This window comes from Macaca nemestrina, unplaced genomic scaffold (genome assembly GCF_043159975.1).
Source record: "Macaca nemestrina isolate mMacNem1 unplaced genomic scaffold, mMacNem.hap1 Scaffold_130, whole genome shotgun sequence".
Taxonomy (NCBI): Eukaryota; Metazoa; Chordata; class Mammalia; order Primates; family Cercopithecidae; genus Macaca; species Macaca nemestrina.
The window spans coordinates 89512-161600 of record NW_027257613.1 but is presented as its reverse complement, the minus strand read 5'-3'; the positions used below and the strand labels follow the sequence as shown (position 1 = coordinate 161600).

The following is a 72089-nucleotide window of genomic DNA, read 5'->3' as shown; positions in this document are numbered from 1 at the left end:
CTTCAGCACCTGGGTTTGCAGGATGCTGGATCTCTGAGAGCATCTCTCACAGCTCAAGTATGGCCAGACCCTCCTCTGACACAGCCTGTTCAGGCGAAGGTGGCACCTGCCCTAGAGATCCACAGCCCTGTGCGGGGCTCAACTGGAGCTGAACTTTCCTCCCTTGGTAAGAGTCAGGGCCAGGGGTGGGGAAAGGAGAGAAGTAGCAGGCCTGAGGGGCACTGTGGAAACTCCATGCCACGCTAACTCTCGTCTAACGTGCTCCGGCCAAAGCCACGCTTTTTGGAGGGCGTTTCCCTTCACACATCCGGAAATCATCAACGTCTAGTCTCCCCACAGAACAGATCCTTCCCCAGGAGGCAGACGCTTGGCTGTAACACGGGGTAATGAGGGGCGCGCCTTCGTGCCCATTCTGTAATGTTTCCCATTACCTATTTTACCTTAAGCGACAAATGATTCCCGTTTACACGGGACACAGTGACACAGACAGCAAAACACATGAGATTCAGTGTGATCCCACACCCGTCACTGCTGACCTCAAGTTCTTTGTTCGTTTTGCTTCTAGAGTTTGTACTCTCTCCCGGGGTTCCAGGCCTGTGGATTCAACCAATCATAGATCAAGAATATTTTTTAATGTGTTTGTACTAAGCATTCAGAATTTATTATTCATTAAACAACTACTCCCATGGCATGTCCATGGTATAGCTGTTACGAGCAACCCTGACATGACTGTCTGCAGGAGGATGTGCGTATGTCATATGCAAACACGATGCCATTTTAGAGCAGGGAACTCAACACCCACAGACCTCGGATTCCATAGGCAGTCCTGCAGCCTACTCCCATGGGCACTGTGGAATGCCTATAACAGAAAATGTGGAGGTTTTAAATAGTTATGCACTAAATCTAATCTTTTGTTAAGAAATTACTATGTATCATGTGTATTATTTGGAAGTCCTTCATGGCCCAGAGACTTGACATGTTCTTATCTTTTTGTCCACGGATCTAGCCATTCCAGTAAGCTTATTGAACACAAATCAATTTTACAATTAAATTCTTACAGGAATCACACTCAATCTGTAAGTTGCTTTGGTTTTTAAAGGGAAATAACCAATAGTTTTGCAAACCAGCTATATCATAGAATAACTGGACAAAGTAGCCCCATGACATGCCAAAAACATGGGGTTTCAAAGCTAACCAGTATAAAACACGTTACAAACCCCTAAATATGAAAACGTTTTACACCACAACAGATATTCCAGAAAAAAACAAGATATTCAAAAAAGGCCTTTGCAGAAAAGCACTTTCCCCTTCATTTTTCACACGGTTTCCAGAAGCTTGTGTTTGGCAATGACCATGAACCAGAAGTAGCGTCCGCTGCAACTACTGCTACCGCAAGACAGAATATTAAGGCAAAAAAAGAGAACACATTGATGAGAACAGGTAGAGTGTTATACAAATAAGTGTGTTCTAAAGTCAACAATGTTCAAATTCTAGGTCTCCCACAGACACTAGACGGTAACCGCCAAAGCTTATGTACCTGGCAACGTTCAAGGAGACCAAGTTCAGAGCTGTCACAAGGCAGCACCATCCTCAGGAGATTATCTCAGGCGGGTTTGAGGGCAAGTGCCCCCGTCACAGCAGGAAAGCTGCCCAGCCCAGCACTTCCTGAGATCACAGACCTTCGCCTTCCCACGTCTTCAATAGTTCCTTTACACCGGGAACCAGAGAGCAAAACCTAAAACACTTCCTCAAATCTCAAGACAGTCTTTAGAGCTCTTTTCCTTCCCCTTCTCTTACTGAAAAAGCCTATTTTGTAAGCAACCTGTAGTGCTTCCCAGAGCTGGGGCGGGAGGAGAGCTGGTGTTGGGTAGACCGAGTTTCAAGCGTGGGGAGACCAGGAAGTTCTGGAGATGGATGGCGGTGATTGTGGCACCACAGTGTGAACACACTTAATGCCACCAAACCATACACTTAAAAATAGAGTGCTATGTAATTTTACAACAATCAACACACTGAGAAAACTCATCTATAATTACTGTCACTTCTAATATCTTACATCCTGTAAGTTTCATTTGCTTTTGGAAATCCTCAGAGCAATCATGAAAAACTAGTACCCTATCGTCTCTGAAACGCAGGCAAAGTCGTTCAAGGGTTTTTTTTTTTTTTTTTTTTGAGACGGAGTCTCGCTCTGTCGCCCAGGCTGGAGTGCAGTGGCCAGATCTCAGCTCACTGCAAGCTCCGCCTCCTGGGTTCCCGCCATTCTCCTGCCTCAGCCTCCCGAGTAGCTGGGATCACAGGCACCGCCACCTCGCCCGGCTAATTTTTTGTGTTTTTAGTAGAGACGGGGTTTCACCGTGTTAGCCACGATGATCTCGATCTCCTGACCTTGTGATCCGCCCGTCTCGGCCTCCCAAAGTGCTGGGATTACAGGCTTGAGCCACCGCGCCCGGCCTCAAGGGTTTTGATTATAGGAAAGTAGCTGGAAAGCAAAGCGCCCGTTAGACACGGCAGCCATGGTAGGACAAACACATGGTAGGAAGGTGGTGGTCATGCTACACACAGATGGGAAGGGTTTGGGGAGCCAGAGCACCCGATGCTCGGGAGGCACCTGGGCAGGAGCTGAGAATGAACCAAACACGTTCGATCACGCAACATTCACAGACCCTGAGTCCAGCCACCGCCGCTGACATCCGCTGTGGCTGGGGTGTCCTCTGCCACAGAGATACACACCCTGCCAAGGATACTGTACAGATTTAATGTCAAAGCACAGACACGCTCAGGTCCAGCTGTTCAGATAGAAGCAAACACAACACATTTCCCAGACACCAGCAGCAAGACTCTCCACCTGACTGCGTTCGGAATAACGATCTTCTTTGCCAGGGCTGAGCCATGCTTCCCTCTCGCCTGTCCTCTGCCTTCACCAGCTTCGTGAGCGTTTCCGGGCAAGTGTTTGTGCAGGTGCTATCACTTATTTCCACAGCGAGAATATACACAGACACCACACAGAAATGGGCAACCCCGTTAGGAGCTGTGCAGGGACATCTAACTCATCCGATGTGCCAAATTCCTGTTGCCATGGAAATTAAACTAGCTAAACTAACGTTGCTATGACCTCATCTCTTACTGCACCACTAAAGATCATCCGGGTAAGAGGAATGTGTCTCTGCATAGCATTCAGCTCACGTTTACATGTCGGTTTTCCCTGAATATGGTTCTGTGAGATAGAAATCAGTAAGATGGGGTGTAACATCTAGTATAGGATCGTTGTGTCTCCTAGGCTCAAACACTTCCTTTAAGATCCTCAGAAAATGAAGTTTAACTCTGGGGACGCGAGTTACCTAGTAACTTGTTTTGGATACTGTCTCTTTCACAATCCAAATATCAACACCAAAGAAGTTCTTGAGTTCCTTTTGAAATTGAAAGGAATTTACAAACCATAAAAGCCCCAATATTAAAGGATACAATTCAGTCTTTTTAGCATATTCTCAAAGCTGTACATCAACCACTAGTATGTAATTCCGGGACTTTTTCACCACGGGTCGAAGAAACCTTGAACCCATTAAGAGTCAGCACCTGCTCCTTCCTTCCACCAGCCCCTGGCAATCGCCAGCCGACTTCCGTTTCTCTGGATTTGCCCATTCTGGACACCTGTTGTGAGGAGAATCGTACAGTGCGTGACCTTCGGTGCTGACATCTTTCACGTCCAGGGAGAGTGGAATCTCACAGTGAGTGACCTGTTGACAGATACCTGGACTGTTTCTACTACTACGAATAATGCTGCTATGAAGACTCTTGCATAAGATTTTTTTGGCAAAAATATTTTCAATTTTCTTGGGCGTATGCCTAGGAGTGACATTGCTGGGTTGTACGGTGATTTCATGTTTAACTTTTCTGAGAAACTGCCAGACTTTTCCAAATCAACTGTACCATTTTACTTCCCCTCCCACTAGCAATATATCAAGATTTCAGTTTTCCCAAATTCACCACCATGTCCCTGTCCAATACTGGGGTTTTACCCATCCCGGTGGTTGTGAAGTGGTATCTCACGGTAGTTTTGATTTCCATTTCTAAGATGATGAATTCTGCTCAACATCTCATGTGCTTTTTAAGGCATTTATATGTCTTTCTTTAGAGAATGTCTATTCAAATCCCTTGTCCATTTTTTAAATTGGATTTTTACTAAGAGCTTTTAAATATATTCATGATATCAGGTCCTTATCATGATAATGTATTCCGTTCTGTGGGTTGTCTTTTTACTTTAAGAGTATCCTCTGAAATGAACATTTTTAATTTTGATCCCGTCTTTTTCCCTTCAGTTGCTTGTTACAGCTTTAGACGTCTCAGCCAAGGAAACATTGCCTAATCCAACGTAGCAGTTTCACCAGGATTCTTCCCTAAAGGTGTCATGGGCTGAACTATCCCCCCTCTCAAGATTCACATGTTAAAGTCACAACCCCGGAAACTCAAAATGTCACTGTAGCTAAGTGTACAGGGCCTTTAACTTGGAAATTTAGGTCACATAAGATCTTAAGAGTAGGCCCTGATCCAGTATGACTGGTATTCTTTTGAGAGAATTTAGACACAGTCCTCAGTGCTGCATGCACATAAGACAAACCTCTGAGGACACAGAGAGGACGCCGTCTACACAGCGTGGGGTGAGGCCCCAGAGAATCCAACACTGGCCGCACCTTGATCCCAGGCTTCCAGTCTCCAGAAAAAAGGAAATAAGATGCTGTTGTTTAAGCCGCACGGTCTGTGGTGTCCGTTATGGTACCCAGCAGACTGACAGAATGGGTCTCACAGTCGACTCCTTACGCTGGATCCATTTTGAGCTTTGCGTGTAGGGTGAGGAAGGGTCCAGTCCATCCTTTTCCATGTGGATACCCTAGTTGTCCCAGCACCATTGAGTTGTGAAAGGAAAAAAGTAAAGCAACCCTTACCGTCCTTTCTCCATCAACAGATTAGAAGATACACTGAAAAATCGTGGACAATTTTCTCAGTTTAAGCCAGTAGTTTTCAAATTTTTGGGTCTCAGGAACCCTTTGCACTTTATTCAAGATCACAAAAAAGCTTTCTTATCAGGCCGGGAGTGGTGGCTGCTCATGCCTGTAATCCCAGCACTTTGGGAGGCAGAGGCAGGTGGATCACTTGAGGTCAGGAGTTCAAGACTGCACTGACCAACATGGCGAAACCCCATCTCTACTAAAATACAAAAATTAGCCTGGCATGGTGGCGAACACCTGTAGTACCAGCTACTAGGGAGGCTGAGGCACAAGAATCACTTGAACTCAGGAGGCAGAGGTTGAAGTGAGCTAAGGTCACACCACTACACTCCAGCCTGGGTGGCAGAGTAAGAATCTGTCTCAAAAAAAAAAAAAATAAAAAATAAAACAATTTAGTTTATTTTACAACGATAAAGTCATTACATCTTAACACAGTCTTCAAGAAGAAACCATTTTCCAAAATAAGCAGCAGCGTGGCAACAGTTTGTGCTGCTGTGAAAACACCTAACATCCCTGCACCTCAGACAGCAGGATTCTCATGCCTGCATCTGCGTTCAGTGGGCTACAGAGCCGTGGCTGAAGTTTATGAAAGATGTCCGACCCCACGCTGATATACAAGTAGGAAGCAGTATTTTCATTGTGTTTTCAGATCATTTTAAGTATTCTCTGCTGCCAAATGTAACAAGTGGCACTTCCGCACAGGCTGTCTGCAACGCAGAGACTGCGCTCTGGTCGACGGGCCTTTCTGCCCCAATTCCTTCTGAGTCAACTGGTCCGTCCTGCACTTGAATGGCTTTTACCAGCACACGATTTTGTAATCACACATTGGTTAGAAAACACTGGTTCATAATTATGAGCAACTTCCACATTTCATTCTATATCAAAAAACAAACAAAAACACATCAATATCACCATTGATCACATGAGAAAGTGGTGGACACAAGATTTTTATATTTTAATACTCATTGGAAAGCTCAAATGTCTATCATTGGGAATAATGTGAGGTACTTTCCTTGAGATGAAAGTCATTTTGTTCATTTTTCAGGCCACACCTGCAAATACCTCCATCTGAAGTGGCATCGTTTGTAAGTCATTCTTTCTATAAAGGCGGCCGTTAGTGGAAGAAGTGGTTCTGCAGGTTCATAGCTCAGAGGCACCAGTGCTCTCCCAAGATAACCATAAAATCCGCAGAAGACGCACCTGTGCACACTTCCTGTTTCTCACTCAAAACATTCCAGAAGGAAGCCTGAATCCCGATGCCGCAGTGGGACTGAAGTTTGCTCTCACCCACACAATAAACCCAGCGAGCTCCAACAGCCCCCACCCCGAGGCCACAGCCTTGGTCCTCTGTCTGGTCTAGGAGGGCTCCTGCAGCTCCAGCCTAACAGGGAAAAGCAGGCACCCACATGTCAGAAAGCCCTCCCAAAGCCCGGCGAGCACTTCCGCTTATGTGCCAGCTAAGTGCGTTTGAGAAGGATACAACCAGCTGTACGGCAGGCAGCGAGGTACCAGCAAATACTCAGGGTTCATGTTACTGAGGAAGGAAGGTGAACAGCGAGATACCCAGCAAGTACTCAGGGCTCACGTTATGGATGAGGAAGCCAGGCAGATAATGAGGTACCCAGCAGGGTTCACGTTTCCGAGGAGGAAAGGAGGGTGAAGACAAGGGGGATGGAACAGCCTGTCATAAGCTTTAGCATTTACAAGGCTCACTGAAGATTATCCGATTTGATCTTAACAGCTCACAAGATAGGCAGAGGCACGGCTCCTTCACTTCATAAAGAGATCCCCAGAACTGATGATGACCACGTGCTCTTCCCACAGGCTCCCAGAAATCATTCTCAAATCATCTCTCAGTTGTATACATGTGATAGTATCTCAGTCACGTCCCCTCTCTGCAGGGGAATTTTAATGCCGCCCTGCTGTTGCTTCGCACCCCTGCCCTCTCCTGCATTTCAGCCATGCCCACCATCCATGGGGAGTCTGCACCACCCCACCCCCGCTGCTGCTGAGGGCTTGGATCACCCTTATCTTTCATTTCCACCTACAGGGACCTGTTCTTCCTTCAAATGCAGCTCAAACTCTCTCATTGTGTGAAGGCTTTTCCAGCCATCACAACTGTCATGTGTAAAATCAGTCTGTGGAATGCTTCATTCAGGAGGTGCTTATGTTGACTCATCGGCTGTGATCAGGACCAACTTCTCAGCAAACCAGGTGGACCCCGCTCCCCAGCTCTGCTCCAGTGCACTTAAAACAAGGATTCCTGGAAGCACCTTTTTAGCCCAATTCACGCATGAGTCTGCCCCACACCCTACAGAAAAGCCCTGGTGGTCGGCGGTCAGGGCTCGGGGCCCCCAGGTGGGTAAGGAGAGCTTAGTGCCCTCTCTGGACTTGTCGCTTAGAGACCCGTGGCTGGAAGGGAAGAAACTTGCATCCTCTGAAACATCCAGGCCCCGAGACCCACTCAGGAGCAGAAAATGGGGAAAGAGCCTCGAACACACCCACGGGAGGGCAGGCAGCAGGAGCCACGGAGGCCACCAGGAGGGAGGGAGGGAGGCAGGCAGGCAGTGAGGCCAGAGGTGATGTGGCCAGGAGGGAGTTGATGTCGCCAGAGGTGACGTGCTGTGGGGATAACACGGTGTGGTGCGGGGAGGAGATGTGGCCAGAGGCAACGTGGCCAGGGAAGGAGACATGGCTGGAAGTGACAAGAGGGGTCTCCAGGCCTCAGATTGTGCCTGATTTTTAGATGACATTTTAATTAAGATGTTATATCTAACTTTAACGAAAAATAGCAATTTAGAACCATTGTGTACATTTAAAGCACGATACAAATAGACCACATTTCCCAAACCAAAGAACAGTGCATTAAAGGAAAAAATAGCAGCTCACCAAAAAAAAAAAAAAAAAAAAAAAAAAAAGTGAGTAAAGAAAAAATTCATTTAAGATCAGAAATAAAGAGATCCTATAGCTCTTCTAGTCCAATCCCCACCCTAACGTGAATGGGGGGAAAAAGAAAGTAGATCCTAGTCAGTCAGAATTAAAGACAAAACCGATCCAATTTACCTTCCACTTGACAGAAAACAAGAAGCTCATCAAGGAATCCCTACAAACAGTAGCTTTAGTAGTTCCCAAAATGCAAAATTCACCTACAAATTAAATCCACTGCTAAGTGTGTATAGAGTAATTTTTTTCATTATTGCCTTCCTCATCCCCAGGGGCTTTTTTAGACTTTTTTTCCCCAATTGCCTCCAACACCCAGGAAATTTAAACCCCACAAGTAAACCGTGTCTCGATTCATCCACAGCGTCCTTTAGAGCAGACAGTCCATTGCTCTAAGACGTTCTTGTCACCTAAGCACCGATTACAGCCTAAGAACGCACAACACGTACTCACACGAACTCTGACAGACAATAGGTGAGATATGGCACATGAGGAGGAAGACAAGATAAATGAGCTTCACCGACACCCCAGATCTGAGAAGTGAAACAGGCAGCCTGCTCGGGTGCAGGTGACTCCTGGAAAACAGCCAAGGGCAGCATTTGGAGAAGCAGCACCAAACGGCCAGGAGGGTCTGGGGGCTTTAGAAGGGAGGGGCGCCCCGAGCAGGTACTGGCGGATTCAGAAGGGAAGGGCGCCCCGACCAGGTACTGGGGGATTCAGAAGGGAGGGGCGCCCCGACCAGGTACTGGGGGATTCAGAAGGGAGGGGCGCCCCGACCAGGTTCTGGGGCCTCAGAGGGGAGTGATGCCCCGATCACTTGCTGGGGGCTTCAGAGGGGAAGGCCACCCTGACCTCGTGCTGGGACTTCAGATGAGAAGGCGCCCCGATCGGGGCCTTGGGGCGGCAAGACAAGCCCAGGGTTCCGTCGTCACTTTTCACTCCCTACTTCCGAATCTCGTCCTGAAGTTGCAGCCAGTCCAGGTATTCATTTACCCATAAAATTATGTATCTGTGAGTAACACAAGTCACTAATCCACACAGATCTGAGTCCACAGATACCTCCCAGAGATGCCACCATCCCTTCTGGTAGAAGAGCAGCCCAGGGGCCCACGCTGCTAGGAAGGGAGACTATCTCCAGCCTGACGCTGCAGAGTCCTCAACACAAAGTCTACCTTTGGGAACATGCCGTCTCCTACAGAAGCAACTAGGGGCATGTAGGGTTTTTTAAAATCTTTTTTTTCTTAAGACAGAGTCTCCCTTTGTCACCCAGGCTGAAGTGCAGTGGCTCAATCTCGGCTTGTTGCAACCTCTGCCTCTCGAGTTCAAGTGATTCTTCTGCCTCGGCCTCCCGAGTAGCTGGGATTACAGGCGCCTGTCACCACGCCCGACTAATTTTTTATATTTTTAAGTACAGATGGGATTTCACCTTGTTGGTCAGGCTAGTCTTGAACACCTCACCTGACCAGCAGTGAGGGTGAAAGGGGCGCCATGTGAGTGCCCCTGAAAACACACACAAGCCTGGCTGCTTAAAAGGAATGAATATAGCTCAACACTCCTATGTGAACATTGATGTGTCTACTGCCTTACAGAATCCTCCTAGATGAGCTTCTTCCTTGGAGCCTTTTCTCACCTACACTGCCTACAGGTGTCCACTGGGCTCCCTGGGCAGTATCGTGTCTTTGTTTAGAATATCACAGTATTTGGAGGCATGTTTAATCCCAAGTCAGAGCCTTATCATAACTCAGACACCATCCCTCAGGGCTTGTGGGCCACCTTCGGCTAACGCAGGCTGCTCCACAGTGCCCTGCAGATGGACTTGGTGCATCCACACGATTTTAAGATTTGGGGCTGCCGTTTTCTGCAGTCACAGATGCGGACTTACAGATTCATCATGACTGAAGGCAGCACGTGTTTTTATGTTCCTTCTGTAATGGTAATAATCATGGCAACATTTCCTCGATCCTTAAAAAAGCCTCCTAACAGCAGTTGCATTCCACCCCCTTCCTTAAAATTAATAGAATTTACCAAACTAGGTGAAATCAGTCTTCATGAGAAAGTGACAAATCAGTGTTCACACAATGGCATAGTAGCTGGGCATAGAGTGTACGTCAACATCCCAAACTAAGCACCCATCACAGTTATTCCCAACTCGCAGGAAAGCTAGAAAAATTAGAAGGCTTAAAACATACTTATAAATGAAAATAACAAGAAACCAATGTTTCTGAGGAGCATTTGTTAGCCCAGCAAGGAAAGCCATTAACCAGTGCTGATTATATTGCATTTGATTACAGCAGCCAAAGACGTGTCCAGAGGAAGAGAGTTTTAAAGATTAGTCTTTCGGTAAGAATGCTTGCTTAACAAGTTCACACTACTGGGCTACACCAATCGTCAATTATAAAGCAAGGCAAACGAGTGTGAGTCATTTTCCTTAATCCTTAATGCGTCAAAAATTACCACATTGGCCAAGCTGGTCTCCAACTCCTGATCTCAGGTGATCCGCCCGCCCCGGCCTCCCAAAGCGCTGGGATTACAGGCATGAGCCACCACGCCTGGCTGAGAAGTGTTTGACAGAGGCTGAGGGGAGGCTCCTGTCCCTTTCTGGGACATCCACATCACACCCAGTTTCCCATATCGACTATGACACTTGAAGCATCACAGCAAGGGCAGCTGCATCCCCGCAGTTCTCTGCACTAATGCCACAGTTGCGTGAGCAGCCACAGCCCTGGAGCTGCCACTCAGCCTTATCGTGCTGGAACAAGCACAGCAGAAACTACCAAGCCCCCAAAAGAGGGAGGAGTGGGGACCCAGGGGAGTGAACCAGGAAGGAGGAATGCGGCTCAGGAGAGTAGGGAGGCGTGGGGGCCCAGGGCAGTGAACCAGGAGGGAGGCGTGGGGGCCCAGGGCAGTGAACCAGGAGGGAGGCGTGGGGGCCCAGGGCAGTGAACCAGGAGGGAGGCGTGGGGACACAGGGCAGTGAACCAGGAGGGAGGAGGGTGGAGTTCGACCCAGGGAGTGAACCAGGAGGGAGGAATGTGGTCCAGGAAGTGAACCAGGAGGGAGGAGTGTGGTCCGGGGAGTGAACCAGGAGGGAGGAGTGTGGTCCAGGGAGTGAACCAGGAGGGAGGTGTGTGGTCCAGGGAGTGAACCAGGAGGGAGGTGTGTGGTCCAGGGGAGTGAGCCAGGAAGGAGGAGGGAGGAATGAGGTCTGGGGAATGAACCACGAGGGAGGAGTACAGTCTATGGGAGTAGGGAGGAGTATGATCCAGGGGAGTGAACAAGGAGCCTCTAGGGGTAGCAAGTTCACACACCACAAATACCTCCCAATCCATCCGCGTGCAGGGAGGGGACGGAAACCAGGCAGGACCTGCAGCGCTTTCTCCTCGCAGAAGAGGAGTGAGGATACCAGCTTATGCATGAAATCAGAGCTAAAGTTATACCACGGTGGGGAGACGATTCACAGCCCAAATGGGTGCAAAAAGAAACCAATCATACAAGATCAGTGGATGGAACGGGATCAGAAATTTAAGCCTGTAACAAGCTTTCAGAAAAAACTTCACTTGATCTGCAAGATGACTGCAGCTCTGCTTGATCATTTCTGGAAGTGTCTAACTCGCGATGAGCCATCTCAGAGCCGTTCAAGAGGAGTAACAAAATCAAAACGCCAAGGCATGCTCCGTATTTTACATAGCCTGCAACAGTATGGAAATGAGCAGCCGTGCCAGAGCTTTCAAGTTTGTTTGAAGTAAATTCCAGCATGAGGGCAGCATCTTCCTGGCTGAAGCAATGAGGTGGGCTCCTGCTCACCGCATGGGAGACCAGATTTCAGCTAAGCTGCTGTCAAGGGTCTCCAAACCACGATCCCCGACCGAGCCTTGGCCAGGGAACCAGAAGTGATTTTTACACTTTGAAGTTTTCACAAAAGAAATATATGCAGAGACTTCTGTGGCCCTCAAAGCATAACACGTTGCCTACCCTGCCCTTTACAGGAGCTTCTAGTTTTGGAGTCAGTTACAAAGTGTTTCTATAAAATAATGTCACTGATTTTCAAGCATGCCAGGAAAAGTCACACTTCTCAACAACCCTCAATGGAGATGCACCATCCTGTGTTTCACACAGATTTTAGATTTTTAAAAGCCAAAATAAGGGAGGTAATTCAGCTAAGTATTATAGTAACACAATTTGAGCTACTTAATGATGTGTGACAACAGAATAATTGGCATTCCTGTGAGGCAATAAACTAGCTCAAACACAAAATAACAAATCAAAGCATATTTTGGCCTCTCAAAGTGATCAGTGAAATTGGAAATAACATTCACTTAAATGACATTTTAAAAAAAAAAAAGCACAAACAAAACAAATACTACTACACCATCACTCCTTAAATTTATTTAACTACTGCTGCCAAATAAAATGGAGAGACTTCTTACTGCAGGGTAATAATCGGCCATCGTCACCATGAAATAGACCGCTGTGCAGGCTCAGGCCCTCCAGCCCACAAAGGCAGGGGGAGGGAGGAGAAACGATGGCCAGAAAGAAAGGGACAGGGCAACCATGACCTACTCAGCAATTGTACCCTCCCACCTTTCTTCTGGACTTACAATTTTGGAGCCATCTGGGTTTACCTTCCTATGTCCATAAGTCAGCAAGTTCTCGAAGCCAGAAATCTACAATGTTTCTGGCAGCCAAGTCCTCACGGCCTTCCCCCATGTTTTAGGGCCCCATCAGCTCACCCCTGGATAGTATCAATGGCCTCAAATCTCCAGTCAACCTTGCACTCCACAGACTGAAGTATGCCAAGAGCCACTCGAGACTGCCACTGCCCTGATCAAAGGCTTTCAGAGACAGTTGCCAGCACCGCACAAATCCATGTGGCTTCACCAGGCGCAAAGCGGCTCCAGCATTCCATCCAGTCTGTCGCTGCTACCATAGCTGTGAGTCTAGGATGTGTCAGGAAGGGAAGGAAGACACCATGTACATCATCTCATTTAAGCTTCAGTGTCACAAGGTGGATTTTGTCGTGCCCATTTTATGGATCACGAAAGTTTTAAGGAGGGCAAGCACAGGGCCCTGCTGACACAAGAGCAAGACCCGCAGAGGCCTGGGCATGACCCCCGCCCCACGCTCCCTGGGTCCTGATGTCCACTTCTCCCCCGTGGGAGCCTGATCCTGGGTCTGTCTGAATTGCTACCATTCCTCAGACACGACTCACGTCTGTCCACCTCCTCCTTTATCTGTTTCCCGCAGCCCAGAGGCGTGTGTGCTCTTCCATCCAGACAGACATCACACTTCAGCACCTGCACCTGACACCACTCAGCCAAAAGCTTCTCTCAAACCTCCCCCCACACCTGCCGGTCACACAGGTCTGCACCCATCACCTTTCTCACACAAATTCTCATGTATTCCTGTGTAGCACCATCCAACTGATAATAGTCTGAGAGGAGGAAGCTTTGTAGATAAGTCCACATTCTACTTTGCTCCCAGCCCTCCGTCTTGCATGAGGCAACCGATTAACAGCAAATTCATTTCAGCACAACGTTTCCATTTGAAGGAACGCAGAGCATAGAGTTCTGGTCATAATTAAAAGCTTGTTTCATTCGTCATTTGAAATTCCATGTACTGCTGCAACAGCAGCACCCCCTCCTCGCCAGGCTCTGCCCTAAGGACATCTTTCTTCCAGCGCACGACTCCCATCAGAACCCCGGCAGCGAGAACCCCGCAGGTTTCCCAGCGCCTCGGGCTGCGGCTTCCACGCTGGGCCGGCACTGAAAGGACGGGAATGGTGCCCCCAACAACTACAGGATCCAAAGCTGGCCGACTGCTCTGTAGAATGGAGACATGTTAGTAATCCCTAATATTTCCACTGACAGGCTGCTCAGGTAAACTGGGAAAAATCCACAAAATAGAAAGAACCCATGGGGAGGAGCATTTCTCTCTCCAACCTGGCAGCAAACGGTGACTATGCACACGACCTTTTCGGGATAACCATCGACTGCATCTCAGGTCAGCAACAGCCCCGCTGAGGGCCAAAAAACCAGCTCCCCCTGGCCCTCACTTCCTAAGGGTCAGCCCTCCCAGGCCGCCTCTCCTGGAAGATCAGCTCTGACGCACCCACGACGGTCAGGAACCGGCTCTGGGACTCATTTCCCTGGCTCCTGCCCACCGCCCTCTCTCTTCTTCCTCCTCCATCTCCGTCTTCGCTCCCATCCTCCCTCCCCCTTTCACTTCCCTTCTCTCCTTTCCTCTCCCTCCCACATTTCCTTTCAGCCCTCACCTTCCTCACTGCACTTCCCCATCCAACTCTTCCTCACTGCACTTCCCCATCCAACTCAGCTGACGCATTCTCAGGTCAGTAGAGGGTTTTCTTTCACTCTGTTTTTATTGCAATGATCATTCTTAATGAACAGAAACCTATTTCGGACCATGTGGATGCCACCTCATGACCAACCGCTCCCCCGTGGCTCCGTGTCCACTCCAGTGTCCTCACGGCGCAGGTGCCCAGGAGTATGGCTGTGACCAGGGGTAGCAACATGGGACATGAGAGAGGTATCCCAGCCAAGAGGCCCTGCCAAGCCTCCCCAGCAAACCGGAGCAAGGCCCAGGGCGGTAGGGAGAGCGCCGTGCTCATGCTGTAGGCAGTTCAGCTTCCGCAAACTGTCCGTCGACTGCAAATTACTTTGTTTCCATGGTTACAAAAGAACCATAAGCATCCTGAAATATGTTCTTGGTTTCATGTTTGCGAAATCTAAGCAACATTATAAGAAAAATCACTGAATTCTGCCCGAGGCTCTAGGGGTGTTTTCCTCTCTGAAAGGAGCCCCTTCCGGGACTTGGGATTGAGTGACAGCCTTCAAAATCACGGTTCTCCTGGTGGTAACAGGGAAATCCTCAGCCCGCCAGCAGCTGGGGCCCTCGAAGCCCTACGGCTCCACACACCAGTGTTCTGAGGATCGCACGTGTGCAGATAGCAAAGCTTGCTGCACACACGCCAGGTGCTAACAAGCCCCAAACGTCTCATTCATACTTGCTGACCACATCTCTTCTCTCAGCCTCCACGGCGTTTCACACTCTGCCTTTATATAGAGATGAACCGTACATTCTGAGCGCCACAAAGATTCAACTCCCGGGCAGAGGGGTGCATCTTTCCACCACGGGATCCTCACTCCAGCCGGCACAGGATTTCCAGAGTGGGCGAGTCTAATGTTGATGACACTTTCTCAATATTCCCTTCACACCCCTCCAAAAACAAGAGTGTTGCCAGCTTCTTACCGAGGTTGTAATGAAGAAAATCTCTCTCTCTTATTTGTCACTTTTCAACGTAATACCTGTGAAGAATGTGACTCTACATGTACACTGTAAGCACCCACACCGTGAACATTCTGCTCTCCCGTGACTGTATTCACAGGTCACAAGGACAAAACTTCTTCATAGTAGCCAATATATATATATATTTTTAACATGACTTCCACATCTGAAAGTCACAGATGTGGCTTTTGCTTCTTAAAAAGATTCAAATGATACACAAACCAGGTTTAAGAAACACGTTGGTCCAGGTGGGAAAATGACCCCTCAGTCTCCCTCCCCTCAAAGACCAGGGCAGCCAGGAAACTGCGCTCTCCGGTCAATGACAGCCAGCAGGATTCCCTAAATAAGCAGCCGGAAGATTCCCATCTCACAGAGCACGCCTTTCAAGACTCAAGATGTCCCCGCGCTCCCTAAATGTCCTACAAAGAACAGACTACCCAACTGAGGACTGAGGCAATAAAGAAACATGTTTTTGGCCAGGTGCGGCGGCTCACGCTTGTAATCTCAGCATTTTGGGAGGGCGAGGCAGGTGGATCACAAGGTCAGGAGATCGAGACCATCCTGGCTAACATGGTGAAACCCCCGCCTCTACCAAAAATAAAAAAATTAGCCAGGCGTGGTCACGGGCACCTGTAGTCCCCAGCTGCTCAGGAGGCTGAGGCAGGAGAATGGCGTGAAACTGGGAGGCAGAGTTTGCAGTGAGCCGAGATCGTGCCACTGCACTCCAGCCTGGGCGACAGAGCAAGACTCTGTCTCAAAAAATTAAAATAAATAAAATTTAAAATGTTTTCAGCAAATAGCATCATCGACCCCCAAATGAGAGGTACCGTTTTCATTCTAGGAGGGAAACACTACAAAGCACGTACGTTTTAGCCCCGTAAGTGAATTCTTCGGGCGTTCCTGTGTCCGCTATCAAATGCAGCACATCACCTCAAAAGGCAAAGTTCTATAAGTCACATCCAAGGAGGGGAAAAATCATTCTAAGTTTTAGTAATCCAGTAAGAACCTGATCCAGAGAAGTCTACTTGTTCCAGACTCTAAGCAGCAATATATTGCTACAATGTAATGAAAACAAAGGGATGATAAAGAAGATTTCAATGCTAATAAAAGACAAAAACGTAATTGGATTTATTCTACTCTAGACAGAGCAGCCGGGCAGTTCACCCATACGTTATTATCGTTGGTGTTTTTCAGGCAGCGTCCAAACTGTCAACAAGGCTTGACAGCAAGGGCGTGATCTCCACTCACTGCAAGGTCCGCCTCCCAGGCTCAAGCCATTCTCTTCAGCCTCTGGAGTAGCCGGGACAACAGGTGTGCAGTCATCACGCCCAGCTAATTTGTGTGTTTTCAGTAGAAGTGGGATTTCACCAGGTTGCCCAGGCTTGTTTCCTGGGTCTCAAGCTCCCAGGCTCAAGCAATCCACCCACCTCGGCCTCCCAAAGCGCTGGGATTACAGGCGTGAGCCATCACGCCTGGCCCTTTTTTTTTCTTTTCTTTTTAAGTGATTAATGTGCTTCAGAGTCTTGTCGGCATTTTTTTTTTTTTTTTTTTTAAGAAGTAGTAAATTCTGTAAGGGAAAGAAACCATTAACACGTTTTACACTTCTCAAAACTGAAATGCTAAGAATAAATGTATTTTATTCACAGAAGTAGCATTCTTAAAGTTCTGTAAAAGTGGTACCATGGACACCACCACATCACAGACGAGCGTGGCAGGACTGCTCAGATTCAGAACACATTCTCAACAGTCCTCCTGCCCCTTTCCTCAATGGGAACACTTTATTCGGTCTTTTATTCAAATTAAGTATCTTGCAAGGGAGTTGAAGAAAACTGCATGGCAGATTTTAAAACTTCAATGCTTTTCTCAATGTTCACCACGTTCTGATGCATTTTACTGACTACACGGCCAATAAGCCTAAAGCTTTTTGCATCGATAAAGACAATGCTCCTTGTAGCAATAGGCTTTTTCTTTTCTATACAAAGATCTATAACTTAAGCTAGTAAACTGGGCATTTCACAAAGATTTTGCACAATTCCTAGCACAGATTTTAGCAAAATAAAACCGTTATCTTTCTGCAATTAAATAATCAAGCATAGGAAACTGCACAGTTAAAATAACCATTCCATTATTTTATATAAACAGAAATGAGAAAGTAGAGTATGCTTTGAAAAACAGCATTTCCATATGCCAACGATGAAGCAGAAAACAGTTCCTCAGCCTCATATGACATTTGACAACCAAATATTCTGGCCCAAGCCCAGCCTGGCTAACGGAAATGAAGTAAACATGTGAGTGACCGTGGTGGGGCACTCTGATAGCCACAGTCCAGGAAAGAACAGCTAACATCTTTCTTCTTCATGGGAAAACTGAAACATGCTCTAGAGACCTTAATTCTTTAAAACACAGTCTGCCCCAGTACTAACCTTAAGCTCCCATTGATCAAGATTGCTATAACCACAGAGGTGTTTTTCCAGGCCCTCCAAAATCACGGACATGGCACATACACGACGTTTTCAAACACTCAATGCTGCCAATTTGTTAAATGTGCTGTGATACTGGAGGTCTTGTGCAGGACCAGAAGCGTCGCAGCCTGGTTACCTGTCCTGGTGTTCAATGCTTTGTATGTGCAAAACCCGCTGTTACAATTTACCGGGCTTAATGTGATTCAGTTCGTCACAGAAGAGAGCTATGACATTTACTTAATTCCACGCACAGATTCTCAGATTCACCTTCCATGAATGACTGCTCTGTCCACAAGACGAGACAGCAGAGGGAAGACCCAGGAAAGGCCCGGGAGATGCCAGGTGCTCACAAACTGGTATCCGTCTGCTGGTTTTGGCTTAAAGGAAAACAGACATAGAAGAAACTAAAAGGGCTCACTACACCTAATATCACAATGTTCTCAACTTTACCTTAGCCAAAAATAAAAGCAGAAAAGCAAAACTATTCCAGGGCATGATTCCAGTGCTAACCTGAAACATGAAATATTTAGAAAGCAGAGCTTATTGTGAGTGCAATTAATATACACATAAAACACTGGTTTCACAAAACCCAGTCTTTGCGATTGCTTTTATAGAAAGTAAAATTCTCATGAGGATCGCATACATTAACTGATTTTCAAATGAAGGGACTGGTAAACTTCAGGGCATATGATTTCTGCCACACACGAGGGGAGCAGTGAGAGAGAAGAGCTAGGATCAAGTGTGCTGAAGCTGTCCTAGGACTGAAATTCAGTTTCTGCCAAAACAAAAACACAGGAGGCTGTCAACTTCGATAGCAAGCTCTGCTTGAGAGCGTCAAGATGTTAAAGTTGCAAAGGGGCTTCTCCCTGTATGGGCACGTGTGACCCTTGCAAAAACATTGCTCAGCATCATCAAAAACCAGGAAAGAACACAAGCCTTCCACACATAAAATCCAAGGGCAGAAGGGAGCAGAGTCCAAGCTTGCTCGGCAGGACTGTTCCCGGAGGAGAACAGCACAGAGGACATCACAGGGAGGGCAGAGCATGCAACAGCAGCTTCTGTCTCACCGCAAGCAGGGCCTGAGCCAGGGGAGCAGTCTCCTCCAACCTGACAAGGAGGCGCGAGGAGCCACAGAGAAGTCAATTCAGGGTCCTTTACAGAAAGGGGCAACAATGAGAAAATCTGGTCTTACCCAACCCCCCCCCCCACCTCCCACGGTAATAGCTGAACCCGCACGTGTGTCTGTCATGTTCCCCAACCCCTCTTGCAGATGCTCTTCCTTCACCCGGGTGCCTGTCTCCGTGCTGCTCCTGAGGCCACACCTGTTGCCATCCAGAAGTGACCAGGAATTCACCTTTGTCCGGGAGAAGCAAATGCAGAGTTCACACACTCCTGTACAGGTTTGCTGGACGAGAATCTAACTGCACTGTCCGATTCCAGATGTGCTGGTACCAAGGAGAACGTTCGATGTCCGGCATTTATAAACGGTATCAGTGGGTTCTCCTGGGACTCCCAGGCAGCCATACGAGGGAGGGAGCTGTTGCCCTGTTACCCCCAGCCAAAGCAAGGCTGAGAGACAAACACCACAGGCCATATCACACTCGAGCACCGACTCTTGACAGTTGCTCGTTCGTGTGTTAAGAAGAGTTCGGGGTACAGGAGTCAGACAGGCCTGATCTCCAGCAGTGATCAGCAGTGACTGTCCAGAAGTCTCGTATCTAAGCCCCGACTTGCCCATCTGGCCTTCCTTCAGGAACAATGCCCACCTCACCGTGCTACCATGAACGCTAAGTCAGCACGTACATACACAACCAGATTCATTGCAATTGTGCTTTCTACAACAAGTTAATACAACCAGGCGCTATCATTCAGACTGAATAACCAATATTAGAACAGAAGATCAGGCCAGGGATGGTGGCTCAGACCTGTAATCCCAGCACTTTGGGAAGCTGAGGTGGGTGGATCACTTGAGGTCAGGAGTTGGAGACTCGCTTGGCCAACATGGCAAAACCCCATCTCTACTAAAAATAAATTATCCAGACATGGTGGCACACACCCTGTAACCCCAGCTACTAGGGAGGCTGAGGCATAAGAATCGCTTGAACCTGGGAAGTAGAGGTTGCAGTGAACGACATCATACTACTGTGCTCCACCCTTCCAGCCTGGGTGACAGACCAAGATTCTAGTAAAAAAATAAAAGGTCAAGATGAAAACTGATTGCCTAGGTCCATGTTCCATATACTTCAAACATAAAGTTCATTAGCTGGTACTTGATCAAGTTGTTGATTTCTTCATTACAATCTTGTATATCCTTCTCACATGGCTCAAAATGTTTACATTTGAGCACACCTCGAGTATAACAAAAAATAAAGTGCCTATATTTCATAAATGGGCAAGTTCCAGTAAGGCTGCATCCTGCTCTAGTTAATCCTTTGACAACGTAAAGCTGAGCCATCCTGACATAGCACTGACACATGGTACAAGAATAATGACCTCCAATTAAATCGTTAGATTTAGAGAAAGAAAAAGTATCGGGACTGTAACTAGGAATAAAGGCAAAAAGAAACACGAGAAATTAGTCACGTTTAAATCAATACCCTTTCTGTGGGGCCGTAATAAAGTATACACAACAGGTGTGCAAGCTGTCATGCTAAGCTGTCACCAAGCTCTCTATGAAGGTGGTAAGAGCGTCCCAAGTCGCAGAGCCTCGTATTCCTATTTAAACCCTAAACAGCCAACACCACACTCAGCACGCAGTGAGAACTCTGAGAGCTTAGAGGAACGCATGATGGGATGAAGGGCCCCAGTCCCGCCATCACCCTGCTGCTTATTAAAAATATAAAACAAAGCCCTGCCTTCAAGGTGCTCAGATCTAACTAGTACAAGGTTTTGCTTTTAACAAGTTAACTACGACTGATGAAGACTCTCAACAGCTGTGCGAAATGTAAGGCAACCTAGTAAGAGGAACTTGGCTGAGACTAAACCCAGAGATGGTTTTTTAACCACAGAAGAGGAAAGAACTGAAGAACCTTACAGAAAGTTGACAGCAATTTCTGTTTCTCTATGGTAGAACCTGGAATTTACCTTTGAGACAGACTGCCCTTCTGTTCTGAAAAATCAGATTATTCTTGCAATCCTCCATCAGAAGTGGAATTCCTAAAGGCATGGAAAACCAAGTACTAATTTTAACCCCCCCCCCCCAAAAAAAAAACTACTTGTGATCTTAGATGTGAGATTTAGTATTCTCAAATTCCAAATTTGGAAATATTTTGCACAAAGTCCTTATTTTCCCTGTTTACTTGAAAGCTCTCTATTCTTTTGTCCTAAATATCTTCTTTCTCATCCTTCCAAACAGTATCTGAAGATGAACTTACATATCGTTTTCAATGTTAACAAAGAAGATACTACATTTGTCATGAACTGTTTAGATTCACAACTCTAGGAGGGACTTTGCTACATCGTGAGGAATAACACGAGTCAGTAAATACGCCACGAATAAGGAACAGTAGAAAGTGGACACATTTCCTGATGAGTGGCGATTTCTCATTGAGCTGCTGACAAAGTTATCATATGGAAAACTAGACAGTTACTATGTTAGTTCTACTTCACTTAAGTGACCGAGTCATTGTTGTTTCGGTTCCCTCTCTCGTCTGGGGATGAGACACACCTCACAAAGCTGTTTATGATTTCAGGAACACACACATCAATGAAGTGACTGTCCCTAAATCGTTGCAGAGGGTACAGTAACCTGCCAAATTTCAACTAGGTTGCAACCAACAACTGTTTTCATCCTACACTCTCCGGTGCCAGCGAGAGGGTGCATTCTTGGATCCCTGCGGGAGCCCTATTCCTGGTGCCACAGAACACACACACATTTACATTCACATAGTGTACATATATGAGGGTACACTGTAACATGTGTACCTGCATAGAGCGTACACACATCCGAATACGTAGAGTGTACATAAGTGCACTACATGCGTAGAGTGCACACACATCCAGATCCATGTAGTGTACACGCATAGAGTGTACACACATCCAAATATGTAGTGTACAAACAAGTTCACTACGTGCGTACATAGAGCATACATACATCCACATAGCAAATGTACATAGGTACGCTAACATGTATGCACATACATAACATGTACACCCACCTATATGCAAACAGTGTACACAGGTATACTATAACCTGTATGTACATGCATATGGCGTACACATGCACATTGGTGTGTACACAGGTATGCTATTTGCTATATGTATACACATGCATATAGCATACATTCTTATCCAATGCACGTAGGTGCACGACAGCATGCATACACATGCGCAGTGTACACATATGCACATGTATACAATGTACATCAATATACTAACGTATAAAGCGTATACACATATACAATTGTGTACATACATATGCAGCATGTGTATGTATTAGTGTGTACATATCCAGAAGTTTCTTCAGTGTGCATAGTATACATGCATGCTTGTGCGCACATATGTATATATACATCTGCAGAAATACTGTGCACATAACCACATGGTGTACGTACACAGGTATGTATATGGCATTAAATACGTGCATGTATGTACACACGCAGAACAGATAGGTGTCCAAGTAGTGTGCATATAACCATAGTGCCCATATGCCCATACACACATATACACATGTACATGCATGCCTGCAGCATGCACGTGTGTAAGACACATATGTAGTGTACATACCTATACATTGCACATACATGCACAGTGGAAATACAAGTAGTATGGGTTCACCACATACAAACACGTACATTTATACAATACACATATACCGAGAGCCAGAATGTGTCATGAGTATTAACACTGCGGAAACGCTTCCGGTTCTACCTAAGTGAATTTTTTTCAAACTATAATAGAACTCATACAAAAAGGGTTTTAAGGAAATGAATAAAGCTAGTGACAAAAACAGTGAGAAGGGCACAACCACTTTCCCTCAGAGTTCTGGGCCTGACCGTGGAAGTTCAGAGGTTTCCTAATGCAGTACACATCAGAACTGACTCACGATGAAGTGCTCCTTAAAAATTAAAAATGTGTCCTCATGTTTTGGCCTTTGAGACAAAGCCTCTTAGTTAATCGAGTTCTGACTGAATGTGACTCACAGTACTCTGGCAGATTCTTCATTTTCTGGTGAGACAGACGAATGTCCCAGGGTGAGGTCAGTGCCAGACTTTTCGGGGTCAGCTTTTCAAGGAGCGATGTCTGGCACAACATAATCCAACACCATAGTAGGATCCCCCACCCAGCCACTTAGACGCTTTCGGGTACTTACTCTGCTTGTTTCCCTTTCTTGAATTCAGCTGGGGGGGGGAAAAAAAACCAAAAAAATCAAAACCAAAAACAAACAGCCCATGTATTTGTGTGTCTGAAAAGTTAATACATCCACATCCAACTTTCTAAATGAGACACGGCAGGTATGATGGTCACTGAACAGTGGCCACTATTGACAAAATATAAAGTCTTCTGCAAACAGGAATACAAAAGTCAAGGGAATTTACTTCACATATTAAAGCTGTCAAGGGTGCTCATGAAAAATGTACTTAGAGGTTTTCCTTTAAAGTTATTTTAGAGGATTTTTAAGTTGCAATACTTAAAAGCCTCTGGGAAAAGAAAGGATACAGGTATCTGGAAGATTTATACTAAATGATTTTCATGTCTTTTTGAAAAAGTTAAATAAGGTCAGCCTTGAAGAAATGAGTTCCACTACTCTGAGGCTGTGGATGGAATCCACAACACCAGACAATTGAATAAACAGCAAGGCTGCACACACAGGACACAGGCAGTGAGCCAGCCTGACTAGTTGTCAGGTTCTGGGTCAGTTCTACCCACTTCTGCCCAGGCCCCACTGGAGATGAAAACCTGCCCTTTAGAAGCCTTCAATCCCCACCTTCCAAAATCTAATCCTCTTCAACTGAGGCCCGAGTCCAAAAATCTACTGACATCTTAGCACCTGTTAGGCCAGCTGTCCCCCAGTCTTTTTGGCACCAGGGATGGGTTTCATGGAAGACAATTTTTCTGGGGGCTGGTTTTGAATTGCAACTGTTCCACCTCAGGTCAGGAATCAGATCCTCATAAGGAGCACCTCCGAGATCCCTCCCATGCAGTTTATGATAGGGTCCCAGGGCCGAAGGAGAACACGCGGCTTATGATAGGGCCCCCGCACCTAGGAAAACATGTGGCTTATGAGAGGGCTCCAGCGCCTAGGAGAACAGGCGGCTTAGGAGAGGGTCCCCGCGCCTAGGAGAACAGGTATTAAATGAGTTGACAAGCCAAAATCCACCCGATCTACCACTCCAAAACAAACATACACCACTGCCCAATATTAATGTGAGCCAAAAACATGGAAGTCCTGAGGGCCCACACTGACCACAGCCAGACACCACTTCTGCAAGACCAAGCATGTGCCTAGAGATCACCCGTGATGACCCAGGAGAGCAGCTTTGAGCAGAGACAAAAGTTAAGGAGAGGCACATGGGCCAGGGTGCTGGGCGTGCCCGTCTTTGTGACCTCACTGAGATTGTTGACCTCTGACCCTTGGTGTCCGTCCTATGGAGGAGGTAGCCCCCAAATCCCTGCCTCCCTTCAGCACTGACTGAGGCGGCCCTGAAATCTCCCCAGGGCTGAGACTGCTTCTAAATCCTGTGAACTGTACACCCACATAAATGAACAAAAAACAATATATCAAATATGCAGACAGGAAGAGGGAAATATGTGAATCCTTCCTTATTCAACAGGCATTTAAAAAGTAACAGGAAAATTGTGATAGTCTTTAAACAACCACCAGCTATCATGCCCTGTTGACATGTTTTAGCTAATCAGGAACATCTTTACCAAGCACATGTGCGTTCAGGAAATCAGTTGACAGGTCCCAAATAACCTCGGAGCTTGTGACCTGACCCCCACTCACGTACATCACCTCTCCAGAGGAACGTGTCCTGGACACCTTTCAAATGGTGAGGAACAGGAACAAGGGTAGCTTTCCCTCAACACCACAAAACAAGCTCGATCCCGAGGAGCCCGGAGAACAGCGATGTTTGTTTAGATGCTTTCCCACTGACCTTGTCAGAGGGAACGTTCCCATCCCACAACACCCAGTGTTTTACTCTCCCTGGGATACCAGCAGCCGTCAACCCTCAACAAGCTGGAAACACAGGCCAAGATGACAGGAGGCTTCTCTCCATTCCCTACTGAATTCGCTCAGGACACGGATGTTCCCAAACACACACGGCCCCGAGTATTCCACACCTGGAGAACATTCAAACAACAGACGCTGCAAAGACATTCCCCTAAAGAGAAACTCAGTTTCTAACTTCCCTTAGGGAAAAATATGAGACCCAGAACTTTCCGGAAAATCAAGTGTGGGAGGAAGCCACTCACCTCTGGCACTTCCTAAACCTGCCTTCCCATGCAGGGATGTCCCCGCGACAGCCCCGTCCACCCAGGACGGCACCAGGGCTCAGGCAGCCAGCACCTGGGCAGCTGGCAAAGCAACCCCAGGGTGAAAACGCCATCCCAGGCACCACTTCCCGGAGCCCCTCAGCAAGAAAAACAGAGGTGGGACAGAACCGAGGGCTGACTCGAGGCTGGGGAGCCACAGACCCACACAGCTCAATCATCAGACATGCTCTTCTGTGGACAGAGCCCAGCCCAGGGAGAGGCCAGCACAGAGACCCTCGTGCCGGCTCCACGGGCCAGCGTCCTCCAGGGCTGCAAGTTTGTGATCACAGCTTCAGAATTTGGTTCCAGAATCTTCCGGAATCAAAGACGCACCAAACTGTAAAGCTGCCAGGACAGCAGGGCCCAGGAGCAGGCTCAGGGGAGGACCACGTAGAAACCCCACACACAGCATACACGTGTGCATGCTTACTCCACACATGCCACCCCTTCACCCAATACTATACACGCAAACGCATGTATGCACTCCATAGACACCCTCAAATACACTCACCAAATATGATGCGTGTACACACTCCACACACACCCTCAAATACATGCAACACACATGAACATGCTCACTCCACCCACACCTGCTAAATACACTCACCACACACGCACAAACGTGACACACCTGCACACTCATTCCAGACATCACACCCCTCACCAAGTACACAGGCGCACACAACCCCAAGTCCAGAACCTGCAGACTCCACAAGCTTTGGTTTCCCCCACTGTATCTCTCATCACATGAGATCCACACACAGCTGTCATTTACTGACATCTAACACCCGGGGAGGCCCTTAGACAGAACTGCAGTCACAAGTCGGCTTCATTCAGGCATTCATCACCAGCCTCCTGAAGCCACCTCCTGTCCCCACGGGGAGGGAGGCCGAGACCGGAGACGTCACTGGGCTTACAGATCCCCAGGCTGGCAACCCAGCGAAATGAGGAGGGCTCGGCCACGGCCCTGGAGGGAGACGGGTACTGGCTCAGGTATGCGGAACATGAGTCCTCATTTCCAGACAGTGTCACCTACGACAGCGTCAGGTGAAAGCCAGTGGTTTGACATTCCTGGGATAGACAGTCCTGGAATTCCAAGGGAAGCTTTTTACTCCTCCCCTCTGAACACAGGAGGTCCATGGTCCTCTCACATCTAACACTGGGAATCCGAATCGGTGACTCGTTGTCCACCTGAGGACCACCCAAGAGGATCCACACATCTGCTACAATAGCAGCACTGCACCTGGTCTGCAGGGGAGCAAAGAAAATCCAACCTTTATGACTAAAACTGCATTACCCCAACACTGGAAGCCTGCAGTGTGTATATCGTCAAGCCCCCACACATCTGCACCACCTGCAAGAGGAACACAAGCACTTAGTCCCGGGTTCTCAGGACGGCCTGCGAGGTGGATGCTGGCACCCTTCTCATCTCCCAGTGGAGAGGAGAGAAGGCCAGGGTCAGGACTGGTGTATCAGGAGGGTCGGGGTTGAAACCCCATCTGCCTCACAAAGCAGCCCTTCCCGTTCAAGTGACTTCGATCATCATCCTTAAAATGTACCAGTTACCAGCAATTCTGAGTGCGGCTCCTTGGGACGTCATAAGCAAGCATTTTGTTAGAAAGATTTTGCCAAATCTGCTTTCAAAATACTATGTTATGAAATGACTAATGAAAATTTGAGCTATGAAATATAGCATATAGTTAAATGAATCCCAAAATGACTATCGCGAAGGAAGTTTTAACTTGAAGTGAAAAATATCCTCTAAAGGACATCAGCCAGAATTATCTTCAATCATTACTGATCCCATATGCTTCATGAATTATACAGCATCATCTCAGATATGAACTTAAAATCATTAGCTGAAAGCACATTTCAGCACAACCAAAGTTCTGCTATAATAAGCAGCACAGGCGTCTCTGGAGAGGATTTTAATTGGGACTACAAACAATGCGCACGATCGTGGTAAGAGGTTTCATGCTGGCTGTTCTCCAAGGTCCGACACAGAGAAACACCACTAACCTCAAAGAAACCTGCTGCTCTGTAATGAGATGAGAGATGATGTGGACGGACTACTGTAAATATTTGAAAAGGAGAAACAATCATATCAGTTTCCCTTTACATTCTTAGAAAAAACCGATTTTTCTTTTGGGATGATTTAAAAAGAAAATGATATTTCTGGATTTTTTTTTAATTATTATTATTTTTTTACTTTTCTTTCTGAGACTGGGTCTTGGCTCTGTTGCCAAGATTGGAGTACAGTGGAGCAATCGCAGCTCACTGTAGCCTTAAGTGATCTTCCCACCTCAGCCTCCAGAGTAGCAGGAACCACAGGCACGCACCACCACACTCAGCTAATTTTTCTGTTATACAGATGGGGTCTTGCTATGTTGTCCAGGCTGGACTTCAACTCCTTGGCCTCAAGTGATCCTCCTGCCTTGACCTCCCAAAGATTTAGCCTAAGCGACCATGTCTTATCGGAAAATAGACATTAGAACAAATGCATTTCTGTACGATTTTTTACCTCTTTTCACTGGGGAAAAAGGTAACTTGCCACCAAGGGTCGGACACAAAGACGTTACTGCAGGCAAGAGCGCTGTGCATCCCGGGAACCACTACACCACGAGGTATGGCCGTGCACCCTGGACGCAGGAGTAACACACGAGGCTAGCACAGGCCGATGCTGGCCCTCTCCAGAAGTAGGCCTATCCTTCCTCCTCTCCTCAGCCCCCTCTCCCTTCAGGCCTCAGTGGCTGCTGACAGGGGAGAGGCCACAACTAGAGGAGTTTCTCAACTCCACCAGGGACAGGAGCCCCGGATGCTGGGGACTCAACTGCTGCCCTCCATGCCCACCTCCTTCTGGTCCAGACTTCTCAGGAGTCAGACGTGGCCACTTTGACCCTCTTTCCCTTCTGTGGCTCCTACAAAAACTAGTCCAGCAAGCCCAGGCTGCCTCACACTCCAGGGACACCCGGCACAGGCCCCCTCCATGTCCTTATCCAAGCTCCTGGGGCCAGAAGGGTCTTGCAATATTTCAATTTCCACTTGAGCATCCCCCGCTTGAAATTCAAAGTGCTCCGAAAAGCATTTCCTTCCAGTGTCATGAGGAAGCTCGGAATGTTTCAGGTTTCAGAGCATTTTGGAGTAGGGACTCTCAGCCTTAATTTGAACCTCTTCAAGGAAGCCACACACTGAAGCCCCCGATGTCCACCCTACACAATCCCAGCACACCCTCTGAAGTCCTCAGCAACAGATTTTCTTTCTTCAAAAATAACCACAAGTCACAAACTCACACGCAATCACAGAAGGGGGTTGTGGACACCCGCACAGACGATGAAATTTAACTGTCACATTTTTACCTGGGTAATTTAAAGTCATTCCTCGAAACACACCTGTTTTCCTGAGTTGCATTTTAAGGTGAACACACACAAATCATTTCAGGGAAACAAACGTCTCTTTGGGCTGCGTGTGGTTTCTTGACTCCCGTGAATAACTCAGCGTTCACCCTCACTTCTGGATAAGGGAGACGATGCAAAGAAATCTGTTAAAACAAAGACATGAAAACAAGCTTAAGAAGGGTCTGAAAGGGAGCCGCTGCCGTCGCCATGACCCGCGGTAACCAGCGTGAGCTCGCCCACCAGAAGAATATGAAAAAGCAGAGCGACTCAGTTAAGGGAAAGCGCCGAGATGACGGGTTTCTGCTGCCGCCCGCAAGCAGAGGGACTCGGAGATCATGCAGCAGAAGCAGAAAAAGGCAAACGAGAAGAAGGAGGAACCCAAGTAGCTTTGTGGCTTCGTGTCCAACCCTCTTGCCCTTCGCCTGTGTGCCTGGAGCCAGTCCCACCACGCTCGCGTTTCCTCCTGTAGTGCTCACAGGTCCCAGCACCGATGGCATTCCCTTTGCCCTGAGTCTGCAGCGGGTCCCTTTTGTGCTTCCTTCCCCTCAGGTAGCCTCTCTCCCCCTGGGCCACTCCCGGGGGTGAGGGGGTTACCCCTTCCCAGTGTTTTTTATTCCTGTGGGCCTCACCCCAAAGTCTTAAAAGTAGCTTTGTAATTCAAAAAAAAAAAAAAAAGAAGGGTTTGAAAAGTTCCTCCTGTCCCCCTGGAGGGGAGACGAGGACGCCTGGAAAGCTCACGGGGGACAGGAGCACAGCCTCCTCAGTGTGCCATGGACGACGCCTCGCCAAGGGGAGAGCATGATGCCTGGAAGACTCACAGGGGTGGGAGCACAGCCTCCTCAGTGCTTTCTACACTCAGCAGCTTCAGAAATTCCTGCAGAAGCAGAACACATGAGAACTGAGACTGGAACACCCCAAAGAAAGGGGACGAGGGGTCTAAAAAAGCATTCGATCATTACCAAGGAGCGCGGGCATGAAGCCGCTTCAAAGACCGTGTGAGAAGTCACTCATAGGCGTTTCAGAAAATAAGGGTAGCGCGAGATTGCTCCATCAGCTCAAACAGGCTGCCGTCCCTCAGGCCATGAAGTCCCTGACATGAGACTCTCACTGAGCAGAAGTCACTCGCATCTCTGCCAGAGAAAGTACTACAAGCTGACACATAACCTCATGAAACCTGGGCTTCAGCCGGTCAACAGTGAGTCTGACATGGTACATCCCTCCAGATGGTTAAAGACCCCAGGGGTTCATCGGACAACCTCGAAGGGATGTGTCTGTCCAGCCCCTTTTCCAAGTTCTGGATGATTTTTCCTAATGTACTATAAGCAGCATGTTCCAGTAGAGACGTCATTAACTGACTCTGGGTCCTCTTAACTTTGAAATTAGAAACACACTTGGCCAGGCACGGTGGCTCATGCCTGTGATCTCAGTACATTGGGAGGCTGAGGCAGCTGAACTGCTTAAGTCCAGGAGTTTGAGTCCAGCCTGGGCAACATTGCAAAACTCCATCTCTACAAAAAATACAAAACGAAGTCAGGCATGGGGACACGTGGAACATGTGCCTGTGGGTCCTGGCTACTCAGGAGACTGAGGCAGGAGGATCGCTTGAGCCTGGGAGGTTGAGGCTGTAGTAAGCCGTGCTCACACCACTGCCTGAGCAACAAAAAGGTTTTTTTTTTTGCCTGTCTCAAAAAAACCAAAGAGAATAAGAATTATATACCTGACTAGCCCAAAATAAAAGAGGCCTTGTGGAACAACCTGAAACACAGCTGCAAATTCTGGCAGGGCCTCCCCTGGCTTGATTTGTGGTGAGTGCAGGACCGCTCTGAAGGATAGGACCCCAGGCACCTTCCGATACTAGACCTTACGGTACAACTTCCCTTCGCTGGACGGAACACTGGCCTTGGAGCCTGGGACACCCTAGGGCAGTGCCACCATCCCGAGGCCACCATGGCACAAGCAGGCCCTACCATCAGGAAGCCCGGGACATCCTGGGGCAGTGCCACCAACCCGAGGCCGCTGTGACACAAGGGGGCCCTGGTGCCACTGAGAGGTTACACAGCAGGTCCAAGCCCAGGCCAGGAGTGAAGAGGCTCCACATCCTTTCCATCCCTCCATGTGAGTCCACAGATGTCTTGGAGCAGAAATGCATCACCCTCAATGTCCACGGGTAAGTTTTTGGACACAGAATCTGGAAGCATAAAAGATGGTTCTGGGCTGGTTGGTTGCTGGCTCGGATCTGTCCTCTTTCCACACAAAACCTGGCTCACACCAAGCAGCGTCTAAGTCCTGGAAGACCTGCTAAACACAAGTGCAGTTACAAAGCGGAGAAACTGGAGGGGGCCGGGCTGTGCTCCAGTGGCACCAGCGTTTCTCAGGAAGACCCCAGGCATTACAGAGTCCAGGACAAGGGCTTCCTGGGATCCAGGACATGGAACAAGAACCCATTTCCCAGTCCTGTTGAATATGAATCGGCTAAGGGCCGTTTCCATCAGAGGACTGAGCACCGCCCCACAACATCTTGGTATGGGTATGTTATTACATACGTTGGTATGGGTACGTTATTACATACGTTGGTATGGGTATGTTATTATCCATACCAAGGTAATAACAAGCCCGTTACCAGCAGGAGGCTGGTGATGAAGACAGGAGGACCAGATGAGCACGAGGGATCCTGACAGATCATCCCTGGCACCGAGCAAGGGGCGGACAGTACCCCCTGTTCCTGACGCATCAGCCCTGGCACTGAGCGAGGGGTGGCAGCACGGCCTGTGCCCCTGCAAATGCAGAGGGATGTGAGGGGGCCGCAGGCTGGGCTTGGAGGCTAATTCAACCACCTGCGCTTGCACTTCCGTTCCTCATGGCAGGGAAGTGAGGCACAGGCAGCATTAGGGCTCACCTTGCCCCCGGGCTGCACTTTTTTCTGCTTATGAGTCGTGCTCACTTTACATGGACAGGCATAGCTATAATAACGGTTCCCTGATTATTTCGCTGCCTACATAAAGGGCTTTCAGAATTCACTTCCATCCTTAGGAAAGGCGGCCAACACCAGGCTGTCTCCCTTAAGATGCCATGTCTCATATGGGGGGAAAAAAATCAAGAGAAATCAAATAAAGGCCATAAAATACATCAGTTTCAACACTAAAATTTGATAGTACGCTTTAAATTGAAGATGAGTTAAGTCACATTTCCAAACCTCTGAAAGCACGGTTACTGGGAGGAAGTGGTTTGCAACACACAAAGGCAGCTCTGTAGAAGGGCCCAGGCTGGATGAAGGCTCAAACGTCAGTGCAAGGAGCAAGTCTGAACAAACTCTCTCTTGCCCTGCTGCTGTCCTCTTCCAAAACACACTGTTTATCTGTCAGTTTAGAACAAGGCCTAGGGAGGTGGGAGACAGGCCTGGGAGGGTCACCTAGCATCCAAGCTCCTCACCCACAAAACTGCACCAGGCTGAGCTGAGCGGTACACACAAACACGACTAATTCTCCCCAAAAAGAAGACGGAAGGCAGCACACTGCCACGCCAGGCACCCTGCAGATGAGAAGATTGAGGGGAGCCAGAGGTACCTTTAATCTTGCTTGCATGGTGGAGGGAGAGGAATAATGCCACTCACTTGAGTGTTGCACAATTCTTTCTAGCACTGAGTGGCAGAAAACAAAAATGATAGATGCTTCCTCAGATAAATGTTTCTGAAGAACTGAACATAAATTACGTTCAGGAAATAGCATTACGAATGCCTCAAGTGCTTCTGTTTTCAATAATCCCAGAGTAATTCTATAAACCCGGGAATCAGTCTCACCCAACTCCAGGACCACGGCCCAGGTGACGTGGGCACATATATCCCGAAGCTCCAATGCTCAACTGAAGTGGGGCGAGTGAAAATGATCCTGGGTATAATTTACACGGACACAGGAAGGTGGCTGAGCCCCAAACCCCTAAACCAGGAAGACCAGTGTCCTTCAGGGGCCTCACCTCTGTCCTTTCCCAGCCTCTGGGAACCACCACTCTGCTGTCTACTGACACAAACGCCCCTCCAAGGTACAACACCAGGAAGATCATCATTCAAAACTGAGGAACGTGGCAGAACAAAGCTGTCAGGAGATTTTAATCACCAACACCACTTGTTACATGATCCAAAGATGATTAAAATCCCAGGCCCTTCAAGACTGAATGTTTTCTATACTTAAATGCATTTAGTCACCGTATTGGGGGGTTATTCCTTTGTTTTGCTGCAAATATATCCAACTGCTGTAAAAGCAAAAGGCAATTTGTTAACGAAGCTTCTTGGAGTGTCTCAACAGGCCTCGAGGTAGGATAAAAGGCAGGACTTCCTGGCAGAAACGCTCAGCTCTGAGGTCAGGTGGAGTTCTTGAGCACCACCCAAGGCAAAATAAGGTCGAAGACCACGCCACATTTTCCTCAATCACATCTTCATTCCATGTTTCCTTCTATTTCTCACGACTTCACTGGAAGAAATTGTGCTGAAAGAAAATGGAAACACACACATACATAGGAGACCCTACAGATGCTGAGAATGGGTGCAGCCGTCACAGTCCGAATGTCCTTTCAGGGCCATCTGACCTGGCTGGGATCCAAGTATCCAAGTGCAGGATTGTATGTCAGACCCGTGAAGCCAGGATTACAGCCACTGAACGGCAGGTTTCCATCCCACGGAAACCGGCCTTGCTTGGGGCTTCCTCAGGGACCACCGACCTCAAGCCACCACCCGTCAACTACTTCAACTAACCTACATCATGGCAGAGGCCTCCCTAGGCAGACCAGCCCTGCCCAGGTCCTGCTTCATGGCAAACCCTCCAGACAAACGTCCTTGGCCTCTTCCGGGAGGCTGTGCTCGGAAGGTACCCTCATTTACTTCTGTGGCTCTGAGACATTTAACTAGAGCCCAACACATTTCTTCCTGTTCACATAGTATTGAGTTAAAAGATTTTTATGAGTCAATTTTCACTGGGAAAAATTCCATTTCAGGAGCCCCAGTGACCACAATGAAAATGTTTTTACCTTCCCTTACATGACATCGGCAACATCAGGTCCAGGAAACGTTCTGGATCTCAGATGATGGCATATCCACTCAGAGTAACTCTTGGTCTTGTTTCACAAGCTATCAAATGCTGCCCAGAGACAGAAAAAACCCCACAACGTGGCAGGGAGGGACGACCAGCATGAGTTCTAAGGCCACCCGGGTCTGCTGACAGAGTGGTGAGGGGCAAACAGTGCAGGGTCTAAGGCCAGACCGCCCGGGTCCCGCTGACAATGTGGCTTCAGGAGTTTCCTAAACCCTCTGGCTCTCCAAGTTTCATGTCAGAAAAATGCAATGATAACCGTGTCCACCTCGTTTAAAAAAAAAAAAAATATATATATATATACACACACACACACACACACATATATATATACACACAGATACACACACACACGCGCACATATATATACCCCAAAGCTACAGCCCTATAAAGGTCATTAATCCTAGTTATCCTCAAGGCATTGAGCGATCAATAATGAGCCATCCCCCTGCTGCTGACCTGCCTCAGCCCCATCCTCCGGAAACCCCGCATCCACACCAGCCACACAGGATGAGGCCAGGGAAGGAGCAGGACTGTGTCTTGGGAACTTAAACTCTGGAAGCTGAGTTAAATCAGTGCCACTCATATCTTGTGACCAACTATCTTGTTAAATTGGGGGATTCCATCTCTGGGGATCTTGAAGGAACCTGAGGCTCTACATTGAGTGAGATGAGCACTCGTGCTGGAATGAGACGGCAGGGAAAGCAACTGAATCTGGGGTCGCAGCTGCCTGAGACTTGGGTCCCACCGGGAAAGTGGCACCAGGGCCCTCAGGACAGTGGCGGAGGTCCCAGGAGGCAAGTCCCGGCGCAGAGACTCATGGACCCAAAGATTGCTCCAGGGACAGGAGGGGCTGCTGTGCTGACAGCCAAGAGGCAGGCAGCCTTCGAGCTCCTCCAGCTGCCATCCTGCAGGCAGGGAGGACAGTGCCCAGACCACCCCGGGGCTCCCCCAGCCTGCCAGGCTGCTACTCTTACTCCAGCCACTGACAAGAGTCCCCATGTTCCAAGCTAGGTTGAAACAGTGCCTCAGGCCTCGGGGCACATGCACCCCCCTGCAGGGCCACTCCTACCCAACACCTGGGGATGGCTATTCTCACACATCCCCAACTCACAGCAAAACTTAAAAATGAAAGTCGGAAGATACAGCCAGGAAACCAATGCTCAAGAAGCAACTCCAGGGTGACTCTTCCTAGAGCTATTGCTATTGAACATCTTTAAAATCATTTTCAGGGTGACTTCCTAGAGCTATTGCTGTTGAAAATCTTTCAAATTCTTCATTTCAAAATTAGCTTTTATTACACTGTCTTCCCTATTCTACCAAGACTCTAGAAAACAAAACCATTACAATTTCCAATTCTATCTTATAGCAAGTTAGAAATACACGTTTCCTCAAAGGATTCTACGTGTTTCCCTGGCAATATCCTTTCCATGCCCCGTACTACTGCCCACAACAGGGAAGGCTTTTCCAACCCAACCCAACCCAACCCAACCCAACCCAACCCAACCCAACCCAACCCAAGGGCCCTGAGACAGGCCCCTAACGAATCGTCTACAAACTCTTGAGACAGGCTTGCCCTGACAAATCATCTGCAAACTCCATCTTCCATTAAAAACAGTACCGAAAATGAGCATATTACCACTTTTTAAAAATTACTGTGAAGTGGACAGTGTTCAGTTCTGTGAATTTCGGCACACATATTCCCATAATCATCATCACACAAGCAGAACAGTGCAACAGCCCCAAACCCACTCACGGGGCCTCATAAGCATACCCTCCCATTCTCAGCAACCACCCTCTCTGTGTTCTCCTATCCCTCGGGTCTGCCTTTTGCGAGCGTTGTGGCAAAACACTCACAAAATCACGATTTCCTGGGCATCGTGCTTGGAGGTGCACCCAGGGTGTCCTGCGATCGACAGCCAGGCCTCGGGGCTGCTGGATATTTATTATTCCACGTATGGCTGTGGCACATTGTAACCTGTTTTGGGCAACTATAGACAGCGCTATTAACATCTGGGCACAGTTTTTCTTAAACATCAGCTTCTGTTTCTCTAGGGTAAATACCCAGGATTGGGGTCACCGGGCCCGACGTTTGTGTGAGTTCAGTTTTGTAAGAAACCCAAGCTGTCTGCACCGTGCTGAACCCCAGCATCGCACAGGAGTCCCGACTGCCTGTCCTCACCAGCACCTGGGGCTGTCGGAAGACCTTAGTCAGGCGCTCCAGCAGGGGTGTGAACAAATTTACTGTGGCTTTGGTGCACATCTCGGTGCAACCAGTCATGCTGAAGGTCGTTTCAGATGCTTTCGGGCCATCCTCCCGTCCTTCTCAGTGAAGCATCTGTTCAGGTCTCTTCCGCTTTTAAGTCAGGTGGTTTGTTCTCTGTCAGGAGCCGTGGGAGTCCTGTGCATTCTGGATACGAGTCCTTTGCCGGCTGCATGGTTCATAGATATCTTCTCCCCATCTATCGAAAATGTCTCTCTTCAATTCCCTAGGGGTGTCTTTTATATTAGAAGTTTAATTTTGATGAGTCTTACCTACTTCTTTTCTTCCTTGATTATGGATCATGGTATGGCTAAGAGCTCTCACCCTAGGTCTCCACAATTTCCCTTTCTTCTACAGGTTTTGTAGTTTGGTATTTTACATTCAGGGCTATGGCCCACCTTAATTTTCATACAGGAATTTCTCCCTGTTTTCACTCTTTTGCATACGGCTGTCCCATAATTCCAGCACCATTTGTTGAAAAGACTCAAAATTCCACTGAACTGCTTTTGCGTCTTTGGATCGGTTCTGGACTCCACTCTGTCAGCTGACCCGTGCGTCCATCTTGAGCATAATTTATGACTTTAGTGGCTGTCTCTGTGAAAAAAGTAATTCTGTCTGGAAGCAAAAGCCACATTAGAAATGCTCTAAATAAGATTCTTCCTCTTGTCAGGAGAGCAAAGCCACTGCCCTAAGCAGAGGTGAGGCCTCAACAGCTCCCAGGCACAACCTTAACACACAATGGGGAAGGGAATTCATTTCAAGGGCCACAACGTGAGACCAGCATAGCCATGAAAACTGCAATCATTTCACAACAGAATGAAATTCATAAAGAACTGCTGAGAAGCGTATGATAAGTTACATAAATCACTGTTCCTTAAATTCTGACGGTTGACTAGGACAGAAATAGCTTCACGGTACAGTTCAAACAGGAGAAAGGTAGGTAGGGGTGGTTTCCACACCACACAGGACCTGCAGGAAAGGGACACTTTTCCTCTAAACGGGAGATCCCGGGAGTGATGTGATAAACCATGGTGAGAGGCACAGAACGGTGCAAGCCGGAGTCGCGGCCTTCGCCCCACCACAGAGTCTGTGTCCGTGAACGACGAGGCTCAAATGTCAGGCCGGGGCAACCGAGGCAGTTATCAGGGGACAAGAAAACGAGCGCACGGTGGAGGCAAAGGTCTGAAATCGCGCGGCAACTTCGAGTCAAGTGGGACAAACTGACTCAAAATACAGGTTCCAAAAACCATCACAGAGAGCTGTTCCTTGGCCCTGGAAAGGCTAAGTGACCAATGCCCACACTGAGCATCTGCTCCCAGAGACGACCCTGGTGACCTAAGGCCCAGCTCCTCCGAACCCTCGCTGAACCTCAGTGAGGAACTTTGTTGGTATCTTACGGCACATTGACATATTCCCTTAAAATCTGGTATTTCATCAACACTGCAGGCGCCAGCTTTGACTCATACACATTTCGATTAAACAAGATAATTTACACCCTGACCATGCCAGGTAAGAGGTTTACTACAATCTTTAAACAGAGCCAGAGGCTACAGTCTGCTCCTACACAACACCATGTCTCTACAAGTTCGATGGGTTTTTACTTTCCATGTCTTCACTTGCCCAGTGCTAGAAAGCAGATTAAAAACAGAAGGAACCCAGAAACACTATTGAATGAGACTCAAATATCTTGCAGTCATCATCGTGATGAGATGTTTATTAAACAGAAATGTTCTCCCCTGTAGAAAGCAACACACATCAACACACACCGATAACTGTCGACAGCATTCCAGATCATCTTCCCTTCCATGGCCACAGTGCAGGGCAATGGACCACGCACACCTACAGACCCACGGAAAGCGGGGTGACACGGCCGATTCTTGTAGCCAGCAGGCCAGGGTACACTCAAAGTGCATCTCTTTCCAGAGGACCGCCACGGAAAGTTACACATTTATTCCACAAGTTAATGGCACTGCACCCAACATTTCTGTAAGATTCTCTTAGCAAGCTTTTCCTTCTGCCTAAAAGGTCCTGACACAAACTGAAAAAGCTCTTGGAGCTGCCAAAGACTTCAGTATCCCCCTAACTATTGTCACGCACGCCCGTGTGAAGAGACCACCAAACAGGCTTTGTGAGCGCAACATGGCTGTTTATTTCACCTGGGTGCAGGCGGGCTGAGTCCGAAAAGAGTCAGGGAAGGGAGGTAAGTGTGGGGCCGTTTTATAGGATTTGGATAGGTAAAGGAAAATTACAGTCAAAGGGGGCTTGTTCTCTGGCGGGCAGGAGTGGGGGTCACAAGGTGCTCAGTGGGGGAGCTTTTTGAGCCACGATGAGCCAGGAAAAGGAATTTCCAAAAAAAAAAAAAATCATCGCTTAAGGCAAGGACCGGCCATTTTCACTTATTTCTGGTAGAATATTATCAGTTAAGTTCAGGCAGGGCATTTGAACTTTTGTGATTCTTCAGTTACTCAGGCCATCTGGGCGTATATACGTGCAAGTCACAGGGGACGCGATGGCTTGGCTTGGGCTCAGAGGCCTGACAACTATAGTCTTTACTTTTAAGGTGTGGGGTCAGATCATATAATCCCCAACTAAGCTCCTGATCCTGTGTGTGGCATCTAGTAACAGTAAGTTCCATTCCTGGATTACATTTGACTCAAGAGTCCACAGTGAGAACGATTTCTGGTGAATGAAACCCCAGGCAGGAGGGTGATTCTGCTGGGCAGCTCTTCACACACAACCCAGGAGCTGAGGGGAGAGGAAGAGGCCCACGCGCGTCCACCGTGTTCACACCCCCTTGGAATGCGCCCCACTCCCAGAGACCCGGACCCAAGGGAAATCTGACCTGAAAATGGGCAAACCCTCACTTTGGCAGAGGGACAGGGACTCGGGGCCACAACTTGACCTCAGAGCAACACAAGTGCAGACACAGCACCCCAGGACACCCTCCCCACCCAAATTCAAGGAGGAAAACCAACCCCCCGACCCCTTGCGGAAACCCCCGGCGGCTGGAGCAGACACCTGCCGGCGTGTGCAGCCTCTGCCGTCTCACATTCCGGGCTCAGCACCTGTGCCTCAGCCCTGGCACTGCTCGCCACACCCACAGGTGTGCCAGGAGGGGCAGGTCCTAAGGTCTCCACTGCACCAAAGCCTGCAAGCCGCCCCTAAAAGTGGCCTTCAGAGTTTCTTTCTAGCCCTACGATCCCAGTGCCCCTCCTACAATTCTAGGCGGAAAGGTGAACGGAGACCAATGGACAGAGGTGTGTGCGAGGACACGCCAGGCAGCAGCACTTTGCAGGAGGGCACTAACGCTCACTAAGCAAAGAATCAATGTTGCTTGCCACAAAAATGAGAGCAGTAAAGATTTCTTCAAACAGAAATGAGTTTGTGTCATGATTTGCTCTTAATACATAAGAAAGCATAAAAGTAGGCCTATTAACAATTACGTAAGTCTTTAGAGGCCCTTGAACTACTTCTGCCCCGAGTCCTTCCCTTGCTATTTATGGAAATATGGGAGAAACCAGGAGGTCTGAGCGTGGACCTGGCCATGCTCCCAGGGGCCGAGGAAAGTACCCATCTGTCCAGTCTTCCCTCCACCCCACGGTTCCCTCCTACCCAGACTCTTGGGCTGACGCGGCTCATGCCCTCAACAGCGCCATCATTAAACGTTTAGCTTCGCATCACGACGGCTTCCTCTGGCCTCCTCTGACCACTCCTGAACCTGAACCTGCAGTCAGCACTAGTCTGCAGGACACGTGTTGACAAAGTTGATGGATCACGGCCTCCAACGAGGGAGGTGCCAGGCAAGGAGTCGGAGAGCCGGGGATGGAGCAGCCCTCACCCACGGAGGCGAAGGCCAACAGCGGCCACCACCGAGGACCTCCCTTCCCACCCTGAGGGCAACAGACACGCAATCATACACATTCCCTGTGGGAAAATCAGTCAGTCCCTGGGGCCTCGCGCCAGGGGTGGGGGAGCATCATGGGGAGATGCCCCAGCCCCAGCCTGGCTCTTCTCTCTACAGCTCCTTTTCCCTCCTCTTCCACCAACCCCTTCCCACCCCCTCCTAGCCTCAGAGGCTCCTTCCTCAAATTCTTTCCCCTTGATGAAGTCATTCATGCCCAAAATACAAGGCAAAGTCAGGGGGTTTCAAGAGAAAATCCATACCGTGGCTCGCGTTTTAGATTCTCATAAGCTTGAGAATAACCAAGCAAGAATCTTTGGCATCTGAATGGTCTGAAGGATTCTGAGCTCAATGTCCTGCACTGGCCCGGAGTGGATCATGGGTGTCTCGGACATCTTCACAACTCTACACCAGTTATTTTGAAACACACCAGCAGAATAGAATCATGTGAATAGCTGCTTCTCAGTTAAAAGTAGGAAAAGACTCCAAAAGCTGCCCTCAAGGATCATCCTTCCCACGAGGAGTTTCTGCATCGGGCCCTTCAGGCACAGGCAAGACCCCCGGGCCCAACTCCCTCATCCCTGCGTCATAAAGCAGCAAAGACGGTGGGGAATAAAGCAAGTGAAGGAGTCAGTCCCGCACAAAACGGGCTCCAGAAGCCACAGCCACTCTCCCAGTGTGGGAGCCAAGTTCAGAGATCTGGAAACACCAGCGTTCCCAGGGAGGAAGGCAGAACAGTGCCATTTCCCCCTAGTTTAGGGAGACACCACCCCACGTCCTCTGGCCTTAATAGAAGAGAGACTTCACATAAATGATTTCAATGACTCCACCACACACAGAAAGTGGGCTGAGGGCTAACACACCCATATAAATGCCTGGCAAAAACACATTAAATGAACACACAGATAAGCAAGGTTCTCTGTTATCCACCAAATATTCAGAAACAAACCCAGTAAGCAATCTCTTTGCAATCAAAAGACCAATTCAGAGGTGCAGATTAAAAAGAAACATACAACTGAACCCTTAATACACCAAGAAGCAAATTCCACGGAAGTGTTATCACATCACCACCTCCCAGCTGAAGGAAGCAGTACTGGCCACTGACCAGCTGTTCACTCGTGTGTCAGTGAACGAATGGCAGTGCTGCCCAGGACAACGATGAGATGTTAACCGGAAAAGGGCAAAACTGCAGAGGCTGGAGGGACCTTCCAGGTAACCCGGCCCCCTCAGTGGACAGAGGACCCCCGTGGGGCCACAGAGCCCAGAGCTCCAGTGTGTTCGGGGCAAGGATTCAACTGCAACCCTGATGATGTCCGAACGCCTTCTGCCCTTCTGTGTCTCTGCCCCACTAACGGGGAATCCGTGAATGCTAAGGAAATGTAACGCATTTTACAATACATGTAGATTTTTAGCAAATTAAAGATAAACAGTGACAAACTTTGAGAATTAACCAAAATATAGTTCAGTGAATGCCCAAACTCAAAGCTAGTCTCCAAGAGGTGATAATCTGTGTGTGGTGGTTAACGCCTGTGAATCCCAGCAGTTGGGGAGGCTGAGGCAGGAGAATCACTTGAGCCTAGAAGGTTGGGGTTGCAGTGAGCTGTCATTGTACTACTGCACCCAGCCTGAGAAACAGAGTGAGCCTGTCAAAAACAAACAAACAAAAACAAATTAAAGGAGTTCAAATGAACTCGCCCATACCCTTTAAATTTTCATTAGGGTACATGGGGTGATCTAGTTCCTTTTTCCCTTGCAATACATGAATAATCTAATAATTAAATATAATCTAACAATTACACGGGAAAATTTAATTATTTTCCCATTTCATTATTCCCTATCTCAGGGAAAAAGTTGAAAGTATTCCCTATTTCAGGGAAAAACCTAAAAATCATTTTAAACCTTCCTTCCACAAAACAGTATACTCAGTCATCTGTATCTGCTTGATCATGTGGAATTCAGCTTCACATGTCTACAACACAGTTTTTGTGAAACAGCGTTTCTGTAGACAGGCAAGAGAAAGAAACACTTGGTCTATGTAGAAGCAGCAGAAGACACGTTTTAACAGAAAAGGGAGAAGATACCACCGTGTGAATCTGGAAATTCTGTCCTCATCTTGTCCACACACAGAAAACACCCAAGCACGTGCCTAGTGTCCAACAGGAGCACAGAAAGGACAGGGATCCCTCCAGTTGTTTAGTGACCAGCCCCACTTGTCACCGCCACATAACAAAATCCGCACGGCAACTTCAGCACGTTTCATTCACGATTCCACGGAAATCAGGCTGAAGAACATACAGATGTTTTGCCCACATTTAAAAATCCAAGTGTGGGACTCATAGAAATAAAACACATTATGGGTTCACTTAACTTTTCCAAATTTTTACTTGGAGAAACCTATAAAGTTCTTGTCAGTTACATCCTTAAGTTTTTCAATAATTTTTCAATGCAAAGGTCGGGCAAGACTTGTAAAAAGGTACACACATCCCGGCGCGGTGGCTCACACCTATAATCCCAGCACTTTGGGAGGCCGAAGTGGACAGATCACGAGGTCAGGAAACCGAGACCATCCTGGCTAACACGGTGAAACCCCGTCTCTACTAAAACTACAAACAATTAGCCAGGCGTGGTGGCGGGTGCCTGTAGTCCCAGCTACTTGGGAGGCTGAGGCTGGAGGATTGCATGAACCCGGGAGGCAGAGCTTGCAGTGAGCTGAGAACGCACCACCGCACTCCAGCCTGGGTGACAGAGGGAAACTGTCTCCAAAAAAAAAACAAAGGAGGTACACACATACATGCCACGTTCTTCTCTCAAAGAGACAGGCCCTTTTTTAAGATTCCAGAAGTAAATGTGGTTGTCACCCTGCTTTTGAGAGGATGGGCTGTGTTTTAAGCATGAACACACTTTCCTCCATGCACCAAGGATGCACCATGGGGGCAGTGCTGCCGCCGCCTCCCCAGTCTCTGCTCAGGGTGGGGCAAGGGGAGCTCAGTTGTCTCCCGTATACACCGTCAACGGTCCAGGTGCTCAGGAGGCGGCTTCCAGGACTCGCTGTAGGCATTCGTCAGCAGGGCAGGCAGTGCCTCGTGCTGGTGGGCATCCAGCAGTAAGGGGGTCTTGCACTTCACTCCCTGGGCCCAGCCGCAGACAGAGGGGAAAGAGACACCTGTATCGTAACTCATGTGTATTTATAGACACACAGAGACTCTGCAGTGCAAGGTGCAGAACTAGAAGGAATCATGGAAATAAGAGGGAAGACATTTGGTTACGACTGGCAGAGCCACCTCAAGCCTCAGCACTTCCTGCCGGAGCCCTCACTGACCAGACTCCTCCAGGGTCACTGCCACTGCCACTGCCTTGCCCAGCTCATGACAGGGCAGAGAGTGACAGAGCCTCAGAACAACCGCCCACTCCTTCCTCACCAGCCCAGGGGACGAGCTACTCATGAGTGTCCCAAAGCCTGAATGTGGGAACACAGAGGTGACTGAGCAGAAAGGGGGACAGCCACAATGGCCGCGGGTGTGCAGATATTGCGGGGCACCCCAGCAGCCCTTTCCGTCTTAAAGAGGACGGCCACGGGTGTGCGGATGCTCCCGCGTGACCCAGCCGTCCTTTCCACCTTATAGGGGAATGGCCACGGGTGTGCGGATATTCCCGGGTGCCCCAGAGCCCTTTTCACCTTAAGGAGATTTTCACAGTCTCATATCAGTCTCCAAACTATTCAGTGAGGTTGGAGGAGTATCACTGTGGACCAACACTGATTGGCACCAAGTAAGGGCAATTTTATAACCATGTCTCAACCGTGAAACAATCAGGTCTTTGGCCATCTGGTCTAAGCTTTTTCTGTAACAAAGTTGGATAATTAGGTTGAACTTTGGTTTTCCAAAACTTGTTACAGAAACCACATCTTCCTAGATGTGGCTCTGTGGTGTCACGTGCACATATCAGTAGCCAGGCTTGCCAAGAGTCACGGCACGTTCCACGTTCACCTGAGAAGGCTGCTCAACCACTGAGGGCTCTGGCATGCTCTGAAATGAATTTGCCACTTCAGCCTACACTCTACTCCCTTGTTTGGTTAAAGAAACCCAAAAAGCAGAATTTGTTTTGGCCAATCGCCTGCTGACCCAACTGCAGACGTTTTAATTAGAGTACTTTCATTGCATCCTAGAAAGCAAAGTCATATAGATCAACTCATTATTACCACTCTGAAGGTTTAGTAAATCTCCAGATAATCAGGCAAACATTTTAAGAAGCTACATTAAGGTTTACAATACTCAAAATTTAAAACTACATCCATGCTTCAAAAAACCACCATTCCCATTTTAGATGGCCAAATGCACATGAGAAAGAAAGAAACGTGCTGAGCGCATTTTTTGGGTAATCTTATGGAGAAACTGCCACTTTAAAAATGGCTCTAGTTCCTGGCTCCAGATGGGTGTGGTGGGTTGCCTCACTCAATTTCAACTCCACCTGAAGCTGGGACACTAGAAATCCATTCGCAGACTCCACGGCACCAGAATTCCCACTTCTGGAAACAGCCTGGAATGCAGACCTGTAGCAGAGAATTCTTTCCTGCCCACCCTAACCATCCTCTGTGGAAGGCGACAGTCAAAGACAAGTCCACCCCCCTAGCCGCAACTGCACCACGAAGAACCATTTCAAGGTGGGAGGTGATTGATTAGTGGGAACAGGCAGTTTAGCTAATCACTTATAAGGCAGAGAAGGGGGGTTTGAAGGCCTGTATCTGGCCTTGTCCTCGGTAAATGGTCATCCGCCAGTCAGCCTAAGCCACATGGGAAGGGGCTTCTTGCAGTAAAAGTGGGGGCGCAGTTGTGGGGAGGGGGAATGTCTTAACCATCACTGTTTTACAGGATCACAGGGCTCAGGCAATGTTCAGTATTGTCACACACCAAGGTTTTTACAGTCTGAAGAAAACTACAGTCCGAAGGTGTCAGTTCTCAAAGCCCCTACGTTCCTCCTGCTAAGATTCCCAGAGGGTCTCCACTTCTTGCACCGAACCCCAACTTGCACAGGCACCTGCGTCTTCCTCCTGCAGCAAATGCAGATAAGAAGCTGTGGCTCTGCTGCGGTAATGATGCCATGCAGCCCTGACACCACAGCAGAGCAATGGCTCTGGCCTGAATGTCCCCAAAACCTCATGCTGAAACCATCTCCGACGGGATACATTAAGAGGTGGGGCCTTTGGGAGGTCCTGCTCTCAGGACTGGGCTTGGTGTCCTTGTTGGGAGGCCTGGAGGAGCCCTCCTGCTCCTCCACAACGTGAGTTCTGACGAGACAACCGCTGCCACGCAAGACCCGGCGAGATGCTGCCATCTGTGAGCCACAGGCCCTGGGGCACCAGATCTGCAGGTGCCTTGACCTTGGACTGCCTTGACCTTGGACTTTCCAGCTTCCAGAGCTGTGAGCAATAAATGTCTCTTTACAAATCACCCAATCGACAGCAGCCGGACAGAGGCAGGAATGTCACAACATGAGTCACTTTCTCAGTGGGCCAGAGGACTCCCCATGAGCCACCACTGTAAAGCAAGAACTCCCTGGAGGATGGAAAGGGGGTCACAAGGAATTCTACCCAGCACCAGGGTGTCTGTCCTTTCTTGCAGGAAGACAGCTGAGCCATGGCAGGAAACTACAGGGTGGGTGGGGCTGGACAGTAATGTGTCACCTGCTCATCTAAGCCTCAGTCTCCTGCCTCTCATCACGACAGTGGGGGTAACAGCCCCCTCACCTGAGCTGTTGGGGGAGGTAAGAGTGCTGGGTGACTAACAATTGTTAGCTCCACAGAAATTAGGCAAGGAATCCGCCCCATGTCTTATAAAACCAAACCAGCCCAGGAATTCCACATCACTACTAATTTGCATGGGAAAATGCCGGATTCTCCTGAGTTCTGGCATGTCATTTGTATTAATAAAGTTTGCAGAGTTTTCACATAGTAAGTATATAAAACAGGAAAATAAATCATGCAATTTGGAGGCTGAAGCAGGAGAATCACTTGAGCACAGGCAGCAGAGGTTGCAGTGAGCCAAGGCCTCGCCACTGTACTCCAGTCTGGGTGACAGAACGAGACTCCATCTCAAAAAATAAAAAGAAAGATTTTGCTGCTTCATACTAGTAAAGTGGGCAGACTCTACATGCCAACTCTTATTCAAAGGTCTCCTAACACTGACTCAGGAACTCTGGCCCTGATGTGCTTGGGGTTTTAATGCTAACAGTGTTAAAGACCACTCCCCCAGGAGCTCTGAACAAGTACTCCAGGTATACGCTGAACAAGACCACACTCTCTGACCGAAATCTAACTTCACAGACCCAAACCACAGAAACACAGAAGACACTGCTTCTGTCCAACTTTTTGTTCTGCCATCGTTTGTGTCCATTATTTCCTACAAACCATCTCATTAGAATTTAAGGCACACAAAAGGCCAAAACAACAGGGTTACTTTTCAAAGGTTTGGAGGTGAAGAACAGATACAATGCGTTCGCTTCCTATTGCTGCTGCAACAAATTACCACAAATGCAAACCTCCTCTGAGCCCTGGAAGTCAGGAGTCCCAGGGCTGAAGTCAAGGGGTCAGTAGCTTGTATTCCTGCCTGGAGTCTCCCAACTCATAGAAGCGACCACGCAGCTTGACTCACAGCCCCACACCCCTCCTACCACTGCCCCGGCCTCAGCCCTGCACCCCTCCGGCCCCTGCCCCACCCCCGCCCTCAGCCCCACAGCCCTCTGGCCTCTATCTCGTCCTCAGGTCTCCTCCTCTGAGGCAGACCCTCGTACTGCCTTCTCAAAAGGCACATGTGAAGACACTGGACCCACCTGGACAACCCAGGGTCCTCCCCCATCTCACTGTCCATTACACTCACATCTGCAAAGCCTCTTTTGCCATGGAAACTTCATTAGACTAACAATCATTTAACAAGTCCATTCTAATGATGTGAAAATTGGCATTGTTTTCCTCCTAATGAACAGATCAGTCACCCAAGGAACCTATAAATATTTGACTATTAAATATACAATACTGTAGGAGACAGAGATGAGGAAGTGGGTTCCTCCCTGAAAGACGACTGGACCCTAGACGGAGGGATGAACATTCTGAACAGAATCAACATAACTCAACATTTGAGTCGGAGAGGCCAAGCAATAAGACGTTCAAAAAAGCAACCAGAAAGTATGTACTGTGCCTGTAGTTCACATCTGCCCCTGGCGTCATGAGCACGAGCGTGCGGACACGCACACAGGGCCCAAGTGTAAGATCAAATATAAGGAAGCTTTCCACTGTAGTATTTAACTAGATCTTATTACAAAATAACCTCCTGATTGCAGTTTTTATCCAAAAAGTTCTCTGTAATTAAGGAAATTAATTTTCCCCTAAAAGACATTTCTCTATTTATCATCCCATATAAACTAAATGGGCATATTAAAGAAAAAAGACAAATGTTTGACTTCGGGGGTTTGCCTATGACTTGGATAAGCAGGATTTTCTTCTGGCCATGCAGGGAGCAGCTGGACCAGACTGGAGGGAAGGAAGAACAAATTTCCACTCTGACCTCAGTTGGGCACCAGCGTCTTCCCTGTCAGAATGGGGGTGTGGTGCTTCCCATACACCAGCCTCTGACGAAACTCAGCCCAAGGGTGTGGGAAAATGCTGTCTACTTCTGAAAAATCTATAAAGTGCAGACACATCAAAAGCTTCAGAAAACTGTAAAGGACCAAGGAGACCACTACATCCTTAGAGTTTACAGAAAATGGTCAGCATCACACGTGCCTGAGGTCCAGGGTCAGCTCCCAGCTGCCGCGACGCCGTGAGCGCAGCCCTGGCTTCCCCTCTGATGCAGAGAGCTGGTCACTCTGCCGGCAGCACTCAGAGCTCAGAACATTCTAGATGAAAGCAACGTGTTCCTTTTAAAATGGGGAACCGGGGCAGCACAACCGAAGCTCTACGACTGTCTCAACTACTGGGTTTCGGGGTAGCATTAGGAAATCGTGAGAATCCAAATCTCAATTTCATACAGATTCCAGATTCACTGCAGGTTCCAGAATTTCCTGGAACCTTCTTCCAATTTATCACTCAGGATTCCCTTGCCAAAGCTAATAAAGTCTACATTCCTTACGGAAAACCCACCATAAGCACCACCACAAATAAGATCAACTGACGCCCGCCCTTCGCACCAAACCTATAAACTGTTACTCACACAAGACTGTGCTGGAGGCAGCCCTCAGCTGAAGCTGAATCCGTGAGACTTCATTATCCCCATTTTGGATCGAGTGTGAAGACTGTCAGCAAACCAGGGCCCCAGTGTGAAGCAGAGAACAGATCCTCTGATGCCTGCCTGAACATTTCCTTCCCACCTCTGGCTTGCATATTGAACACCCTCAGAGCTACTGAGTCACCCACATTTGCAGGTCATTTATCCAGCCACCAGGATAACACAATTATGCGATAAAAATGCCTTCTCAGGGCTTTGTCATACTCAACAAGGAAGCTCAGAAGGCTAGGTAAGCGCAAGAAAGGGTGAAGCATCCTCCAAACAGACAAAAACCAAGGAAAACCATGCAGAGACTTGAGAGAGAGAGCAGAAACAGAGCCCGCTGTAGCCTTTCAGGTCCTGCTGGCCGCAGCCCTGCGTTAGGAGTCACCATTTCCACGGATGCATCCTGCTGGGCCCATTTGAAAGGTCCCGCTTGCGAGACATTCACCCCCACTTCCAGCTCCTGCAAGACCCGCTGCAGCCCCACTCCATCCTGGGGGCCGACTGTGCAAGTCTTCCCGGCGAGACCCCTCAGAGCCTGCTCAGTGTCTGAGACTGGGAAGCACCAACGATCCAGAAAGGCACAATCCCGTTCTCCTCGTGCTGCTTTCTGGGTTCCAAGTTGTCTAACGAGTCCTGCATAAACCCCGGGCTGGGGAGCCAGCCAGGGCCCAGCAGCACCCAGCTCATGCGCTCCACTCACCCCACAGAGGACCACGGAGGCCCCAGCATGCTCTGTCCGCGGGGCAAGACACCAGAAACAGCCACAGTTCAGGGTTCTGCCACCCACCCTCTGCCGTCATTACCTGCTGTGATCTGAATTCTCATTGGTGGGAAAAGTGATCCCACAGCTCCGCTGCCTTAATTACCTGCTGGGATCTGAAATTGCATTGCTTGGAAAGGGCATCTCACTGGTCAAGCACTCCTTGCTGCCTCCTTGCAAACAACATTAAAAATCCAAAACCCCTCTTAAAGAACGTTTACTATAACCTCAAAACAAGACCCATCCCGAGACCAAGGAAGATACACACGCACATCTGACACCTGGCGGACGTCCTTGACCGACGCCACAGCTTCCATGTGGCGTGTGAAGCAGGAGGCCTGTCACGGTGACTCAGGCTGAGGTCTGAAGAGGGGTCTTCCAAGCAACTAGGCAACCAGGACGCACACCCCAAAACCCAAGTCCCCGCACTCATGTACCTGGCAGAAATGCTGCGTGGCCATCGACACCAGTTGTGAACCAAGACCGATCTGTGTCCTGTGGCCCTCACAACGTCCGTACATGCCTGGGCCCAACACAGGCCCGCACGGCACCCTGCTTGCCTCCAGTGGGGCTCTCTCCTGCCAAGGGGGATGGCCCTGAAGTCCGTTGAGATTTCCAAAGCTCTACAACGTCGTCCTTCCTCCTGCTTGTTCAGAAGGCCTAAAGCCCTGAAGACACCAGTGAGAATTGACCTAGCCTCTTAAGGCAGCTCAAATACCTAAACACTGGAACGCTGGACCTCTCTGCCCTCGAGAGCAGCCGATAACACACTGGGCTAAGCAGAAGGCACAGATGTCACATCCAGAAGCCAGTGGCGCTCAGGATTGCATTCCAGGAGCCGCCCATGTGAGTCCCTCCAAGGCTTCCAAGTCCCACTTGATTGTTTTCATCGTATCTGTATAACATCCGAGACATTATATCTCACGGTATCTATGAGATCGTCTCTACTTTTATGAGCACATATGCTCCCTGACTTACCGTGGGATGAAACTGTTCCAATAAACCCAGAGTAAGCTGAAAATATCCTAAATAGAAAGTACATTTGACATAATAGTTTCAACTTACAACGAGTTCATCCAGAGGCAGCCCATCTTGGGCCAAACAATGCACTGAGTGTGACTAATTCACACCATCACAAGGTTGGAAAAAAAAAAAAAAAACACATATGTAACCATTGGGAGCCAGGGACCATCTGTATTGGGGCTCCTGTCTTCAGAGACAACAGAAACCTCTTCTTAGGCAAGAATCACAATTTATAATCCTCAAAATGTTAAACTTAGTTTAACAATATAGAGGTTCAAACAAAGCCAAAGTAGGCCCACAAGGCCGTTTGTGCCATTCGCTAAGACACACGACTCTGTAATAACCCTCACCACAGCCCCTCAGGGTGGGTCCCAGAGGCGGCTGAGGCTTGCGGCTACGGACACTAACGAAACCAAAATCAGAGTACGCAGGTGCAGTCAAGTCATATGACTTCTCCACTAGCATATGCACAAATGTTCATCAGCAAATCTCATCTTTGCTTTACCTGCCTCCCATGACCTAAAAAGGAGTCCACCACACACACCCCCCCACACACACACCACTTCAAAAACATAATTAGTACTTGGATTCAATTCTGGGCATTCAGAATAGACCTAATGGGTGATAAAATCTCTCCTCCAACCCATTGCTTAGTCTTCTTAGAGGATGAAGGATTTTGCATAACACAAGTCAACATATAAAAGATCTGCTATAGAAACAGACTTTCAAGTGGTCCTCATTATAGTGATTCAACTAATATACAAAGGCCCAACACACAGCACAGTGTATGTTAGAAGAATGATTAATTTGTTCCCCTAAAAATCCTAATATCTACACAGAGAAAATACCCAATACACATTTTATCATTCTTTACCAGTATAGTCATACAAAGGAGTATCACAAAAGCAAAAGAACACATTTGGTTTGATTCACAGTTCTAAGTTTAATATAAAATTGCTAAAACCACCAAGACAAACATGACTATGAAATATTTAATGATCTTCACCTAAATTCAAGTCACCATTCAACCACCACTACCTCTACTGTCCTTACGGGAACTTTCCAAAAGTAAATTCTGGAATTAACAGGACAAAATTTTCTGGTGATAGAAATTAGGAAGAAATTGGTTGAAGGCCGTTCCTTGGCTGTCAAACTTTTTCTCAATAATATTTTGTAAAATAAAAGCAAACAGATCTTTACATTAACTTACAATCTATCAAGCAATACTGGAGCAAGCTTTAAATAGTAGCCACATACTGTCAGGGCTGACTAACATTAAATCAGTATCAGTCTCATGTCTTGCAGCATCCACAGCTCATCTTCTTAAAACCACTTAAGATTTCATAATTAACTCAAACAATGTAAGTCATCTCCTTGATCTTTGACATTAAGGGGTCATTTTCCCCCAAAATAGTACCTCTTTCCTTGACATGATTTAATCTGTGGTTAGAGTATTTAACAGGATTTCTTTCCTTCTAATAAAATATACACCTTTCCAATATGAAAAACTCTAACTGATAATGCTATAGCTTAACGAGGTCAAAAGCATTTTTTTTAAGTTAAAAAAAGAACCTAACTGCATCTTTGGACCTTATGTGAGGTAGTGTCCAGGGTCACTGGGACCCCTGCTTGGCCAGTGTAGCTGGGTACCAATTAAAGACAGAAACCCAAGCATTCACTCAAAGCCCCTTCCCAGCTGTTCATCCTAGTAGAAGCAGCCATGGGTACAAACGAATGCGGCATTCTACGGAGGGCTTTGGGGATAGGCTGCTTGAGAACATCAAAGTGGCTCACGTCCCCCGAGTATAAAGCCAGTGACTGCTCTCAGCTTCCATCCACAGTAGCCAAGGTCTAGAATCACCTGAGTGCCCGTCAACAGGGGATGAAGGGAACGTGGCCCAAATATACACAGGAGCAATACTCCACCACACAGCGGAGAGCCCTGTCATCCGCGGCAGCATGGATGGAGTTGGAGGACATTACGTTAAGCAAACGAGCCAAGCAAGGAAACGGCGCATGTTCTCACTCATAAGCAGGAGCTGAGAGCAGATCTCGTGGAGGCCAAGAGTAGGTGGTCAACAGGGCCCAGCAGAGCCCACTCATAAGCAGGATGGGCAGAGGCTGGTAACGGGCACAAACACACAGCCTAATGGGAACACGAGACCTACTATTGATAAATCAGCAGGGGCATGGCAGTGGGTCATCTACTGTGGATTTCAAAACAGCTAGGAGAGAATAACTTCACATAACCAGCACAAGGAAAAGAAACTATTTAAAGTGAAAGACATCCCAAGTACACAGATTTCATCAATATAGGGGTGAATCAAGGTATCACATGCACTCTCGAAATATGTACATATATTATGTATCAACAGAAACAAAAACCAATGACAGAACCATTTGCGAAGCGCGTGCAGGAGAAGAATGGGAAGCCTGACATGGTGTGGCTGTGTGTCCCCACCCAAATCTCATGCTGAACTCTAACCCTGTGTTGGAGGAGAGCCCTGGTGGGAAGTGATTGACTCATGGGGGTGGTTTCTAATGGTTTAGCACGATCCCCCAAGTGCTGTCCTCATGATAGTTCTCCTGAGATCTGGTTGTTTGGAGGTGCATGGCACCTTCCCCTTCACTCTCTCTCCCCTTCCAGCCATGTGAAGACATGCCGGCCTCCCCTTCACCTTCCACTCTGATTGTAAGTTTCCCCAGATGTAGAAGCCTGTACAACCCACAGAACTGTATGCCGATTAAACCTTTTTTTCCTTATTACCCAGCCTCAGATAGTTCTTTATAGCAGTGGAAGAACAGTACAGTCCTCAGGACCAGCAATGTTTTCCTTCTACCCAGCGGCCAACAAGGTCCCACACCCTAGCTGGTTTTCCAAAGCTTTGCCAGAATGCTGAAGCTGTTTTGGGGATACTAACTTTCCCCATCTCTGGCAAACCAGATGGGGCATCCTATTTGCCTCTTACCACCTTTCTCAGAGAAACCCCACCTCTGAAACAGCCTCCACCAGGGGCCTCCTTCAGCAGCAGCAAAGCTGAGTGTTCCTTGCACTTCCCTTCTTCTGAACAAGTAAACATCTTGAGCTTGTTTTTCCATCTTCCCAGCTCATTGAAAAAAATATCTTATGCTTTCTATTTTCCTAACACACACACATGGAAGAGAAGTGCCGTGAGGGCAGGGGCTCTTGTTTTCCCGGATCTGAGCGTGGCCCTCAAACACTAGCCAAATACTAACACGATATCCAGAGGCAGAAATGCAAATATCCACATGACTTCAAATACCCTAAGGATCTAACAGGCCGAGTGGCCCATGTAACTATGGTGTGCTGGGCCATTCAACAGGTGTCCAAATCCCTATCCAAGTGAACTCTTTAATTTCGAGACTTTTCAGACAGCTGTTTTTTTTCTTGTGGTTGTTCTGTTTTGTTTTTATTAAACGGATATGTTACAGTTATGATCAAGAATATCCCAGGCCGAGAGTGGTGGCTCGTGCCTGTAATCCCAGCACTTTGGGAGGCCAAGGTGAACGAATCACCTGAGGTCAGGAGTTCAAGACCAGCCTGGCCAACATGTTGAAACCCCGTCTCTACTAATACAAAAATGAACCAGCCATGGTGGCAGGCACTTATAATCCCAGCTACTCAGGAGGCTCAGGCAGGAGAATGGCGTGAACCAAGAGGTGAGGCTGCAGTGAGCCAAGATCGTGCCACTGCATTCCAGCCTGGGCAACACAGCAAGACTGTCTCAAAAAAATAAAAATAAACCAATACTCCCAGTTAGTTCTTCACCAATGTCAGATACATCAGTTTAAAGAAAAATATGAAAGCATGTTTTTAAATTTCAGTGTTGAATTTAACCATATCTTTTAAGATATGAAGATAGAAGTTCCCCAAGGATCGGGAGAGAAAAAAGCAGTTAAGAAAATGTTAAAACCTCAGGAGAAAAACAAGTATGGGTTAAGACCTCAAGGCAAAACTTTTTCTTTGCACTTTGATTTCAAAAGAACAGAGATGCCCAAATTATGAACTCTCCCATCTACATTTTATATTCGTCTGTGTCCTTTGAAAGGCTGGAGATGGGATCCCAGGTTCCAAAGTGCCTGGCCATGGCTCACATCAGGCGGCAGCTTTCACAGCCGTTTACTCCCCTGACTGTGCCTAGAGAGCTCTGTGGCCCAATTTACAAAAAAAAAAAGGTCCTAATTTACTCACGTTCATCACTTATGAGCAGAGTCTCAAGAAATGAGACAAATATTGACACTCCACAGAAGCAAGTACTCTCTTCCAAAAGGTCAAGTGCCAGGTTCCCATGAGCCAGGCAGCTTGCTTACAGAAAGCCCTGGCTGACTTGCTGGTTTAATGCTAAATGCATTTAAAATATTAAGTGATCAAACCCCCCTCCCAGTGGGTGTGCGCATTGAGCTGGCTGCAGTAGTGATGCAGACCACGTTCTTTCCTTTGGTTTTGCTTCAAGCAGAGCACCCCACACCCAGGAAGAGGCCAAAGGACGGCATCGAGGTCTAGGACAGATCTAAGGAGAGCTGCAGGCTGACTGCCTCATCTGCAAATAGTCTCTCATTTCAGAGGCAATCATGGAACAGAGTTCATAACACGTGAATTTTTAAAATTCATATTTCTAATTGCATCCCATTAGAACTTTTGAACCTCCACCTCCCACCTAGAGAACGTCAGCTCAAGCCGATCACAGCGCAGTGCGATTTTCTATAAATAATGTGCACGCCTGCATCTGAGCTGAGATGTGAATGTCTGGAATGTGCCTGCCAGGCCCAGGAGGAACTGCAGCAAGTGTGGGGACACAAGCCGCTAAGGAATCTGATTTGGAGGGAGCTGGAGGCAACTAAAACTAGGTCCACTGGTTTTTCTTGGTAAGGTTTGACCAGGCAAACTGTTATCACTTGTTGCTAATTTATGGTAATTGGGATGGGGACTTAACAGTAAGTAATTAGAGCAATTACAGAATTTTCTACTCAATTACAATGGCACAGATTCCTGAGGATGGAAGAACTGTTGCCCAGGAATAGAGTTCAAGAGGTCCTCCACTTGCTCCGAGGAACATGGCATTTCCACGCACCCCTGCTTTGGTCCCTGGCCACCACCATCCTGATCTCGGCCATCTGATGGCATCAGTCCCCAAAGCTGGAAACACCTGATACCTCTTGTCACCCTCCCATCTGCCCTGCCTTCCTCCAGTCCGGGATATTCAGGGATGCCCACATACAGGACCAGGAAACCAGGGTTATCCCAAACCAGTGCCTGCATTCAAAGTCCTCCACGGCAGCACAATCACCAATGGCCAATACTCCCAGAACCTTCCACCTCAAAACGGGAGCACATCTGGATTCAAGCTGACAATGCTGCCTTCTCTTTGCCATGTACCCATGGAGGCATGTCAGGTTCCACCTAAAGGTATCAGGTTCCACGCTGGCTAGGAGCCCAAACCTAGTCACTCTGCATGATCTCAATTCACCATCCACAGAGAAGCCTGCAGTTTTCCTCTGGTGCACGGTGTGGATGGTGGATGGTGGATGCATTTCCCCTGAAGACTCGGAGACAGGAGCCTGGCCAAGGAGGCCAGTCACCCCAGCCCCTGCAAGGCCCGGACGTGCCCCTCTGCGTCCCTCTGCTGTCTGCACACAGTACCCAAGTCTAGCAGCGCTGGCTCTGTGGTGGGATCCATCTGGGCCTGCAGAGGACCCGGGGCACAGGAACCGTGCAGCCTGGCTGCAGCCAGAGGCCTAAGGGATCCCCACGAGGCTCTCCAGCCTAGGTGCCCTCACCACAGGCAGAGCCATGCAAGAGAGTTGCCTGCTGAACTGGAAACGCCCCAATCTGCTCAGGTAACACAGAAAGACAACAGCCACCTACAGCTGCTGAGCCCCAAAACGTGGCCACTGGGCCTGAAGGGTTGAATCTGGAATTTAATCTGTGAAGTTCTTTTCAAATGTGTTTAGCTATGTAATCAAATCTTTATTCTAATTCAATTTAAAGGAGCCTCTGGCTATGGGCTCCCTTGTCGGGCATCACAGCTCCAGGGAGTAAGAATGGGAGAGGGGCCCAGAGCCTTTCTGCATTCTCCACGCTAATTCAACACGTCATCATAAGGAAAGGCACTCCAGCAGGAGAGGTGTGCACGGGAAGAACTGGGTTGGCCCTGACAAGCAGGACCCCCATGGCATCACAGCTGCCTCAGCCAACAGGCAAAAAGACAATGATGCCCACCTGGACAGGCCACCGGATGTGATGATGTACCCCCAAGCCCTAGTCCCACAGCAGCCAGAGACCACCCGCTGCTCATCCCAGGTGAAACAGGCAGAGCTACCCGAGCCATCAAAAGCAGGAAGAATTAAGGAGGCGATTCCCACGACACACGTGACACTCCTTGGAGACAGACACAGGCTTCGCTGTGAAAGTGCAGAGGACGGTGCAGTCCCTAGGCGGGCTGCTTCTTCCAACGATCGGGAAGAAACCAGATCCATTTCCTTGTAGGAGAATCATTTGTACCGTAATTAGACAGAAGACAGAAGGTGGCTGATGTTATCAAATCATCAAGCACCTCACGGCTGCTTCTCCAAGGAAGGCCTGGAAATTTGCAGCCACCCGCGTAGGGGCCGCAGTGTTTACAATGGAGATATGGGTGACTGAGGTCTGGCTTCCTCAGGGAAGCTAAATTTGAACTTTCACCACTGAGGAATCGGTCATTTACAGTCACTCACCCTCAATGCAGAAGAGGTCTGAAGACACTGCACCAGACTTCAACACTCAGGGTTAGGGTTAGGGTCAAATTCACAAGTTTTACAAGATGTATTTCCTTGGGATGCCAGAAGAGATGCAGCTTCACACCCCCCACCCCCCACCTGCATGGTTTGCTTAGCCCCTTCACCAGTGGATCTCACCTACAGATGACACATCCACGCCTCATCCATGGCAGCACAGAAAACCACTTGGAAGACAGCCACTCCCACCAAGCTTCCTGACTTTGATGTTTAAAATCTGCATCATTTAAAATCTGCATCCCATACGTGAGATTACACTCCTCCAAACAACGACATTGCCACTGTCATTTCACCCAAAAGGGCTTTAGGAAATGACACGCGGTCCTGACGCCAGAGGACGCCGGCCGCCTTACTCTAGCCTAATTCCTTTGTGTCTGTATGGAGGCTTCACAGATACAGCCCATTAATGACCCTATGAGAAGCTCAGGGCATAGACGAACTCAGTGCTGAATTTTTTCCATTTATCACCCTTTTGTTTTGTCCAGAAGACAGCTGAGAAAGGTGGGGGCAGATCATCTCCTCGAGTGTAATGACTCTAGCCACTTCTCTTCACCCCAGGTCACCCCTCAGTCAACACGCTCTTGAGAAACCAGAGCAATTCTGTTCCCTTCACTCTGGGTTCCAAGCACTAAATTCCTCCATTTTATCAATGAGATTATCAAGCAGCCGTTTGTAATCTGGACTGCAATCTGATACGAAATTTAAAGCTAATTTAAGTTGCGGTAATAGCTCCTATTTACATTATAGATAAGGCATGAATGAAAACTTTAATCTGTTCATAGGACCAACTTTGTAAACAAACCAATTATTCGAGCAATGATTGTTTTCAGTTAGATGCAAATTACTTGGCTCATAAAAGATTTTCCAGTAGGAATTTTTAAATCCATGGTCTGTCTTTTCTGAGCCTGTCTCTGCACCATCCCCTGAGTGCACAGCAGGACTTCTCAGGACATCCCATCAGCAGACCCACTGAAGAGAATAAGCCCGCAGCCCCCAGCCCCCAGCCCAGGAATCAAGTCCGAGCCCCAGCAGCCCCTCGTCCAGCCGGGGCTTCCTCACCAGCACAGCGCCCAGAGGTCTTCCAGGTTTAACGCCACGTGTGCGTGGAATGTAGAGTGCTGGAAGGAACACAATAGACATTCAACAATGCAAATTCCCCCCTGGAACAGCTCAGCAGCCCTCTGTACCTTCCCCAAAGTACCCATGCTAGGCAGGCATAGTGTCCAATGGGGGTGCCTAGGAATCAGCATTTAACACTATTCTGATGAATAAAAGAGTTTGAGAGGTCGGTCAGCGAGAGGCTGCCGTGGCCTCCACTCATTTGCAGGCTCTGAAGAGACACAGATTCAGGTAACAGGCCAGACAGGACAGGACAAGGATGGGGAGGTGGAGGACAAATTCCATGGACCACCAACCACCCCGCCATTCCCACTGAGACTCCGTGATTTAAGGAGAGGCAAAGCCAGGGAGAAAAGATGCCCGCACCACACGAGCGACTGAGATTTCACCTAAAGCACGCAGCACGTGGCTGAGGGCCAAGGTTGGGCAAGCCAGGAGCACAGAACGGGATTCACAGGCCCAGAGGTGCCCCCCACACCCAGACCCCCTGCAGACCTCCCAAGCACTGCCTGTGTCTCCTGCCTGGTTTATTTCCTCCCCCCCTTCTACTGTGTTGGTTTCTCAGCCACCACCCACCACCACACAACCCTCTCTACAAGCTTGGTGGACTGAAAAGAGCGGGGGCAGGTAAGATCTGGGCTCTGGGGCCAACGTCCTGCCTGAGACATTAGTTCCAACCCACCTAGCTGTGATGTGAGCCACCGAGATTTCTCAAATGTGAGATGGGAAGGTAACTGAACCCACTCACCAGGACGGCTGTGCAGACTCAGATTACATATAGCCACACCTCGGCGTCCAGCACACGTGGGACCCCAGTCGTGTTGCCCCTGATGGGAATCCCTCTATCTATGCCCCTTCTGCTACCAGAGCCAACTGCCAGCAGTAGCTGTGGAGGGTGCATCCTCTATTCCCACTCCACTCACCTCCCATCGCTCCACGCAGTGACCTGCCACGCAGCGGCCACCAGCAAATCCGGCCCCACTGGATAACCGACCACCAGCCACCCCTCACTTTGGGGCGTCTTCCACTTGCAGTTCCGAAACAGGCCGAGAAACCGCCCTCAAAGGCAGTCACCTGTTCCTTAGTGCATGTAATGACCTGCCACGCAGGACCACCAGCAAACCCAGCTCCACCATCCAGGCTCCTGTGGATAACCGAACCCCCACCCCCCACCTTGGAGCGTCTTCCACTTGCAGTTCTGAAGGGGGCCGAGAAACCGCTCTCAAGGGCACTCACCTGTTTCTTATTGCACGTAATGACCTGCCAAGCAGGGCCACCAGCAAACCCAGCTCCACCGTCCAGGTTCTGGTGGGTAACTGCCCCCGTCCCCCGCTTCCTCCTGGGGTGTCTGGGAGGCTCAGAAACTGCCCTCCAAGGGCACTCATCTGTTCCTTATTCCACTAATAGCTCATTTACAGAAATCCACTTTGACTTTCCAGCACTGCAGTTGTGACAATTTAGCAATCCTGCTTGCAAGCTACAAGAGCTTGAGGTCAGGTCCACCTCACCAGTATCCCAGAGACCCAGCACTATCCCACTGTGTTTAAAATTCCAAAATACTCCTTCGAAATGCTACTGGCATTTGCTTTGCACATAAAATGCTAAAAACCTTCAAGTGAAACAAATATCTTCAACAGTTTGATACAATGACACATCTGCCAAGTTGTAAAGCCTCATGCATTTATAACATTTTATTTATGGTCAAATGGTTCATTAATATAAATTATGAGAATCTCTAAGAAACAAGTTTCTTCTGGCATTAGATGACCAAAGGAAAACTGGGTTCTGGCTGGCTTGCGGGCCTGTAGAGGCAGACATATCTGCTGACACAACCAAGCTCCTTCCCACTGACGTGGCCTCACCTCAGGCCCCTCACCCGGATGCCTGCAGGCCCCTGGAGGAGCAAGCTGACCTGTCCACATTTCTCAAATGCACAGCTGTTGCTCACACTGCAGATAGCGTTCAAGGCACGAGCAGGCCGCCACGCTAAAAATACCACGCAGCGTCCACGCCAGGTGACGGTGGTTTTCACTCCATCCCAAAGCCCCAGGTATGAGTTTACAGCCATGATTACCACATGGATTTTTAGACCCTCAGGACATACTTTGTTTACTTTTATGCAACAAAGTTAAAAGACTATCACTCAGATATAGGCTCATGAAACTGTGGAACAATTATTTGGGAACAGAGCCTCTGCCGGATCAGGATTAGCACTTGGGACAACATTCCATGACCTCGGTCCACACAAACCCATCCAGACCAGAAGCCTCCCGCACTGTCATTTCTGTGGATTTCTGTAAACGAGGTATTACTGCAATAAGGAATAGATGAGGGCCCTTGGAAGGCAGTTTCTGAGCCTCCCAACCACACGGCCATGTTCAGGCTGAAGCCGCACCACCTCCAGAAACACTGTCCCTCGCGGAGGTGTGCCTGGCCTCTCCCTTTTTCCAAAACTTAACAAAACCTGAAAAAGACAGGTCTGTGTAGAAAAACACAAACTACTTGCCATTCCTCTTCCCAGTTGAGGCTGTAGGAAGCTCGTCTCGGCCCTCACCGTGTTCTGACTGTGGCTTGGTTCCCATAAGAAATAAAGTCAGAATTCTAGTCCCTGTCTCCTGGGCAGTGTGGCAGGCATACATACCTTCAGTTACATGAGGAAAGGCGTGGCGAACCCCCTTCCTTCAGTAAAACTGCACAGTTCCCAGAACCCCGATGCCATCCCCCTCACACCACTGTGAACACCTGGACAGAGCACATTTCAATACGTGCACCTTTGTGGGCTAGTTTTCTATTTCTCCACTAAATCACCCCAAATTTAGCACCCTAAACACTGACTTATTTTCTCCCATTTCTGGAAGCTGGAGTCTAAAACAGGTCCCACCAGCTAACGTCGAAATGTCGGCAGGGCTGGCTCTGGGGAAGCGACCGTCTCCTTGCCTCCCGCAGCCTCTAGAGGCTTCCGCATCCCTGGTCCATATGGCACCCACTGTCTTCAGGACCCACAGCGGCTCTGACGGCCCCTCAACTGGAAGACGCAGAAATGTCAGGAGCCCGGGATCTAGTGCTAGGGCCAAACCGCCCCACCCTCCCAGCTCCTCACACACTCCCGTGTGAGCTAATATAGATTCCACTTTAACTAGTGTCACCTGTGTAAGGGGTAAGTGCCCAGCTGTGAACTGCTTAACCTCGCCCACACAAACCACGAGAATAAACTCACAGGCCATGGACCACGCCACAAGCAATAAGTGACCACCTGCTCAGGGACCTCCACGCCCCAGCAGAGCCCTCCGGTGACTCCTTGTGAGCTCAGACTGGCGGCAGGGGTCTGCAGCGCCAGAGGGCCCTGGATAAAAAAGACAGCTTCCATGTCGGGAGGCAGCCGCCCGCGGTTGGGTTCCCAGTACTTTAATAGCCCAGGTGGACAAGCCGCGCCGCATGCAACCCCATCACCAGAATAACGGCTACACGTGGCGAGTGCACGGGTGGCCACCACTCCGCCCAGCTGGCCGCGCTAAGCACATCACCACCGTGACGCCCAATCAGACTCAACTGCTGGAACAGTCCCGGCATCGGCCCCCAAGAACATTCTGGATCACAATTCAGAGTAGCGATTGCGATCAGGACCACACGTGGCTGAATGTTTTCACAGGAGGACGCCACAGCTGGACTGACGCCACAGCTGGATCTGGGTGGACTGAGAGCATTTCCCACTGTACATTCTTACAACACCATTTTATTTGCGCTTTATTAAACTCCTATGGCTTTTTTCTGCTTATCTACTTTATGGGAGTGTTTCTTGTTCTTATGACTGCGGTGATACTTCACGCTACAACTATCAATGTGTAAATTAGTTTGGAAGTCGCCCTATCATTAAACATTTCACAAGCAAGCAGTCAGAGGCACCTAACCCGGAGGCCTCTTTTCTTCTCTGAGCCAAACCTACCTTGGACTCAAAGAAAACGGCACACGGAGAGGGGCTGGATCTCCAGTGTCCATTCCCAGGGGGCCTCCTGGGGAGCAGATATGGAGGGAGAAGCCCTGGGCTATGGCACTGTCGTACTAAAGAAAACTCTATTTGGGTAATGTAAGCACCAGACTTAAGAGATTAAGCAAACCATGAAAAGAAACCACTAACCACAGCTTCTCCAAAACAGAACTAAACACCCTTTAGTTTGAATTGGAAAAGCAGAAGTGATGATCAGGATACAAAAAAAAAAAAAAAAAAAAAAATGACACAGTATCTGAACACAGGAGAATAATCAAGGGCCACTGTCTCTTCCTGTGTCAGTGGGAGCCTCGCATCTAAGCTGGATTTAGAAGGTTGCTACTTTGGACTGAAAGGTATCCCCAACCCTAGTTTGTAAGCAAGTGGAGCAGAATGCTTCAATTATTTCAAGGTTTAGCGGTAAAGCTCTGCAACTCTCACAACCATTTTAATTGGTGTAATTTTAAAGTGACTCAATCTGTTGGCTGGAGTATCTAACGGCTTAACCACGGGGTCACGTTGGAAAATTTTTCCAATTGCTTTTGTTTTTCCTACTGAAGATGCATTTGAACGTTCTTGTAGCTTGCAGTTGGCTGGTTCTGATGTTTGGTCCTGAGGAGGCCCGAGTATCCGTAGAGGAAGAATCTGAAACCTCAAGCCACTCGAGTGCTGTCTGGGCAGATGGAGACCCCAACCCGAGGGCCCCTGACGGACTCAGCATGGGCGCAGGGCCCCCCGACGCAACGGGCCACGTATTTGCCGGTTACAAAACAACATAAGCACACACCCCCAGGTGTGCACACACGCTCTGTACACATCTGTCCCTGTCAACACCAGCACACACCCCCAGGTGTGCACACACGCTCTGTACACGCTCACGTCTGTCCGTGCCAACACCAACCCACAACCCCGAGGTGTGCACACACACTCTGTACACATGTGTCCCTGCCAATGCCAGCACACATTCTGTACGCACTCACATCTGTCCCTGCCATTGCCAGCACATATCCCCAAGGTGTGCACACACGCTCTGTACACACTCACATCCCTCCCTGCCAATATGAGCACACATTCCCAGGGGTGCACACAGGCTCTGCACATACTCATGTCTGTCCCTGCAGCCTGAGTCAAACAGTCACAGAGAGGCAGAGGAGGAGGAAGAAGGATGGGATGGACACTAAGGTCCTGGGCCGGGTTCCCCTCCCTACCTCGGGAGAGACCCCTCATGTGATCCTGCCATCACTCACCCTTCCGCCTCCATCCTCCATCCTCCCACAGGGATCAGGAGGATGCCCACTGCACAGAGCTGTGATGAGCATGAACAGAAGATGGCAGGAGCTCACGCCAAGGTGCTGAGCACGGGGCCTACGGAGTGCTTCTTTCTGCTGTGGCTGACATCATCAAACAAGAGACTGACACAGCTTCTGCAGAGAATGTCACTTGCTGAGAAACTGAAACGTGTGACCTAGGAGCCTGTGAAGGTCTAAGAACAAACCAACAAACCAAACGGTTTTGTTTGTTTTTCAAACACCATAGCCTGTTTTTTCTTTTTTTTCACGCTCTACCTTCGGTATCATTTAGTTCAATTTCAAAGTAAGTCCAAAAATTACACAAAATCACAGGACTGAGCATGGAGCATTGTTTCACTTCGTGTCCTCCAGCCTTTAGGACACATTAAGGAAAGACATGATTCCAGGATTCCCATTAGAAAGGCTGCCCTGAGGCACCTGCTGGGGCAGCCAAATTGCAGCTGTTGATGCTGCCCCCAAGCTGCTTGGATGAAGGAGAAGATTCCGGAGGTCTCCTCTCTTCTGCCCCTTGTCCAGGAGAGGAGGTGGGGGGGAGAAAGGTGAGAGAAGATAGGAAGAAGGAGGGGGGAAGGAGGGAGAGAGGAGGAGAGAGGGAGAGAGAGAGGAGGGGGGAGGGAGGGATGGGGGAGGGAGGGAGGAGGGGCATGTTCCATCCACCAAGGCAGCTACACTGCAGAGAGAATGGAGGGTGTGTTGCCTCTCAGGACAGCAAGTTCAAGCTGTTTATAATTGTTAGCGTAAACAGTGACCAGCTGAGGACAGGGCTGTCATTGGAGTTGACGTTTTATTTTCATAGTTGATATTGGGGACCTGGACCTAAAGCACCATGCCTTGCCCTTTTGCCAGGTGGGCCTATGCTTCTCTATACTTGAGTCTATTTGACTAAATGCCCGATATTGACTAGGAATTATGACGTGTAGGATACCCCTTACCACAGTAACGTCAAACTCATGTTCTAAATGCAATTTGTTCAGGGACTGGCTTCTAACTCTGGGTGGGAATGTTAAGCTCAGTCCAGTTCAATTCAGTAAGCATTTATCAAGAAACTCCTAGACCAAGAGCTCTGTTAGACACTGGGTATGGGGTGATGGGGATACGAAGATGTGGAATTAGAACTCGAGAAGCTCAAATGCTTCCATTTAATTCCCTAATGCAATTACTAAGCTTCAACCTGATGGCTGTAATGTCTAAATTCACTTTTTCTTTATTCCAGTTCTACATAACAAAGCGTAAATAATCGCAGAGGAATGATTCTGTGTTGGACTATTCAGTGGACAGAGAAGAGCATTCTGACCAGTGTGAGACACTGTCTCCGTTCCCAGGGAGCCCGTGAGGTGGCTGCACAGAGCACACGCGTGAAGATTCAGGAACATGAGCGTCAGGTGATGGGAGGGGCACGGAGGCAGCACCAGAAAGATGCCTGCCGAGAGGCCGCTGCAGCCAGGCCGGCCGGGAAGGTCACGGGAGTGGGCGCAGGCATCTCCCTCCAGCCGCACTTGGTTTTCATGAGGACGCGTGCACGGAAGGGGATGACACCGAAATGCTGTGGCGCTGAGGGGAGGAGGGGAGGGACACAGGGCCGACGGCTGGCCCCCACCCCTTCCGTCCCTGCCCCTATGAACGCTGCCAAAATCAGCCCCAACGAGGAGAAATGAGGTGGGTGAAAGAGGTGGACAGACTTGGCTTCCATGGAATTCACAGATTCCAGTCATTAAAAATCCCTTCTGAGTTTTCATCTGGAAAACTTTGCCAGTGTACTTAGGGACAAGAGGCAGAAGACGAAGCCAACACAACTGGGCTCAAACTGCCACCCTTCTCCTTCTCTCTTCATCCACCACCCTCCCTGGGCCCCTGAGAGTGAGAACCAGGAGTTGCACAGCCCAAGGGTGCAGCCCCTGACCAGAGGAGGGAGCCGCACGGCGGGGCCCCCAGCACGTGGATGGCAGGATCTGTGCTATGTCAGTCCCAGGGCCCCAAGCAGAGAAGGCCTGGGGCTCCCAGCTGAAGTTTTTCTGTCTCCTCTCTCACCAAAGTCGAGAAGGACTGAGTGGGACCAACGCCGCACCTGGTGGCTCCTCGGTGGCTGCCGATGTGGTCCTCAGGCTGCGGGTGAGACCCTCTAGGGAAGCCCAGACAGTGGAGAGAATCACAGCCACGAGTGCTCCAGTTGCCCCACAACTCAAGCATAGCCTGAGGAAGGCAGCGCCCGCTCAGATCCCCGTGCAGGCTTGTGTGGCACACTGGTGAGGCACACGGCACCAGAACATGGCACTTTAAGTGGTTTTGTGGGGTGTAGGAACACAAAGTGTGGTCTGGAGTGGCTCAGAAGTCACTCCCACCAGCCTGTGGGGACCCGGACGGCCCCTTTGGACGTGGCTGGAGTCTCTCCAGGGCGGGCTCCAAAGTCCCAAGGATGAGGTGAGCGTCGGTCTTGCTCTGAGGAAGGCCCCTGACAAGTATCCTGAACATGCAGGTACACAGCTGGCTGACTCATCTGAAGGGACCTGCTGGGCTACGAGCCAGGGACGGCTAGAGAGAACTCGACTAACACACGAACCCTGCCCAGGCGCCCACCTGGGGTGCCCACGAGAAAACTACGGAAGCTGTGAAGACGGAGGTGTGCACGGGGCTGGGAGAATCCTGGGAGGAGCCGCACTGGGGACCAGGAGGGACGGAGGGCTGGGCCCCACAAGCAATCGAGGGAGGCACTCGGTGCCCTGTACACCCCTCTGCACCCACAGCTGCAGGCCTGGCTGGCAACACGACCTTGTCTGCAGGGGCCCAGGAGCACGTGTGTTTGGCAGGAGCTGCCCTCCTGGAGCCGCACTACCGGTACCGTCATTTTAGAGGCAGGTACCTGATATCAACGATGACAATCAACCATGCCACCCTGAATTGCAGCCATGTCCTCAGCCGGTCACTCTTTATGCTGAGAATCACAAAGAGCTTCAACTCGCCGTCCCAAGAGGCAACAAGCCCTTCATTATCACGGCAGCAAGCCTCTGTGCAGCCCTCCACCCACGCCGTTTCCCGTCGGGGCAACATGAAGTCCCATGATGGTGACTCAGAGCCAGCCCAGTAGTTTCAGTGCAGGAAAAATCACAAACACTCAAACACATCCTAAACGTGGGCAGTTGGTAGGAGCCGATTCCTAAATTCAGCCTGTTCAGAGGCTTTCGGGGCTAGCACAGCTCTGATAACAGGCTTGCGCTTTCTGCTCCCGGTAAAGGGCGGCGAGGAGGCCAGGCTCTGCCATTCTGCAGGCTCCCCTACGTGGAGCCTGCCCTGTGGCCTCGGTGGCCTGTGCCAGACAGCGTGACCGTTGCCCGCAGTGAACACTTGGCACAGCGCAGCAGGCTTGGGGAAGAACAGAAAGTGACCTCTCAGCCCGCGGAAGATGCTAAGCCACGCACGGCCTCACGTGTACTGTGTGTCAATCGCCGCTGAAGCAGGAACGAGCTCTTAATAGTTCCAGTAAATGCAAAGGCCGCCCTGGAAAACTGCGTGAACCTTTGTGACTACTCACAGGTAGGTAGCTACTGCCTGAGACACAAAGGTAAAGAATTAACCTGAAACTGCATATTATAAAACTTATTTTTAAATGATGGCGCTTAATTGAAAAGACTCCCAAAGAATACTGCATTAGAAAGTGACAGAGTGAAACCGTGAGGCTGACCGCAGGAGTCCCTGGAAATTTCACCAAATGTTGTGTCAAAACCGGGAAACAGAAGAACTGCACCTGATGAAACATTCAATTAATCACTCGAGTCCTCCCCACATACGAAGTTATGTAAAAAGTGTTCCCAGAAGGTAAAGTGAGCAGGAGGGCTGTGAACACACAAAGAGAGAGCCACTTCGTCCACGGACCACAACAAAAGAAACGCTAATGAGTGCCGACGACACGCTGGAGTCCAGGGCTCTGGGCGCAGCTGGGATGGGGACACTCAGGGTCCCACTGTCCAGATGGGAAACCAGGGTGGAAACACCAGGGAGCCTGTCCCAGGGTGCAGAGCTAGTGCACAGTGGTTCATACTGCGACAATCCCAGCTGCCAGGCTCTGGGGCTCCTCGGGACAGAATCCTGTTGACTTCACTCTGGGGTGCGAGAAGCGGCAGCATCCCCCAAAGGCACCTGGAGAAGTGGTGTTACCCTCCATCCCCTGTCCCCGGCGTTACCCTCCATGCCCCTGTACCCGGCGTTACCCTCCGTCCCCCTGTCCCTGGTGTTACCCTACGTCCTCTGTCCCCAGTGTTGCTCACCATCCTCCTCACCTTCAGTCCCCTCTCCCTGTCCTCCCTCATTTTCCTGTTCAGCCAGAGCACATCACATGTCTCTTCCCTTTTCAAGAGGCTCAGCTGCACCCAGAGGCATTCCAGCCTATTCGGGATGGGACACACACCCTGGGGAAATGCCAGCACAGGGCCGGAAGAGCCTGAGACCGTCTCACTGTCGCCCAGGAAGGATGGAACAGCCCACGGTCACGCTGATTGTCAGGCAGGATGAAAACTTCTGTGTCCGAAATGTTCTTTTCACTGGAACTCTTCGGACCATTCGTGAACGAATCAGTTAAATACCAGCAAGGGCCATTCCCACTTATTCTCTGGCTACAGTTTTCCACCCACCAGCAACCACACTCCTAGGAATTATCCCTAACGCAGAATCAGCGTCTTGTGCCTTTAGGAAAACCTCTTTCTCTCCTGCTTTGTCCTCCTTCCCCAAAAGGTGCCTCTGACTGCCTCACTCGCCGTACCAGGATTTCACTCGGCTATGGAGGAAAATCTGTGTGAGGCTCAGAGGTGGCTGGTCCCTGCATGGGCAGCAGGTCTGTGACATCCTCCGAGGAGCCTGGCCCAGGCCTGCCTCACACGCCAGGACTCTGCCTTCTGGCCCTCAGGCCCCCGAAGCTGCTTTCCCTCCAGGTGTCATGCCCCGGGCAAGAAGGCCGGACCAGGGCCCAGGGCTGCTGTGGGTCGGAAAAGCCTCCTGATACCTCCCACTCCAGGACCCCCCATCAGCATCCCAGCATCTGGACCTGTGTCACCAGCCGCTCCGCCGTACAAGAGAATTGGATTTTCAGCTGGGTGTGCTGCTTCCCTAAACAAAGTAGGGTGTTGTTACTCAGGAAAAAGGAAAAATTGACATCTTCTTGGCAACCCCGCGACATCCAGCCACCGGTTCTCACCACCCCCAGAGATGTCCATCCAGGGCAGATAGTGTCTTCAACCGAGCGCCACTGACCCAGAAGTGCAGTAATTAGTACACTTTCACCAGAATCACCCACTCCTTCACCTTTACACCCAAGAAAAACATGTTTGCCAGGCAAATTAGATGTCCAGGAGGTGTAAGGAAACCCCAAGCCTGCTTTAAGCCTCAGACTTTTGAGACCGCTGAGGGCTGTGCGCACAAGAACAAGGCTGCACCCGAAAGCTCTGCTACTGCCGGACGTCGTGGACAGACCGCACGGCTCAGCCACATGGACCCTTCCAGGACTTCACGAGAGGGACCTCCGTGGTACATGCAATGATGTGCACTTCGTTCAGCCTCGAACAGACCACGCCCTCGTTACAGGGTCGGTGGTCCACCTCCTGCCATCAGCCCCCCACCTCACCGAGGGTCTGTGTCTTCATCTGAAAGAACTTTGCTGTTTTACCTGGGTACCAAAATGCAGCATCGCGATGTTTAAAGGGCTTTAAATATCAACACTCCGGGTGCAGTCCTTGTCACTTTAATGCGGTCACTCGATGCAGGCCTCACTCACAACTCTGAGGTAGCTCATACCTTCCCTACCTAACCAAGGAAGAAACGAAGGCACGGAAGGTGCAGCTCCTAAGGAGCAGATTAGGATTCAAAACAGTGATCTTCGTCACATGCTGACCTACCTCTCAGGCTGAGATAACGTTGAAAATTAACCAGGTAGAACAGCATTCCATAAATCAGCTGGAAATGGTCCTCGTGGATGGGCCTGTGGTTACTCCCTGAAGAACAAGGCCATTAGCCCAAAAATCCACCTGTGTCACACTCAAATGTTTACATATACAATTATTTTTAAAATAACCCAATCAAGCATGTTCACAGCCATTTAGAGCCATAGAGATCGTCTGCTTCGCTGACAATCAACCCAAGACCTCTGTCGGCAAAGGGCACGGTGCCAGATCCAGAGAAGGCGGGACAGAGACACAAGCAGGAACCTCTCCATCCCTGGGAGCCTCGCTCTGATGTGTCCGTGAGGACACGGTACAGACCGCGGGGCACAGGCAGACGGCAGGCCAGGAGAAGGGGCTGCATTGCCGGGAGGCAGTGCTTTGAGCTCGAATGGATGGAACACTGCTAACCAGTGAAGGTGGAGAGACGGCACCCGTCTGAGAGCATGTAGAGGCAGCAAAGCACAGCCAGCCTCGGGGAACCAGAAGCCACAGGGACATCAGGTTGGGTGCTGCTGTCTGCCGGCCACCGGCTGGGGGACTGTACTGGGCCTGGAGGGACATCCCTGACACTCCCCACCAGATGCCAGGGGCACCCCCAGCCCCAGGTGAGAACCACGGATCCCATGGCGAATGAGGCCAGCCTGTGGGAAGTGGGGCTGGGACAGCTCTGTACAGCTTAATAGGAAGTTGGGTTCTATTTTGTGGGGTTTTGGTCACGCCGATGGCTAGTCACGGCTGTCCGTCAGGAAGTGATTTGAGGACAGACCAGAGAAGGGGCTGCCAAGACCAGCGGAGCATTCGCTGCCTGGGTCCAAGGAAAAGGAAATAAAGGCTGGCGATGTGACAGTGGGGGGAAGCACAGAGCGAAGGAACTGGTGGAGACACAGGGCTGGCCCCGCACAGGGCTTTGAGCAGCTACCCGGGGGTCGTCCTATGAATTTTCCTCATGGCCCCAAGAGGCGGCTGTGAGGATCCATCTCCTGAGGACAGAACTGCTCCAGAGCCACACAGTGAGGATCCACAGAACCAAGATCCGGGCCAGCTCCAAAGCGGGTGAACTTGACCCCTCAGTCATGGTCCTAAGACAGGGATCGGAGCCCCCTGGACACACAGACTCAGGAACTGCAGGAAGGGGAAACGGATGCCCCGGACCAGTGGCGGGACCCAGGGTTTCAGCCCTCCAGGGCCACTGGGAGGAGCCACTGCACAGGTGGACACACGGTGCTTTAACCCACGCTGGGGGGAGGAGCCCTCACTCTCAGGGTGGAGACCGCAGCTCGATCGGGCCAGCCTCCCTGCTGGGCACAGCCTGCGCCACACAGGATGCTGAGGTGCCCCAACGTTGGGGTGCTCAGAGCCACTCAGCTGAGATCGTGGTGCTTTCTGTAACCACTCTCGTTTCTTTATGCTATAGATCTGGACTCCACCCTTTGCAATGTGTGGGCTTCTAGGAAGAGGCTGGCCAGCCGGGGAAATGTCCTGGGCTCTGTCCCAGTGATGACGAACTTGGCTCCCCACAAGGGCGGCCTGTTCACCACAGTGACCCCCGGGGACCACGCCTGCACCCACCTTGTTGAAGATAATTCACTTCTCATCCGTGAAAGAATAAAGCTAGACTAACTCAATTTCACACTCACTTCCAACTTTAACAACTTGTGTTAGGAAATCAAAGGCAAGGACTCTGACCACGTCACAAACCCAGGAAGCAAAATCCAAGACTAACGGAACGATGCCACCTTCGCAGTTCCGAGCTTTACTAGTTGTTTTTCTTTTCTGGTCTGTTTTTCTCTTTTGGTTTAAATAATTAAAGACCCTCGTTGAGAAGAAAAAAAAATTCTCTATGAACCTAAAAAAAGTGGTTCTAATTAAACATTTACATATTCTTCCATATGCTTCATAAACAGTTGAAATTACAGCTCTAGGCCGGGTGCGGTGGCTCAAGCCTGTAATCCCAGCACTTTGGGAGGCCGAGACGGGCGGATCACGAGGTCAGGAGATCGAGACCATCCTGGTTGACACGGTGAAACCCTGTCTCTACTAAAAAATACAAAAAAAAAACTAGCCGGGCGAGGTGGCGGGCGCCTGTAGTCCCAGCTACTCGGGAGGCTGAGGCAGGAGAATGGCGTGAACCCAGGAGGCGGAGCTTGCAGTGAGCCAAGATCACGCCACTGCACTCCAGCCTGGGCGGCAGAGCGAGACACTGTCTCAAAAAAAAAAAAAAAAAAGAAATTACAGCTCTACTTACTGTTAAGTACTTTAACCAAATGAAAGGTTAATTATACAGACTGGCAATTATAAAAAATAAGGCTACATATTCGTGGCATCACGAATAATTAATAAGAACCGTTTGATTTCATTCAGACCAGGGATTCTGTGCTAATATGCTCTCAACTGTCTTGAAATAATGGTGAAATTTTAAAATTACTTTTGTACTTAAATATGTCCCCAAAGTGAAGCACAGCGGCTAACATCCATCATGGTCCCCGGAAGAGCGACCCGCCCTACTATGGCCGACACCCTGATTCCCGAGGGCTGCATCCCGGGGCTATACTGGTGCAGAGAACGTTCAGGAAACAGACCAGGTGGCAGGAGGGGGTCTTGTCCTCAAGAAACCTCATGAGTCTTGCTAGGGGGACAAACAGCGAGAGAATGAAACCGGCAGCCACGGAATCCGGACAGCGATGCCCAGGCCTCGCCATGTGTACCCCCTGGCTGGCACCTCCCTGAGACCCATCTGGCACAGGCAGCGGCAGGGTCCGGCCCTTGGAGCGCAGGGATGGCAGAGCAGAGCCATCAAAGCGGGTGGCATGCTGACAGCGGCTTCTCCGCAAGAGCTCCTGGCTCTCAGGGAGCTGAGAGCTCCTCAATGGGAAATTCTGGCTGAGCTCCAGGGGAAAGTGGGTGGGAGGCCCGTCTCCTCTGCCCCCATCTCCTCTGCCCCAACCCTGGAAGAGGGTCAGATATCAATGTTAACTCTTGTGCTGACTCAATTAATTCCAACAATTCAGAAAACAAACTTGCTTTAAGTATTAATTTCCTTAAAAGAACGAACACGAATTCAAATAATTCACATAATTAAAATGATTTTAATT

General features: G+C 49.2%; 1 long non-coding RNA gene and 1 pseudogene across 1 annotated transcript; one reads left to right on the top strand and one right to left on the bottom strand.

The window, feature by feature from the left end:
* Positions 1 to 26764: 26764 nt before the first annotated feature.
* On the bottom strand, positions 26765 to 30179 carry LOC139361284 (uncharacterized). The gene is made up of 3 exons (XR_011618830.1): positions 29538 to 30179; positions 29397 to 29452; positions 26765 to 28721 (listed from the first exon to the last, which is right to left on the bottom strand). It is a non-coding gene; the product is annotated as an uncharacterized lncRNA (long non-coding RNA).
* On the top strand, positions 28770 to 29108 carry LOC139361281 (small EDRK-rich factor 2-like; annotated as a pseudogene).
* Positions 30180 to 72089: the final 41910 nt, after the last annotated feature.